This window comes from Carcharhinus amblyrhynchos, unplaced genomic scaffold, assembly GCF_965287045.1.
Source record: "Carcharhinus amblyrhynchos unplaced genomic scaffold, sCarAmb.v2.hapA scaffold_77, whole genome shotgun sequence".
Lineage (NCBI taxonomy): Eukaryota > Metazoa > Chordata > Chondrichthyes > Carcharhiniformes > Carcharhinidae > Carcharhinus > Carcharhinus amblyrhynchos.
In genome coordinates, this window is record NW_027649817.1 from 389,009 (window position 1) to 460,878 (window position 71,870).

Here is a 71,870-nt window from a genome sequence, read left to right on the forward strand (position 1 = left end):
AATTTTAATTCATCCAGCACCGCAAGAGGTGGTGAATGTCACATCACGCAAACCAGCCTCCCACCCATTGACTCTGTCTACACTTCCCACTGTCTCAGAAAAGCAGCCAGCATAATTAAGGACCCCACGCACTCCGATCATTCTCTCTTCCACTTTCTTCCGTTGGGAAAAAGATCCAAAAGTCTGAGGTCACGTACCAACCGACTCAAGAACAGCTTCTTCCCTGCTGCTGTCAGACTTTTGAATGGATTTACCTCACATTAAGTTGATCTTTTTCTACACCCTAGCTATGACTGTAACACTACATTCTGCGCCCTCTTCTTTCCTTCTCTATGAACAGTATGTTTTATCTGTATAGCACACAAGAAACAATACTTTTCAGTGTATGTTAATACATGTGACAATAATAAATCAAATCAAATCAAATCTTTGATGGTGTTTCCTGCAGCTGTCCGAGCTTTGAATTCTCTCCCTAAATCTCTCCAGCTTTCCAAACTTGTTTTCCTCTTTGCAGACATTTCTAAAATTCTGATTAAGTTTTTGGTCATTTGCCCTCCCTGAATGCTGAAATGATGCTCCAATGTGAAGCATCTTGAAACATTTTACATTGAAGGTGCTACAGAAACACAAGTTGTTGTTGTTGTTGAGGTGCTGGATCCCGCTGGTTCTGGACTGAGTTTAGTACCTTGGGGAGGGCTGCGGAAGAGTGAGACAAATGTCTAAAGAATGGCACATTTATTTAAATAAATCTCCGCTTTCTTCACCGTCCTGCTGTGATTCAATGGAGCCATCTAGTGGCCTAATCACTGCAGAGCAAATCAGTTCCATCAACTCTTAAGATACCAACATTATCCAGGATTGGAGATACTTTATGGCTTAAATTTCAATAACAGCCTCCCCACCATATTATCAAAGATTCAGATTGAAATAATCATGCACAAGCACTGTGGGGAAACGTTTCCACCTTAAGGCTGTTAACCAGTGTCTTACCTCATTCAGCAAACTCTATTTGGCAATGCAGAATGAGCTAAGATATTTCATAATTAACTGAGTACAAGAGAATTACATCACCCAGTGAATCCTACATACCCTCAGGATCTGAGATCAGCAACACTCCCCAGCAAGGCCTTACAGCCTCTATAGAATTCCTACAGTGCAGAAGGCCTTTTGGCCCATCAAATCTCTTCCGACTCTCCAAAAGCATTTTATTCAGTGCTACCAACACCCCCTCCCCAATCCCTGTAACCCCGCCACTAGCAAACAATGCACCACCTCCTGCTGGCAGGAGACACGTGGCTGGGAGGCTGGAAAATCTCACCCCACATCTCTCTCCCATACATCCTGTCACAAAAATTCTTTTCATGCAAATATACTCTATAAGCAACGCACTGGCTTCTCATTTGGTCCTGACTGTATGTTGATGGAGCATGCTAAATAATGTGCTTAACTACATATTAATGGAAGAGTTGAAGATGGCTGGGCTCAGGATGGTTCCCTGAAGACCTCCTCTGGAAATAACCTCAGGCTGCGACAGCCACAGGCATTTCTTTGTGTGTGACAGGAGGACGGTGCCCCATTTGACTCCCATTTTTACTGAGGCTTCTTGTTGATATAATCAAGTTCCATGCTTCCATTACTGTCTGACACTGGGTGATGGATAAAGTATTTGGCCAGCTTATATTTATTGCTGCTTTTCTGTGAACATATTGGGGAAACTTCCACACTGTCAGATAGATGCAGTATTGTTGCTGGGCTTCCAAATATTCAGCATTACAGCAGGATTGTTAGCAGAAATCACACAGAATATAGCCACTTCGTGGTTATATCATTGGATTAACATCCCAGAGGCATGAGCTTAGCTCTACCGAGGCAGCTAGGGAACTGAAGTTCAGTTGATATAGTAATATATACACATGGAAACAGCAATGGTGACAGGGAAGTGATGGCCAAGTGGTATTATCACTAGACTATTAATCCAGAAACTCAGCTAATGTTCTGGAGAGATCTGAATTCGAATCCCGCCACAGCAGATGGTGGAATCTGAATCCAATAATATTTAGAATTAGGAATCTAATGATGACCATGAAACTATTGTCGATTGTTGGAAAAACCCATCTGGTTCACTAATATCCTTTAAGGAAGGAAATCTGCCCTCCTTACCTGGCCTAGCCTACACGTGACTCCAGAGCCACAGCAATGTGGTTGACTCTCAACTGCCCTCCAAGGGCAACTAGGGATGGCAATGAATGCTGGCTAGCCAGAAGCGCCAGTGTCCCATGAATCAATAAATTAGTGACTGTTCTGAGAGCCATGGGTCACGTAGAAAATGAGCTCCCCTATTAGGAGGAGGCTCATCCAATAGGGAAGGAGCGTGGCATTCAATCCTAGCTGGCTCCTCTCTGGCCGGCAGTCTAAAGACTTGCGGTTGACCTGCACTCCACAGCCTCTGAACAGCATTTCAAACACACTGTGCTTGGCAATGGAAGACTGACCTTGGTAAGACTACATTGTCCATGAAACTATTGCATTGCCATGTCCTTTAGGGAAGGAGATCTGCCATACTTACCGGGTCTGGCCCACATGTGACTCCAGAGCCACAGCAATTTGGTTTTTTTTTACTGCTCTCCAAATTGGCCTAGCAAGCCACTCAGTGGCATTCAAGAAAGGATCTCATCACCACCATCTAAAGGGTAGTTCAGTATAGACATTAATACTGGTTTTGCCAGTAACACCCACAACCTGTGAATGAAAATAACTCCTATTTCTGCAACATGGGGTGTGCCAACAGCTCTGGGTTACAAAGGCGATGACTTTGCAGGACGTTGACCAAGATCATCCACTCTGCATTTCTGGCCAAAGTAAATTTGCCGTTTTGTTTTGTAAGTTCATTGAGAAGGTTGGATGTTCGTGAAGCCACCTCCTGTCCGTTGTCGTTTTTCAGACTCACCAAATCCCCATATTTCATAATGTCCAAAAAATTAGTCCTCATAGTTCTGAATATCCTCAATGACTGATCACCCAAAGCCTCTGTGGGGGCTTTGAGAATTCCAAGGATTGACAAATAGTTGAATGAACATATTTCTCTTTACCGTGGTCTTAATTGGTTTCAAGATATCTACAGGTATGGGGAGAGCACAGAATTGTGATGTAGAATAGAGAGAAAATGTTGCTAGGATTGTATGAGTGGGATGGGAGGGTGGGGGGAATGGCCTCTTTCTGCGCTGCAAACTTCAGTCATATAGAAAACAAGGATCTCACACCACAATAAAGGGTCAAAACAACTCTGCTGCCCGTTAACTGGAACTTTATTTCTCACAAGACACATTTTTATCCAACAATAAAAATGATGAAAATAATAAATAAAGCTAAATGCTGCTGTTGCTAGGGTGTGAACCTGGAGCTAACAATGTGAGGAAGCCACTTGCAGTGTGCACAGCTTGGTGAACAGACTGATGGTGCTGCCTGGACTTTGCAGCTTCAGTAGTTACTGCACACGGCAGCTGCAAGATAGAAGTGCCAGGTCAGACCAAGCAGCAATCCACTGCCCATGCTGCCTCAGTGGGCATGTGGTCTGCCTCTGCCTCGGCCCTTTGGCATGGCAGATGAATCCACAGTGGAACGTGGGTTCTTGATGGTCTCATCGACGGACAGGATCAGGCATGCTGCTTCTGAGGCAGCGGTGAGGGCATTGATGCGCACAATGGCAGGCTCCCACACACAGGCCGTAAAATTATCAGCAATGTCTTCATTGTTCACATCAACTCCATACCACATTCCACCCTGTTAAAAAGCAGACAGGAGATAAGAACAGCACCCAGTAAAACATCTCCTTCAGAAATTACATTATTCACTCAGAGCAGCGAATGCTCAGCAAAACATTTCGTGCATCATTTCCACTTCCGTAGTCCAATGCAACCCACCTTAAATCTCACATATCCTGTTCCCTGCTCCCCCATCACACACACCCAGAGCCCTGTTCTCCACTCCCCTCTCCCCATCACACAACAGCCCAGAACCCTGGTCCCCACTTCCCTCTCCCCATCTCACACAGCCCAGAACCCTGTTCCCCACTCCCCTCTCCCCATCACACAACAGCCCAGAGCCCTGTTCTCCGCTCCCCATCACACACATAGCTCAGCCCTGTTCCCCATTTCCCAATCACACACACACCCAGACAACTGTTCCCCGCTCTCCTCTCCCCATCTCATACACACAGCCTAGAGCCTTGTTCCCCACTCCCCTTTCCCCATCTCACACACAGCTCAGAACCCCGTTTCCCATTCCCCTCTCCCCACCACACACGCAGCCCAGAGCCCTATTTGCACACTCCCCGTCACACATTCGACCCAGAGCCCTATTCTCCGCTCCCATCTCCCCATCACGCACACAGCCCAGAGCCTTATTCCCCGCTCCCCTTTCCCACCACACACGCAGCCCCTGTTCCCCGCATCACACATATCAACCTCCCAGTTTACCCCTCTCCACCATAATGCCAGACCCAGCAATACAGGATCCCACTTTCTTCCAGCCCAGGGAAAGCTCCTCCATCTCAAATGGTTCAGCCTATCAACTTTCAATACTTATTCTAGTCTGATATAGGCCTTATTAATAGAGGCACTGAGTACAAGAATAGGGAGGTCATGTTTAACTTGTGTAAGATGCCAGTTAGGCCTCATCAGGAGTACTGTGTCCAGTTCAGACACCATTCTTGAGGAAGGTTGCAAAGGTACTGGAGAGAGTGCAGAGAAGATCCACAAGAATAATTCCAAGGATAAAGAACCATGAAGACAGTTTGAAGAGGTTGGGTCTGTTTGCCTTGGAGAAAAGGCGGCTGAGAAGCTTGATAGAGGTATTCATGATCCTTAGGGTAGGGTACATAGTGAAAAACTGTTCCCACTCAACAGAGCACAAGTACTAGTTTCAAAATAACAGCCAAAGTAAAAATAATACGAGGATTTTTTTAAATCCAGAGATTGATTGGTGTCTGGAACTTCATGAGGGGGTGGCAGAGGCAAGTTCGATCGAGGTATTCAAAAGGGCATCGGATTGCTATCTGGAAAGTAAGACTGTGCAAGATAGGGGAAGGGGTCTAGATAGCATGCCCTTTCAGAGGGCCCTTGCACACTCGATTTGTCAATAAGCCTGCTACTACGTGGTAAAGATTCTGGGAAAAAGAGAAAAATTTGGGGTAGGTAACAGCCAATCAGCAGGAAATGAATGGCAAGAATCTGTCAGGGACATGCAATGTAACTGGAGAGGATTCAGTCAGACTAGAGTAACAGAGCAATGTGAAGAGGGTGGCTAGAGAACCTGTCCTTACCTGAGCATGTTTGGCACGTAGTTTGTTGAGAATGTTTGTGGCATCAAAGCCAGCATTGTCGCACAGCTGTCGTGGGATCACCTCTAGAGCCTTGGCATACGCCCCAATCAGCAGCTGCTGTTTGCCAGGGATGGTCCTGGAATAATCGCGCAGGTATTTGGAGATTTCCATCTCAATAGCACCTCCTCCAGCAACAACAGAGTCATTCTGCAAATACACAGCAATAAGTGATCAGACACCCGAGCGTCCCAGTGCCAGGCTAAGTATTTTGCTTTATTGCCGAAACTCACTGCCACATGTCAAAAAAGACATACCAACCGAACAACACAACAAGATGGGCCCACACCTCAGCATGGGGATAGGCTGAACAACATATACTGGGGTAACCCACTCAGCTCTGATCACACGGGTCCAAATAATTCCACCACAACAGCTGGTGGAATTTAAATTAATAAAATCTGGAAGTGAAAGCTAGTCTCAGTGATGGTGATCACAAAACCAACAACTATTGTAAAAACTAATGGGCGGAATCTTCCCATAAACGCACAGGGTGTTGGGTGAGGTGAGAAAACCGGTGTGAAGCTTGCAAGCTGCACAGCCAGCCTTACTCTCTGTAGTGAATGACATTCTGTGCATTTTAAAAAGGGGGGCAATAGACACATCATCAGGTGGATGAGCAGGGCCGAAAAACACCAGCAAAGCCAGGATCCAAACAGTGTCTAGATCTCCAAATGTAACTAATTACATATTCTGCTATCCTACCTTTGCCGCTGTCTCTAATGGTATTAGCAGCCCTTTTGTTTTACATCCACAACATCTTTGTCAATCTCTCCTGAATTCCAAACAATCACTGACTTTCCATTTTACCCCGCCAGTATATAACTGATCATATTTCTGTAGCAGAGGCCATGAACACGAAAAATTAACTCTATTTTTCTCTCTCCATAGATGCTGCCAGATCTGCTGAATGTATCCTGCATTTTTATTGCAGGTTTTCAGCATCTGCAGTATTTTGCTTTTAGATCAGGTTAATTTTATTTCCTCACCTTGATGGCCCGTCGAACGATCATTATTGCATCGTGAAGGGAACGCTCAGTCTCCTCCATAAACTGCTCTGAACCTCCTCGAAGGATGATGGTACAGGTCTTGGCCTTGGGGCACCCAGTGAAGAAGTTGTATCTGGAAAGTGGTACAAGAAGAGGTCACAATTCTGTTGTTGACCCAATGAACAAGAACTATCACCAGCTGAACGCTTCAAAACCAGAATGTGAAGGCTGCAGTTGTGTAAGTGAGGAATGCACATGCTGATGAAAGAATAATCACATTATAGGTGGCTTTGTGCTGTTGACCCACTGAAAACTAGGCTGAGACCATTTAGAATATCAAATGGCACAGCAGGTTCAAAGAAATCAACCGCTTACTCCGTCTCCTACATCCTACGTTCCCGGATCACGTCAGACAAGAGCCCTGTCAGACATGAGGAAGCCTCCACCCCACTTACCTGAAATGGATACTGGCCCAAGTGGGTAACTGTTTAAACACACTGCAATCAGCATTCCTCCACTGTCACAATTCTGTTAATAGATACACCCTCCTGCTATTGCCTATTTCACATTGCCAGATAGAAGTCTAGATGTAAAATAGTATCCTGTCCGTGACTGTTTTCAAATTCAACCTCAATTCAGCCTAGCCCCAAAATAATTAACTCCCCCTTTTTCTAAGATGATGCTGCAGAAATGTACAGTTACAACCTATCCCATCTTTGTTTTCTCTCCCAAAACTAAGTTGTGAGGAAGGTCCAAGGAGGTTTCAAGGAGACCTGGTCAGGCTAAGTAAATGTGTGAGAACACAGCAGGTGAAATATAATGTGAACAAGTGTGAAGTTTCTCAGTGGAAGAAACCAAAAGGCCAAAAGACTGAGATAAGGAGGAATTTCTCCTCTCAGGTGGGGAATCTTTGGAATTCTCTACCCCCGAGGGCTGTGGAATACATTTAGAGCAGAAATCAATAGATTTCTGGATACAAATAACACTAAGGAAAATGGAGGTAGCACAGGAAGGTGACTTGAGCTAGATGATCAGTCATGATCTGTTCGAATGGTTCAGCAGGCTCCATGAGCTGAATGGCCAACTCCGGCTCCCATGTCCTTTGTTCCCAAGAGGAAACTGCGCCTGTCATTGGTGTCTGTGTGCTGTTGGATGTCCCACATTCTACTGACCATTTGCGTCTCTCAGGTTTTAAGGTTATTTTTGTCAAACATGTCGCCATGTTTCGTGGTAGAGACCAAAAGCCTCTTTTGCAGGTGCTTGTTATAATGGACTTTAGACCAGGCAATCTGGGCACACTGTTGCTTCTGGTGACTTGAATTTATCTTTTACTAATTGACTCTATGCCCCTTGTTCTACTTGCAGTTTAATTTCAAATAATATCTCAGGTTAACATTTCCCATACCAAAACTATTCCATATATAGTATTACAATGCAATCACTGCCTTTTCAGATGGAATATCCCAAGTTTCTCCACCCTTCCTTTTGACACTAGTTCCCAGCTTTGTGATTCTCCTTGTCACTATATTCAGTGCTTTAATATCTCAGCTTCTTCGTTACCAAAACTTAACCAGAATAAAAAATACTACCTTTTCTGACATTTAATTGATTATGCTGGGTAGTTTTACCGATTGCTGATCTGCATAGGGTGGACATGTTTACTGAGACCTCTTGTTTCATCATCTATTCCTATATGTAGAACTTCACATTTGTTTTGCCACTTACATGCCATTTTCACTCTTTCAGTAATTTCTCCCTGCCTTTTTAATTACATTGCCCTTGAAACTTAATGAATTTTCATGCAGTTTCTGAATCCAGATCTTTTATCTGAATAAGAAGCAGCCCCAAGTTGCACCTGAACCATCATCACCCCACTTCATCCAGCAATCCACTGTCAGCACTTTTGAAGGCTCTAATGTGTATCTCAGTGTAATGACTGATTTATATTACATGCAACATACGCTAAAGTTTTTTAAAGCTTATTTATTAGTCGCAAATCAGGCTTCCATTAACACTGAAATGAAGTTACTGTGAAATTCCCCAAGTCTCCACACTCCTGTGCCTGTTCGGGTCAATGCACCTAACCAGCATGCTTTTCAAAATGAGGGAGGAAACCCACACAGACATGGGGAGAACATGCAGACTCTATACAGACAATGATCCAAACCAGGAATCAAAGCTGTGTCCCTGTGAGAACATTCTAGAACAAAGAAAATTACAGCACAGGAGCAGGCCCTTCGGCCCTCCAAGCCTGTGCTGACCATGCTGCCTGACTGAACTAAAACCAACGCCTCTGGGGACCATATCCCTCCATTCCCATCCTATTCATGTATTTGCCCAGGCAGCCCCTAAAAGTCACTATCGTATCTGCTTCCACTAACTCCCCTGGCAGCAAGTTCCAGGCACCCACCACCCTCTGTGCAAAAAACTTGCCTTGTACATCGTCTTTAAACCTTGCCCCTCACACATTACACCTGGTAATTGACGCTTCCACACTGGGAAAAAGCTTCTGACTTTCCACTCTGTCCATACCCCTCAGTCTTGAAGACTTCTATCAGGTTGCCCCTCAACATTCATCATTCCAGTGAGAACAAACCAAGTTTCTCCAACCTCTCTTCATAGCGAATGCCGTCCACACCAGGCAACATCCTGATAAATCTTTTCTGTACCCTCTCCAAAGCCTCCACATCCTTCTGGTAGTGTGGCGACCAGAATTGAACACTATATTCCAAATGCGATCTAACTAAGGTTCTATAAAGCTGCAACATGACTTGCAATTTTTAAACTCAGTGCCCCAGCCGATGAAGGCAAGCATACCGTATGCCTTCTTGACTACCTTCTCCACCTGCGCTGCCACTTTCAGTGACTTGTGTACCTGTACACCCAGATCTACTACATGTTAGACCTGCTGAGTGATGCAAATACCAACAAGAGCAGATTCAGTCTATAAATCTGGTAGATAGAGCACCAAGTGTAAAGTTGTACCTTTCACTTCCAACCTGGACCTCCTCAAAAAGTGCACACTGTCCCAATACATCACCTGTCAAGGCATTAACGCTCGTCTGAATGGAACCACCACAGGCCTAAAAGAAAGACAAAAACACAAATGATTGCAGAGAACCAATACCTGTACCTCTTCCATTAGTATGTGGACAGACAAGGGCATAATAGTAATGTCACTGGACTGACAATCCAGACGCCCAAACTAATGCTTTCAGGACGTGCTTTCAAATTCCATTAATACATTTAACTCATAAAATATCTGGAATTGAAAGCTAGCCTCAGTAATGGCTGTGACAAAACTGTCATTGATTGTTGTACAAACCCATCAGATTCACTAATGTCCTTTAGGGAAGGAAATTGTCCTTACCTGATCTGGCCTACATGTGACTCCAGATCCACATCAATATGATTGACTCTTAACTTCTTTCTGAAATGGCCTAACAAGCCATTAAGTCAAAGAACATGTAGGAATGGGCAGCAAATGCTTTTCTTGCAAGCAAACTGGACAAAGGCCTTTTAAAAAGGCTGAATCTATGTCTGTCTGTGACCCCTGAGTGGAGCAATCAGTCACAACCGTTCCTGGATTGCTTTACTGACACACTAAACAATGAGTGTAGATTAGGTTTGGCTCTGATGTTCCCTGTAGTCAAACAGCCAATTGGTATTTCTATCCAGGGTCACACGACTTAACTGAAAGGCTGCTGATATCCATGTAAGCAGCAAGGGTTAGCATTAGCCTCCCAACAAAAGGGGGGAATTTTGAAACTGTACAGTATTGTACAATTGTACTGGGAATATTGTACAGTATCTCAAATTCAACAATTCCTTACCCACTCTTTTGCCTACAATTAATCTTTGTTATAACATACAGTGGTTTTAATACTGGCTACACATTTTCAATAAGCCAACACATCAATGTGCACTATTGACAGACTACAGCCTGGGCTGGTTCAGACAGTGGATTCACTCATCATGGGCTGGTTCCATTAGAGAGTGGATTTACTCATCATGGCCTGGTTCCCTTAGACAGTGGATTCACTCATCATGGGCTGGTTCCATTACAGAGGATTCACTCAGCATTGGTTGGTTCTATTTGAGAGTGGATTCACTCAGCATGGGTGGTTCCATTAGAGAAGGATTCACTCCAATGTGCTGCTCACAAGTCTGTCAATGAGCTTGGCCAGTTTCCATTCCTAGATCCGCAGCAGAAATTACTAAGTGATTCTGGCAGCACATTGCCATTCAAAAATTATGCCGTTCAACTCCATAAATTCACTGACCATCATAGTCCGCTTGAGATCCTCTTCTGGGACCCTGCCAGCGCAGAACATGTCCCTGTCTGCAAAATACTGTGTCGCCACATCTCCAATAGGAAGCTTGGACAGCACGACCTTGGCCCCGGACAGATGGATTTTCTCAAGCTTATCATAAAGGATATTCCACTCTGCATCAACAATGGCTTGATAATCCTAGAAACAAAAGGAATCCTGAGTATTTAATGGTAAGTGTGTGTGAACAGTCTGTATAACACAATGTTAAGAGGAAATAGATTACTACACTGGACCTTTATTACCCAGGCCATATCCAGCAAAAGCTAAGACATGAGGTCACTGCCCACTGCTCAATTCCTAAGCCATGATGGAGAAATCATTATGTGGAGATGCCAGCGTTGGACTGGGGTAAGCCAGTCCTCCTCATTATCCCCAATACTTCTTACTGGAGAAATCATTCTCAACCCCTCAGCAAACACAGTCGATCTAATCAGCTTGAAAGGATTAATAATCACACAAGTTTAAAAATCAGGTAATCTGCGACACTGAATTGCACAGGAAAACAATGAGAAAACCACAGCTTTTGATTAAAGTAGGCCTAGACTAGAGTCAAGACCATAAAACTTCTAGTTACAAGGCCTTAGTCACACAACAGACATACAAGGTCTCCATTGAATTGTGCACAGCTGCGGCTTGCTAATATCTGTTTTAACAAGGGACAATGAACATAGGAGGACATGATGTACCACTGGTTAGAAATGTAGCTTTTATAATTGTGTCTGGAAGGTAATAAATAGAAAGTAGTATGAGTTTGGTGATATAATTAGGGTGATGTGCATCAGTTGTAATTGAACAACTATACCCTTATATTAAATATTATGTAATCACAATTGTTAATTGTGAGTGAATATAGAAATCTCCTGTTTAAATGTACATCTTTTGATTGGCATATGTTAATTTATTGTAATTGAATCTCAACTATAAATGTCTGTACAATTTTTGAATCAAGGCTCTCCCTGGTGCACTAATTAGAGCAGAGGCCAGCTTACACTATAGATCGTAATAAAGACCTTGACTGAAACTCCAAGAGTTTTGTTTTTTCGATAGTGAGAGTGAAGTACACTATAAGTCTCCCCAAAACAGCTCAAATCCAACTTGGCCCCCTTGGAATTATAGTATAGTTCCAGCTTCTCTCTTTTCATATACTGGGTAATACTGGTAATACACGAAAGTACAACTTCTAACAAATGCAGAATATGACACTGAAAGAGCAAGGACAAGGCTCGTGAATAGGCCTCCAGACTCGGCACCAAGCAGTCCTTACTGAAAAAATGTGGCATTTCTCACACTAGACATCCTGTGCCTCTCAAAGAAGTCAATTAATGGGTAATAAGGGGCAGTTGTGTGTAGTGGGCCTGCATATCCACTCTACAGAGGACTCCCACAGTTAGTAGTAAAAGGAAACTTTCACTCCATTAGCATAGCCTCGATGTAAATCCAGCTTCTCAAGATGAAAAGTCAAACTCCTGAGACAATCCAGTATCCTGCAACTTGTAAATTTTTAAAATAGAGACACAGCAGAAAGGAGTGGAGTGAACAGAGAAATCACCAAGCCACAGGTAGAATCAGTCAGCTAATATCAACACATCTTGCCATTTATCTGTAACTATTAACCCTATACATTTCATATCATGCACACTTGATACACAGAAATAATATTACCACGTGCAATGTATGGTGATTAACAAAGTAGTTTGCAAATTGCTGTGGGATGAATAAACTGGAGATATACTGAGGAAGTGCACAATGCCTATGAAAGGATTTGAGAATTGCCTGACAATAGTTACAATGAAGCAAACAACGGGACTAGCTCATTAAAGCTGCATTCAGTCACTTTACAGATACAGAATATAACGTAGCATTCCTCTGTATAACTCAGGATAGGATAGACCACTCAAATCAATGTGCATTTTGAAGGAAACAGTTAGATGTCTGTGACACAACTCACTCCCTACTGAGAGTACAAACTCTAGATATTCCACATCCACCAATTTTAATCTTTTCCTTCTTAATGAAGAGCCTTCTCCTTCTGGGTGTGATGCTCTAGGTACTAATAGCTTTCCAATATTGAAATTAGTTACTAGACGATTCTACGTAGTGACTCTAAGAAGGGTTCAGGGTATTCGTCACATGCACTCTACAGAAGTTACTGAAAAGCAGACATGAGGAGCACCTCAGCCAGAAGGTCCCACCCACTCCGCACAAGTTCACAATAGAATGAAAACTCATGCCAATGCAATGACACTCACCGTTCTGCCCTCAAAAGCACTGACCTCAACACTGTTCACCCGAACCTCTGCATTATCCTTCTCGGCTTTGAGTTCCAATTCCACATTCAGCAGTGCGATTTTTGGTTTTTCATACTTCTTGGGTTGCATTTCAAACCCAGCATAAGAGAATGTTTTCTTGAAGGCGACACCAGCTATCAGCTGAGATTCCTGTGATCAATACCAAGCATGTGTAAGAACACAGACAAGCAAAATTCACTGAAATCGGCAATTTAAAAAAACAAAGGCTTTAGTTTCCATTTATTTGGTACTATTTATTGAAGATTGAGGTGAAATACAGTTGATGTATGGTCCTCCAGTGCTTGTAAATAAACCAATAGTTTCCAAATGTTACCTATACATTACAATGTATTACATTACCATGTTATACATAACTACAAACACACTCACTGAAACCTCCCTTCAACCCCATCCTAATTTCTGAATTTTTAAGTTTATTTATTAGTGTCACAAGTAGGCTTACATTAAGACTGCAATGAAGTTACTGCAAAAGTCCCTTAGTCACCACACTCCAGCACCAGCTCGGGGACACTGAGGGAGAATTTAACATGGCAAATCCACCTAACCAGCACATCTTTTGGACTGAGAGAAAACCAGAGCACCCGGAGGAAACCCACGCAGACATGGGAAAAACGTGCAGAATCCACACAGACAGTTACCCAAGCTGGGAATCGAACCCAGGTCCCTGGCACTGTCAGGCAGCAGTGCTAACCACTGCGCCATATTTTTCAGACTGGAAGCAGGTATACCTTGGTATTTCTTTTTGAATTACCTGTACAATTATACAGGGCATGAATGCAGATGACACAAAGCTTGGACACATAGTAAAAGGAAGATAGTTGTAGACTTCAGGAGAGCACAGACTGGTGAAATGGGCATGACGACTGAAACATAATACAAAGATGTGATGCAATGATGAAACACTTCAAACAGAATTTTAAATGTGATGCAGCAACAAACCTGGGGATTAATGTACACAAATATTTTATGGTGGCTTATCAAATAGATAAATAAAGTAGCTTTATAGAGGTTCAGCATACAAAAGTAAGAAAGGTATGCTAAATCTTTCCAAATCAAAAGAACAGATTTTTGAAAAGGATTCACTAAGCCCTTGGGGAGCTACATAAATTATTTTTGTATTTCCTTCCAGCAGGAGAAAGAATTTGATGTATACAGTTAATGCTGCCAAACACCAACCTCCAAACCACCTCCTTGAACTTTCTTGATCCCAATCATTTTCAGTGGGAGAAGGTCATCCAACATCATGACTGCATCCACCACCATCTTGGAGAAGAAACCTTTCTGAAGGGCAATCAATTTGGAGCTGAGGGCAGTAGCAGCGCATTTCTCAAAAAGCGCTCTCTGATCTCTGCAAGGGTGAAACAAGTTTAAATAGTATGCATTGAAATGACCAGCATTCAAACAAGTTTATCCAACATCTGCATCCAGCCTTCAATGGCACTACAAACAAGTCTACTTGATTGGCAGAACTGACACACCTTTACTGTACTGTGGCTGCAGTGTGAGCTATCTATTGGATGTAATGCAGCAATGTCCAAGGCTTCTTTAACCACACCTTTCAAATTCATTACTTCTACCATTAAGGACAAGGCCAGAGGGTGCATGGAACATAATCATCTCAAAGACAAAGATCATCCTGACTTGAAGTGCACATAAGCACTTCAGCAAAATTCTGGAATCCTTACCTAACAGCAATGTGGAAGCAGCTTAACACTGCAGCAGTTCAAGGCAGAGGCATCTCCTGCACTTGTAACTGGAAGGTGCAGCGTGAATGGGAAGGACTGACTGAACAGTAGACCATAGTGTCATGGAGGGAACATTCCTTTGGGAATGCTGAAACCAGGGTAGGGAACATGTTGCTGGAGGTGATGGAATGGGAGAGGGTGATCCCTTGAATGTTGAGTTGGTTGGGTGAATGGTAAGGACAAGGGGAATTCTAACATGACATGGAAGGGAAGAAAAGGGGTGAAAGTAAAAGTGTGTGAAATGAGGTAGATAGGATTGAGGGTACTGTCAGCCACAGTGACAGGGATTCAGTAACTGAGGTAAAGAAAAATATCAGAAGCACTGGGATGGAAGACGGCTTTGTCAGAACATATGCAATGGATACAGAGAAACTGGGAGACTGGAGGAGATCCTTAAAGGAACCAGGACAAGGCAATGTTTAGTCCAGGTAGTTATGAGAGTCCGTGGACATATATATATATATATTTTATACTTACTCCTTGTTGTCTTTCTTCACAGTTACAGCAATGGCTTTGATTTTTTCCAAGGCCTATACCAGAAGAGATGAATCAGAATCAATTACAAGAGCTCTTTAGGGCTTCTCAGTCTCCACACTCCATTACACACCAGCTTATATCCAATGTCAGCAGAACTAATTAAACTTTTGCTTGCAAAGTGCTGATAAAATAAGGGAAAATGGAGGAAATATTTGTTGCAGTGAATCAAACAAAATCAAGTTTCTGCCATATTAACCACATCAATAACTCATGAAACCACACAATAATAGTGCTATATAAATCCAAGTTGAAGTTGTAAATCATTATAGATTGATTGAAATCAGGTCAAATATTCAGCAAAGGACACTGGGAGGGCTGCACGAAAGAAATGACAGGATAACTAACCAGTTTCTCAATTTTTCTAAGTAATATTGAATATCCAAGGAACCCTTTAAATCATAACCAGCCCGTTATAAAGGAAAAGCCATTATTACCAGCTGTGTGGCCCTACGGAAGGATCGGATGATAATCTGGGGATGAAGTCCCTCTTCCACGTATGATTTGATCTGTCTCAGGAATTCGGCAGCAAGAAGGGTAACAGAAGTAGTTCCATCACCCACCTGGAAAGAGACACAGAGTCATCATACTAATGTTATATTCATTCCAAACTTCATCCTAACAACTATTAAACATGAAAGATTATTTAAAAGAATTGCCAAATCCACCATCTCCCTGCCATCCCAGAATATACAAAAAAAACAGCAAGACCCATTGTCCCAGAATGGGAAAGGACAGTGTGTGACCCACTGTCCCAGAGTGGGAAAGGACAGCATGTGACTCACTATCCCAGAGTGTGAAAGGACAGCGTGTAATCTACTGTCCCAGAGTGGGAAAGGAGAGCGTGTGACACATTGTGCCAGAGTGGGAAAGGAGAGCATGTGACCCACTGTCCCAGAGTGTGAAAGGACAGTGTGTGACCTACTGTCCCAGAGTGTGAAAGGACACATTCCTAGGGTGAGAGAGCACTGTGTCTGATCTGGTGGAGCACTTTGACCTCATTTGGAAAAGAGGAAATTAAAATGTACTCTTCCAGTGTACCTCAGCATCTTGTGATTTTGCGATGTCCACAAGGGTTTTTGCAGCTGGGTGAACAACATCGAGCAGCTTCAAGATGGTGGCTCCATCATTTGAAACAGTTGCTTTCCCTATAAATAAAAACACCTCACATTAAATGCACTGAAGGCTCCTCCAAACTTCTAGAATGCGTATGTTTGATTAACTGGAGAATGGTGCGAGCACAATTTATATCAGCAGCCTCCTCTGTACTGATGATAGGATGAATCCACATTGAGTCTGACGACTCCTGCAGGAAGATCTATGTGCAGAATTCACTTGGGAATGGCATCTTGTCTAGTAGTGATAAGTTTAATGGCCAAACAGCATGCAGCACACACTTGAAAGGTTACAGTAGAAAGGGTGTCAGAAAGCAGCCATATCAGTAACAAAATTAATGGCGAATCTACACGAAGATTTAAATCTTCACAATTATATTTAGCATGGTGTAATGGCAGTTACCATTCCTCACACTGCGTTGCACAATGTGCCGCAGTCAATTTAACAACCTGAAATATACCCACAAACATCACTGTGAAATATAAGAAAGCTATTCTGCAGCAATCAGGAACTCGCCATTCTGATGTTACGCACATTTAGTAACAGAGGAACAGGAAGAGGTCATCAAGTCCCTCCAATCTAGTCCACCATCCCATGAAATTAAGGCTGATTTAACTCTCTTAAGTCATGGAAAAGATAGGAACATTGAGCCAAAATATCCCAAAAGTACCCCTACCTCTGTCGTCCACGATGAGCTTATCCATCCCACGTGGCCCCAGCGTGGTGCGAACGGCCTCAGCAATAACCTGGCAGGCATTAATGTTACTGACCAGCTGTGGAGTTCCTTGAGAAGTGTCAGTCCCCTCCTTGAGGAGGATAACTGGTGCGGACTAGGAAAGAAAAATACATTTACATTAAATCCATTCATAACTGGATCACATGAATTTAATGAGTCACATTTTGAAGATTCAAGTGCAGAGTGCTAAATGTCACCAAATTTTAGAAGACTAGAAGACAACAGCATAAACTAAGAAACTGGTATTACAATCATAGAATCTTACAGCAGAGGAGGAGGCCATTGTGCCTCTGCTAGCTTTACAGGTGCTGTCCACTCTCCCCTGTTCTTCTGTCCAATTATTTTAAATCTTGCTGGAAATGTTTATCCATTCCTGTTTTTAAAAGCTATTCTGGATTCTACTTCAATGAGTATTTCATTCTGTCCTGACAACCCGCTAAGTAAAATAGTTTCTTCTTATTTGTCTGGTTCTTTAATAATTTTATGTCCACAAGTTCCCAAAGTTCATAGAATCCCTACAGTACAAAAGGAGGCCATTCGATCCATCAGGCCTGCACCAACAACAATCCCAGGCCCTGTCCCCATAACCCCACATATTTACCCTGCTAATCCCTCTAACCTATGGATCCCAGGACAATAAGGGTCAATTTATCATGACCAATCAACTTAACCCGCATATTTTTGGAGTGTGGGAGAAAATCGGAGTACCTGGAGGAAACCCAGGCAGACCATGGGGAGAACATGCAAACTCCACACAGTTACCCAAGCCAGGAATCAAACCCAGGTCCCTGGAGCTGTGAGGCAGCAGTGCTAACCACTGTGCCACTGTACCGCCCGAGTGGAAGAAATTAATCATGCCTTATTTCATAGAATGATTTAGCATAGGCCTTTGAGCCCATCATACCTGTGCTGGCTGTTTAGTAAAGCTATCCAATTGGTCTCCTGCTCTTTCCTTAACCCAGCACTTATCTTTCTTTCACAGGTTTATCCTATTACCTTTTGAAAGTTATTACTGAATCTGCTTTCAGGCAACACATTTCAGATGACACTAACTGACCATGTTAAAAAAAAATTTCCTGATGTCACCTCTGGTTCTTCTGCCTTGCACTCTGAACTCTGGTTGCTTCCCCAAATCCCTGGCCACTGAAAACTGTTTCTCTTTTATTACTCAACCTAAACTATTTGTGATTTTGAACATCTCTAACAAATTTCCTCTTAACCATCCGTGCTCCAAGGACTTTCTCCCATAATCATTCCATTAAATCTTTCAGCACTTTCTCTCATGCCTTAACATCATTCCTAAAGTGTAATGCTCAGAATTGGACACCATTCTCCAGCTGAGGCCTAACCACAACTTCCTGGTCTTTGTAGCCCTCTAATAAAGACAAAGATACTGTCTGATTTTTTTTATAACAGGCTTCTCGACTTGTCCTGAACTTTCAAAGAGAAACTAAAGAATTGCCACTTCCTCAGCACCTTTCAAGGTGTCAGGAAGTCCCAAAGTGTTTTACAGACCAAGAAGTACTTCTAAAGCGTAATCGCTGTTGTCATGGGGGAAATGTAGCGGCCAATTTCTGTACAGAATAGCTCACACAAACAGTGCAATAATGATCAGATACTTTTTTTAGTTAGATTGGCTGAAGGGAAAATACTGGACAAGATTTATGTATAAACACTCCAAAGTTCTGTTCCTACACCTACTGTAAAACTATACCATTTGGTTCACATGACTTCTCATCCTTCCTGTCAAAATGTACTCCTTCTCGGCATTAAATTACATCTGCCATGCGTTTGTCCATTTTACCATTCTGTCTATGCTTTTCTGAAGTCCATCAGATTCTCCTCATTGTTTACGTACTTAGTTACAAAGCTAGACTGGAGAAGCTATCGTTGTTTTCCTTCGAGCAAAGGAAATGGAGGGGAGATTTGATAGAGGTGTACAAGATTATGACAAGTTTAGATGAGGTAGAGAAAGTACAGCTATTCCCATTAACTGACAATACAAGGGCCAGGGGGAACACATTTAAGATTTTGGCCAAAAAATGCAGGGGAATGTGAGGAAGAACTTTATAATCTAATGAATGGCAATGAGCTGGAAATCACTGTCCACAAGGTGCTGGAAGCAGAAACAGTCAATGATTCAAATAGAAACTGGACAGCCACTGCAAAGAGATAGATCCGCAGGGCCACAAGAATTGTATGGGAGGGGGAGAACTTGATTGCTCTGTGGGGAGCCAGCATGGACTCAACAGGATAAATGGCCTCTGTCTCTCCCAATATTACCTCCACGACTACATTTCAAGTTTCAAATCTGCAAACTTTGAAATTAAGCCCTGGATACCACGTCCAGGGCACAAATCTACATGAAAAATTGCAGCTGACCTAATAAAAATCTGGGAAACATCACTGTACAGCCATCCAATCTGAAAAACAACCGCATACCAATAATCTTTCAGTCCCGCAGTAAATTTTGTATTTGGTCTCAGTTCCAATTTCCTCCATAAACTTCAAGCTCCATTTCCTCTTTTAACATCTTCCTTAATCAAGCTTTTGGCTGCTCACCTTAAACTTTTACCTTGATGTTTACTGTGCGTTTCTCATTGCCCGTGGGTGATTTGGAATATTTTACTATCTTAATGTACCATCTTATAATTAGTTTAAATATTTGATGTAGGGGGGCTAAATTAGGCTAATATGGTTTGAGAACATTAACACAATACTGACTTAAGAGTGAATGATCTTAGACTATAGGGAGCGCTGACAAGAGCGGTGATTATAAAAGAGACAGCTCTAACTGAATAGCAAGCATTTCTCATTTCAAACATGTTTTTGAATTTATAAAACGGATGCAGTTTGCTTCTCGAATACATTTTGTAAAACTTGAGCAAACAATTGAATGCGGCCACTTTATCAGCTATTTTTGGGAGCAAAACGGCTACCAATGCCAGTTTGATGAATAGATCTATACAACTCAAAACTGATAACACGTGCAAGGCAGACATAAGGATTTTCTCAGAGTCAGACGAGTGTCACGGGGGTTTGAGTTTGTGGGCCTCATTCTCCCATTTCACTCTCCAGCATCATGTGACGCTGGGCAAACAAGGGAGGAAGCATCCAAAAGTAAGAACACGGCACACTGGTTAGCACTACTGCCTCCCATACTAGAGCCCCCGGTTCAATTCCAGCCACGGATCACCGTCTGTGTGGACTTTGCACTTTCTCATGTTTGTGTGGGTTTCCTCCGGGTGCTCTGGTTTTCTCCCACAGTCCAAAGATGGGCGGGTTAGGTTGATTGGCCATGCCAAATTGGTCCTAATGTCAGATTAGCAGGGTAAATATGTGGGGTTGCAGGAATAGGCTCTGCGTTGGATTGTGGTTAGTGCAGACTCAATGGACCGAATGGCCTCCTTCTGTACTGCGGGGATTTTATGATTCTATAAGATCCCATTAGGTCAGGATATAAATTGTTATTGGCTACAGTTGTTGACAGGGATGATATTGACTGATTTGTATAAATGTTTACTGGATTATGCTAACCGAAATGCTGGGAAACATGATCTTTAAAATGTATAATCTCCCTCATGGAGGCACTATTTTTGCTGCGCATATTTTCTACCTGGAGTGCTGAGCTACTTTACATTATTGTCCCATTTGATCGTTTGGTTAATAAAGTCACGTTTTAAAATCAGTACACTGAATTTCATGAGTCTCTGTATTTGACTTAAATTCAACAAAACATAGCCTCAGAAGAAACAATATAGTAAAAAGCCAAAAACGTAGTAAACAGTAAGGATAATAGTAACAGATTTCAAGAAGACATTGATAAGACTCGTAAAACAATGAGACAGACAATGCATTTTGGTAGCACTGAGGTGAGGCAATGTAAACTGAATGTTGTAATTTTAAATGGGGTGCAGAAACAACAATGTGTTTATTCATAGAAATCTTTGAAGATGGCAGGGCAAGTGAGAAGGCTGTTAAGAAAGCATTGTGGAACCCTGAGCTTTATAAATAAAGGAAAAGAGTGCAAAATCAAGGAAGCTGTGCTCAAGTTTAAAACACTGGTTAGGCTTCAGCTGGAGAATAATGTTCAACTCTGGACACTGCGCTAGGAAGGATGTCAAGACCTTAGACAAGGTGCAGAAGAGATTTACTAAAATAATAATACGTATGAGGAGCTACCTCCAGAGAGACTGGAGAAGCTAAGTGACCAAAGAGGTGGATGGGGGTAAGGCAGTTGACGTGGTATATATAGAACATAGAACATTACAGTGCAAAACAGGCCCTTCGGCCCACGATGTTGCGCTGACCAGTTAAAAAAAAACAACAACAATGACCCACTAACCTAAACCAATCCCTTTTCGTCCATAAACCTGTCCACAGACCTCTTAAACGCCCCCAAACTAGGCGCATTTACAACTGCAGCAGGCAGGGCATTCCAATCCCTCACCACCCTCTGGGTAAAGAACCTACCCCTGACATCTGTCCTATAACTACCCCCCCTTAGTTTAAAGCCATGCCCCCTCGTGCTAGATTTTTCCATCAGAGGAAAAAGGCTATCACTATCCACCCTATCTAAACCTCTAATCATCTTATATGTTTCAATAAGATCCCCTCTTAGCCGCCTTCTTTCCAGCGAAAACAACCCCAAATCCCTCAGCCTCTCCTCATAGGATCTCCCCTCCATACCAGGCAACATCCTGGTAAACCTCCTCTGCACCCTCTCCAAAGCCTCCACATCCTTCCTGTAATGTGGGGACCAGAACTGCACACAGTACTCCAAGTGCGGCCGCACCAGAGTTGTGTACAGTTGCAACATAACGCTACGACTCCTAAATTCAATCCCCCTACCAATAAACGCCAAGACACTGTATGCCTTCTTAACAACCTTATCTACTTGATTCCCAACTTTCAGGGATCTATGTACACATACACCTAGATCCCTCTGCTCCTCCACACTATTCAAAGTCTTCCCGTTAGCCCTATACTCAACACATCTGTTATTCCTACCAAAGTGAATTACCTCACATTTCTCTGCATTAAACTCCATCCGCCACCTCTCGGCCCAGCTCTGCAACCTGTCTAAGTCTTCCTGCAAACTATGACACCCTTCCTCACTATCTACCACACCTCCGACTTTGGTGTCATCAGCAAATTTACTGATCCACCCAACTATACCCTCATCCAGATCATTAATAAAAATCACAAACAGCAGTGGCCCCAACACAGATCCCTGAGGCACACCACTTGTAACCGAACTCCATGATGAATATTTACCGTCAACCACTACCCTCTGTCTCCTATCCGCCAGCCAATTCCTAATCCAGTTCCCTAGATCACCCCCAATCCCATACATCTGCATTTTGTGCAGAAGCCTACCATGGTGAACCTTATCAAACACCTTACTAAAATCCATATACACCACGTCCACTGCCTTACCCCCATCCATCTCTTTGGTCACTTTCTCAAAAAACTCAATAAGGTTAGTAAGGCACAACCTACCCGCCACAAAACCATGCTGACTATGGACTTTAGTAAGGCGTTTGATAAGGTTCACCATGGAAGGCTTCTGCAGAAAATGCAGATGTATGGGATTGAGGGTGATTTAGGAAATTGGATCAGGAATTGGCTGGCGGATAGGAGACAGAGGGTGGTGGTTGATGGTAAGTATTCGTCATGGAGTTCAGTTACGAGTGGTGTGCCTCAGGGATCTGTTTTGGGGCCACTGCTGTTTGTAATTTTTATTAATGATCTGGATGAGGGTATAGCTGGGTGGATTAGTAAATTTGCTGATGACACCAAAGTCGGAGGTGTGGTAGATAGTGAGGAAGGGTGTCTTAGTTTACAGGGAGACTTGGACAAGTTGCAGAGCTGGGCCGAGAGGTGGCGGATGGAGTTTAATGCGGAAAAGTGTGAGGTAATTCACTTTGGCAGGAATAACAGATGTGTAGAGTATAGGGCTAACGGTAGGACTCCGAATAGTGTGGATGAACAGAGGGATCTAGGTGTATGTGTACATAGTTCCCTGAAAGTTGGGAATCAAGTAGATAGGGTTGTTAGGAAGGCATACGGTGTCTTGGCGTTTATTGGTAGGGGGATTGAATTTAAGAGCCGCAGCGTCATGTTGCAACTGTACAAAACTCTGGTGCATCCGCACTTGGAGTATTGTGTGCAGTTCTGGTCCCCACATTATAGGAAGGATGTGGAGGCTTTGGAGAGGGTGCAGAGGAGGTTTACCAGGATGTTGCCTGGTATGGAGGGGAGGTCCTATGAGGAGAGACTGAGGGATTTGAGGTTGTTTTCGTTAGAAAGAAGGCGGCTAAGAGGGGACCTTATTGAAACATATAAGATGATTAGAGGTTTAGATAGGGTGGACAGTGATAGCCTTTCTCCTCGGATGGAGAAAGCTAGCACGAGGGGGCATAGCTTTAAATTAAGGGGTGGTAGTTATAGGACGGATGTCAGGGGTAGGTTCTTTACCCAGAGGGTGGTGAGGGATTGGAATGCCCTGCCTGCTGCAGTTGTAAATGCGCCTAGTTTGGGGGCGTTTAAGAGATCCGTGGATAGGTTTATGGATGGAAAGGGTTTGGTTTAGGTTATAGGGTCATTGCTTTTTAACTGGTCGGTGCAACATCGTGGGCCGAAGGGCCTGTTCTGCGCTGTAATGTTCTATGTTCTAAGCTAATGTTGATCTCCTCGGGATAGAGATGATTAAGTTTTGATAGCGATGTTCATGAATATTTTTGATAATGTAAATGAGGAAAGTTGTTTCTATTAACAGTCATAAAGTTTAACAACATCCAGGATAACTTAAACATTCACTCATCAGCACACCGTGACTGCAGTGTGTACTGCCTACACAATGCACTGAAGCAACTTGCCAAAGTTTCTGCAACAGCATTTCTCAAACTCACTGCCTGAAAGGACATGGGTAACATGAGAACACCGCCACCTGCATGCATGGAAACATAGAACAGTATAGCACAGTACAGGCCCTTCGGCCCTCTATGTTGTGCCGAGCTATGTCCAAACCCAAGATCAAGCTATCCCACTCCCTATCATTCTGGTGTGCTCCATGTGCCTATCCAATAACTGCTTTAAAGTTCCTAAAGTGTCCGACTCCACTATCACAGCAGGCAGTCCATTCCAAACCCCAATCACTCTCTAAGTAAAGGATCTACCTCGGACATCCCTCCTATATCTCCCACCTTATAGTTATGCCCCCTAGTAACAGCTACGTCCACCCGAGGAAATAGTCTCTGCACGTCCAATCTATCTATCTATCTATCCATCCCCCTCATCATCTTATAAACCTGTATTAAGTCGCCTCTCATCCTCCTCCACTCTTAAAGAGAAAAGCCCCAGCTCCCTCAACCTTTCCTCATAAAACCTATCCTCCAAACCAGGCAGCATCCTGGTAGATCTCCTCTGCACTCTCTCCAATGCTTCCACATCCTTCTTATAGTGAGGTGACCAGAACTGAACACAATATTCCAAATGTGGTCTCATGAAGGTTCGATATAGTTGCAGAATAACCCCATAGCTGTTAAACTCAAACCTCCTGTTAATAAACGCTAACACGCTATAAGCCTTCTTATGACTCTATCTGCTTGAGTGGTAACCTTCAGAGATCTGTGGATATGAACCCCAAGTTCTCTCTGTTCCTCCACATTCCTCAGAACCCTGCTGTTGACCCTGTAATCTGCATTCAAATTTGTCCTACCAAAATGAATCACCTCGCACTTATCGGGGTTAAACTCCATCTGCCACTTTTCGGCCCAGCTCTGCATCCTATCAATGTCTCTTTGCAGCCTGCAAGAGCCCGCCACCTCATCCACTACCCCACCAATCTTGGTGTCATCAGCAAATTTACTAACCTACCCTTCAGCCCCCTCTTCCAAGTCATTGATAAAAATCACAAATAGCAGAGGACCCAGCACTGATCCCTGTGATATACCTCTGGTAACTGGCCTCCAGTCTGAAAATTTTCCTTCCACCACCATCCTGTCTTCTTTGAGACACAGTAAAAAGTCTGACAACACCAGGTTTTAGTCCAACCGATTTATCTGATAGTAAACTCACTAGCTTTCGAGGGGATTCCCTCTTCTTCAGGTGAATGGAGAGTTCTGGCCTCAGACAGAGCATATAAAGCACAGACAGTTTAGAGATTACTGATTAGAATGCGAATCTTTGCACCTAACCTGCTGTTCAAGTCCTAAAGTGGCTGACAATGTGTGTGGAAGGAGCACTGATCACAGGTTAAAGAGATGTGTATTGTCTCCAGACAGTACAGTAAGTGAGGTTTTGCAAACCCAGGCAAGTCACGGGGGTTACAGATAGTGCGATATGAACCCAAGATCCCTGGTGAGACCATCCTCATGTGTACAGAACTTGGCTATCAGTTTCTGCTTTGAGACAACCAGTTACTTATCCAATCGGCCACATTTCCTTCTATCCCACACCTCCTGAACTTCTTCATGACCCTACCATGGGAAACCTTATCAAACATTTTACTAAAATCCATGTATATAACATCAACTGCTGTACCTTTGTCCACACACTTAGTTGCCTCCTCAAAGAATTCAATCAAATTTGTGAGGCAGGACTTACCTCTCATGAAACCATGCTGATGATCTAGATTAAACTGCATCTTTCCAAATGGTCATAAATCCTATCTCCATTAACTTACTGACCACTGAAGTAAGACCATCTGGCCTATAAAGGTCACTCCTATTTTCTTTCTTGAAGAGAGGAACAACATTTGCCACTCTCCAGTCCTCTGGCACAATCCCCGTGAACAGTGAAGACCTAAAGATCAAAACTAAAGGCTCCGCAATCTCATCCCTTGCCTCCCAAAGTATCCTAGGATGTATCCCATCTAGCCCAGGGGACTTATCGACCCTCAGGTTTTTCAAAATTGCTAATATATCTTCCCTCAAAACAAATACCTCCTCCATCCTATTAGCCTGTATCACACATTCATCCTCAAAAACATGGCTCCTCTCCTAAGTGAACATTGAAGAAAAGTATTCAATCTACACCTCACCTATCTCTTCTGACTCCATGCACAAGTTCCCTCTACTATCCTTGAGTGGTCCTAACCTCAGCCTAGTCATTCTTTTATTTCTCTCCAAGTCACCCATTAAAATGATAAAGGGATTTGCTAATTGGAAAGAAACTATTTCTTCAGCCAGAACAAAGTGACACAATCATAAAATTAGACTTAGGCCATTCAGGAACAAATTAAAGAATTTCCTTTCCCATAAAAATAGTGGTGGAAATCTGGAACTCACCTCACAAAGGTGAGAATTCTTGCTCATGAGAAAGTCAAGTTTAAGATCGGTAACTATTTTAAAATAATAATGTCAAGATCATAGCAAACCCCAATCATAAGTATTTTCCCTCTCTAGTTCTGAAAAAGGGTCATGCAGCATTGAAACGTTAACCCTTTCCTCTCCCCAAGGATGCCACTCGACCTGCTGAGATTTTCCATTTTTTTTGTTACTGATTAACCATGATGCAAATAAATGGGGGACGTGTTTGAAGCGTTGAATGGCCTAATCCTGTTCCTATGTTCCATTGACTAACATTTCTACCTACAGAAATAAGTCTATCCTTCCCAACAGCTGTAAGGTGGCTTTGTTGAATGGGTCGCAAAAACATTCAAAACTCTCTGTAACAAGCACACAGTATAATCATGATAACATTATCTAACTGGTCCCACTCCTCTGCTCTTGCCCACTATCCTGTCAACCTTTATTTATCCAAGTATTTATTCAAATTCCCATAGAAAGTTACCACTAAATCTGTTTCCACTGCCCTTGCAGATAGTACATTCCAGATCATCATAACACATGGTTCAGATAAACTGGACATTTCCCTTTGGCTTTTTTGTCAATTAAACCTGTGACCTCTGCTCACTGATCTTTCTGTCTCAAAGCAGCATTTCTCCATATCTATTCAATCAAAGCCCCTTATAAATCTTCCATAACTTTACCTGATCTGACGAGAACTTTTCCAGCTTCTTTTTTCCAAATTTACATTTCAGTACAAAAGACAAAGCTGAAACATTTACAACCATTTTCAGTCAAGCATGCTGAGGATGATCCATCAAGACTTCCTCTTATGGTCCTCAGCATCACCAGTTTTCAGCCAATTCAATTCACTTCATGTGATATCAAAGAACAGCTTATACTTCAGAACTAGCCACCCTCTGAGCCATGCTGTTCTACTGCAGTTATACTACAGGTATTCACCCAACTAAGCGGAAAAAAGTCCAGATATGTCCTGTCCACAAAAAGCAATCCAATCCAGCTGATAACTTCAAAAACTGATGATGCAGGAAATCTGAAATAAAAACAAAGTGCTGGAAATGCTCAGCAAGTCTGGCAGCATCTGTGGAGAGTGAAACAGTTAACACTTCAAGTCAAATAAAACCCCTCAAGACCTTTTCAGTGCTGAAGAAGTCATATTGGATTTTAAACGTTTACCGTTTTTTCTCTCTCCCTCTCCAGATGGTGCCAGATCTGCTAAGTAGTACTTCTAGCACTTTATCTTTTATTCCAGCAAATAATTCCCTCACCACTCTACTCTCAATCATCAATGTAATGGAAGGTATTCAGCATGACTGTAGCATGTCTTCAGCAACAATCTGTTCACCGACGTTGTGGTTGGGTTCCACCAGAGTCACTTGGCTTCATTCCTCATTACAGCGTTGGTCCAAAAAGAGACCAAAACTCAAAGTAAGGCAAGAACAACAACTTGACATCAAGGCAGCATCAAGCCATTGGAAACAGGAGAAAAACACTCCACTGGCTGGAGTTGTATCTAGCATAAAGAAAGATAATTGTACTTGCTCCAGCTGGGAGATGCGCATCTCCCGAGGAGCTGGATCATTCACCCTCAACATCTCCGCAGCAATTTCTAAGGTAATTTTATAGTGTCCTAGATCTACCTTCAGCTGCTTCATCAATGACCTTCCCGCCATCATAAGATCAGAAGTGGAGACGTTCACGTACGATTGCACAATATTTAGTGCAATTCATGACTTCTCAGATACTGAAGCAATCCGTCTCCAAATGCAGCAAGGCCAGGACAATATTCAGGCCTGGGGTGACTTAAGTGGCGAGTAACACTCCTTACCAGCACTATGGGAATGCCTACAACACAGGATCTGCAGCAGTTCAAGAAGGCAACCCACTACCTCCTTCTCAATAGTAATTAGGGATGGGCAATAACAATAAACCAGTCTGCAAAGCTTAAATCCTCTGAATGACAAAATATATATCGTGGAGATGGGATGCAGGGGGGTGCACAGAATTATAGAAACCCTACAGTGCAGAAGGAGGCCATTTAGCCCATCGAGTCTGTACCGACCACAATCCCATCAAGGCCCTAACCCCATATCCCTACATATTTATCCGCTAATCCCTCTAACCTGTGCATCTCATGACACTAAGGGGCAATTTTAACACAGCCAATCAACCTAACCCGCATATCTTTGGACTCTGGGAAGAAACCAGAGCACCTGGAGGGAACCTACGCAGACACGAGGAGAATGTGCAAACTCCACACAGACAGTGACCCAAGCTGGGAATCGAACCAGGTCCCTGGAGCTGTGAAGCAGCAGTGCTAACCACTGTGCTACTGTGCCACCTTTGCACTTATCTTATGAGGAAAGGTTGGGTAGACTGGGCCTCTGCATTGGAGTTGAGAAGATTGAGGTGATCTTATCAATGTCCCTCTCGTCAAAAGTTTTTTAGGTGTCTAGATCACCAACAACCTGTCCTGGAAGTTAGGCCAGGGGATAGTCGTTAAGGGGGAGCGGGGGGTATAAATCGGATACTCACCCGGGGACCCACCTCATTGTTCTCCGGAGCATTGAACCTGGTGGCTGTGGCTGTGGTGAGTGACTGATTTAAAGTGAAAACCGCTTTTTTCCTGTACTTCCGGTTCTCGGGGCTTGTTAGAGTGTAGTTTACTTCCGTGCCGGAAGTTAGGCCAGGGGATTGTCGTTAAGGGGGAGCGGGGGGTATAAAAAAGGGGTAGCAGTATAGAGCGGGCAGCGGAGTGAGTGGGAACTGAGTGAGAAGGGCTTTGGCTTGCTGGGCTTAGGCGAGTGCAGGCTTGGAGAAGGTGAGTGACAGATTTCTACCTTGGGCACTTACAGGAGGTTGGGACATGGCAGGGAATATAGGGAGGAATGTAAGTTGCGTCCGGTGCCACATGTGGGAGTTCCTGGTGGTGTCACGGGTCCCCAAGGTACACATCTGCAGTAAATGTTTAGAACTGCAGCGATTGAGGGCCCGGGTCAGGCAACTCGAGGGGCGACTGGAAGATGCGTTTCTAGTTAGGGAGAATGAGGAGATAATGGCTGGGAAACATGAGCAGGAGGAGGTCTCAAGGGCTGAAGATAAGGGAAGATGGACGACTGTTAGGAGGGGAAAGAGGAAGAAGAAGAGTAGTCAGGGTCCCCCGGCCTCCCCGGAGGCCCCCCAAGGTTCGTCGGCAGGGGCACAGAAAAATAGGAAGGAAGGGGAGACTGATTTAGAGGGACGGAAGGGGGCTGGTAAGGTGATAGTGGTAGGGGATGGGAGGGTCCGAGGGATTGATAGGAGGTTCTGTGGGCAAGGGCGCGACTCCAGGATGGTGGTCTGCCTCCCTGGAGCAGGGGTAAAGGATATAATGGAAAGGGTAGAGGGAATTTTGAACGGGGAGGGGACCCAGGCAGAGGTCATAGTACACGTAGGGGAGGGGGATATAGGAAGGAGGAGTAGGGGAGAGGTCCATAGGCAATTTAGGGAGTTGGGGGCCAAACTAAAGAGCAGGACCTCTAGGGTGGCACTGTCTGGGTTGCTGCCCAGTACGAGCAGGGCTAAGAATGACGAGATCATGCAGTTGAATGCATGGTTGAGGGACTGGTGTAGGGTAGAGGGGTTTACTTATGTAGATCACTGGGAGGTGTTTAGGAGAGAAAGGCAACTGTACAGGAGGGGTGGGGAGGATTTGAACGGGAGGGGGACTAGTGTCTTAGCAGGGAGGTTAGCTGGGGTGTTCAGGAATGATTTAAACTAATAGGGAGGGGGGGTGGGGAGGTGGCTGGGAGAGAGACGGGTGAAAGGAAAATTATAAGGGAGAAGGTGGTTCCGAGGGACATTTGTGGGTTGAACTGTGTCTGTTTCAATGCTAGGAGTGTGGCAGGGAAAACGGATGAGCTTAGGGCCTTGATGTTTGTGAGGCAGTTGGATGTGGTGGCTGTAACGGAGACGTGGTTACGGGAAGGGCAGGACTGGCAGCTGAATGTTCCTGGGTACAGGTGTTTTAGGTGTGACAGAGGAGGGTTGAAGAGAGGTGGAGGGGTGGCACTGTTAGTCAAGGAAAACATCACAGTAGTGCAGAGGGAGGGCGATATGGAAGAGATAGGGATTGCGTCGCTGTGGGTGGAGTTGAGGAATAAAAAGGGAGAGATCACACTGCTAGGGGTGTACTATAGGCCACCCAACAGCCCAAAGTCAGTGGAGGAGGGAATTTGCAGGGGCATTTTGGACAGGTGCAGAAAGAATAGAGTGGTTGTAGTGGGTGATTTTAATTTTCCCGGAGTGAATTGGAGGGGGCCTAGAGCTGGGGGTACGGAGGGAGAGGAGTTTGTGAAATGTGTTATGGAAGGGTCGCTAGAACAGTATGTAACTTGCCCGACTAGGGGAGGGGCTATACTGGATTTAGTGTTGGGAAACGAGCCAGGGCAGGTGGGTGAGGTAGAGGTAGGCGAACATGTGGCAAACAGAGACCACAAGTCCGTCTACTTTAGGATAAAAATGGAAAGGGACGAGTGCCGTCCAAGCGGGAGTGTGCTGAACTGGGGAAAGGCGAGCTATGGCAGGATTAGGAGGGAGCTGCAGCAAACTGACTGGGAGGGACTGTTAGCTGGCAAGTCCACGGTTGGCAAGTGGGAGGCTTTTAGGGACAAAATGAAATGGTTGCAGGGGAGGTTTGTTCCGGTTAAGCGAAAGGATGGGAAAGGTAGGATTAGAGAGCCGTGGATTACGGGGGATATTGAAGACTTGGTTAGGAAGAAGAGGGAGGCGTATGTTAGGTCAAAACAAATGGGTACGGAGTGTGCGCTGGAGGAATATAGAGAGAGTAGGAGGGAGCTAAAAAGGGGAATTAGAAGGGCGAAGAGAGGGCATGAGATGGCTTTGGCCGGTAGGATTAAGGATAATCCTAAGGCATTTTATTCCTATATTAGAGGCAAGAGAGTAGTTAGAGGGAAAATTGGTCCTCTTAGGGACAAGAGTGGAGAGTTGTGTATTGAGTCGGAGGGAATGGGGGAGCTCCTGAATGAATACTTTGCGTCGGTATTCACGAAGGAGAGGGGTTCGGAATCGTGCGGTCTCTTGGAGGGAGCGGAGGTGCAGTTGCAGGATATAGTTATTACGAGAGAGGAAGTGCTAGGGCTTTTAGGTAGCGTAAGGACGGATAAATCTCCGGGGCCTGATGGTATTTATCCCAGGCTGCTTAGGGAGGCGAAAGATGAAATTGCTGGGCCTCTGGCGCACATCTTTGTCTCTTCTTTGGACACAGGTGAGGTCCCAGAAGACTGGAGGGTAGCAAATGTGGTCCCGTTGTTCAAAAAAGGTAGTAGGGATAACCCTGGGAATTATAGGCCGGTGAGTTTGACGTCGGTGGTAGGGAAGTTAATGGAAAAAATACTTAGGGGTAGGATGTATGAGCATTTGGAGCGTTGCGATCTGATTAGGGATACGCAACATGGCTTTGTTAGAGGGAGGTCTTGCCTTACGAATCTGGTGGAATTCTTTGAGGAGGTGACAAAAACGGTTGACGATGGGAGAGCCGTTGATGTCATCTATATGGATTTCAGTAAGGCGTTTGACAAAGTCCCTCACGGTAGGCTGGTAGAAAAGGTTAAGGCGCATGGGATACGAGGCCAGGTAGCTAGGTGGATTGAGAACTGGTTGGGAAATAGGAGACAGAGGGTAGTTGTGGAGGGTACCTTGTCGGGCTGGAGGCCAGTGACCAGTGGTGTGCCGCAGGGCTCGGTACTGGGACCTCTCCTCTTTGTAGTCTACATAAATGACTTAGAAGAGGGAGTAGGTGGTGTGATCAGCAAGTTTGCTGATGACACCAAGATGGCAGGGTTGGCGGGTACAGAACTGGATTGTCAGGTGATACAACAGGATATAGATAGGTTGGTGCAGTGGGCAGATAGGTGGCAGATGGCATTTAATCCTGACAAATGCGAGGTGATGCATTTTGGAAGGAATAATGCAGAGAGGAGCTATGTGATAAAAGGTAGGCCGATTAGGAGTATAGACGTACAGAGAGACCTGGGAGTGCAGGTTCACAAATCCATGAAGGTTGCGTCACAAGTGGAGAACGTTGTTAGGAAGGCTTATGGGATGTTAGCCTTTATAGGAAGGGGCTTAGAGTATAAAAGCTGCCGTCTAATGCTTCAGTTATACAGAACGTTGGTTAGACCGCATTTGGAGTACTGCGTCCAGTTCTGGTCACCTTATTACCGGAAGGACGTGGAGTCTCTGGAAAGGGTGCAGAGGAGGTTTACCAGGATGTTGCCTGGCATGGGGGGACTGGGTTACGAGGAGAGACTGAAGAGACTGGGGCTATTCTCCTTGGAAAGAAGGAGATTGAGAGGGGACATGATAGAGGTATATAAGATACTGAAGGGAATAGATAGAGTTAATAGTGAGAGACTGCTCCCTAGACTGGGTACGAACACAAGAGGTCATCACTTAAGGGTGAGGGGGGGGGGGAGGTATAATTTGGAGGTAAGAGGAAGGTTCTTTACACAGAGAGTTGTGGGGGTCTGGAATGCGCTACCGAGTAGGGTGGTGGAGGCAGGAACGTTGGACTCGTTTAAGATGCAGTTAGATAGGCACATGAGTGAAACGAGAATGGAGGGATATGGTAGGGGCTATTAAATAGGGTTAAACCTCGGGAGACACCGGAAGGGCAGGCTGTATGATTAATATTTTTTGTCTTTATTCCACAGGTGGAGGTCCACCTCGTGTCAAGCGAGGGGCATGCACACGGCGGGTCGTGCGTGGGCTGCTCTTGGAAGTCCACGAGTGGCCTAGTACTTCATGTCGGTGTGTGTGCTTGATCCTGGACCGATAGACGGGCTCCACAACAGCTCAGTGACTAGCACTGCTAGCTGTGCAGATACATGGATTTGGGCCTGTGTCTGTGGGAGTTTGCGCATTCTCCCTGTGGTTGCGTGGGTTTCCTCCGGGCGCTCCGGTTTCCTCCCACACCCCAAAGATGTGCTCTTAGGCTAATTGGTTTCCACCAAATTGACACTATTTCTTCCCTGAATCTGACTGAGTAGGGTCCCATTCGTAGACATGCAGGGTAGAATAGGTGTAGGGCGATGCGGCGGCGCGGGCTCGTTGGGCCGAAGGGCCTGTTTCCCGTGCTGGGTTGTTCTTTGTCCCTCCATGCCTACGCTATAGTTAAAAAAACCCACCAACACCTCTACTTTCCCAGGAGGGTAAGGAAATTTGGCACATCTGCTACGACTCTCACCAACTTTTACAGATGCACCATAGAAAGCATTCTTTCTGGTTGTATGACAGCTTGGTATCTGTTCAAGGCCGCAAGAAACTACAAATGGTCGTGAACAAAGTTCAGTCCATCATGCAAACCAGCCTCCCACCCACTGACTCTGTCTACACTTCCCGCTGCCTCGGAAATGCAGCCAGCATAATCAAGGACCCCACACACCTGAACTTACTCTCTCCTACGTTCTTCCGCCTGGAAAAAGATACAAAAGTCTGAGGTTGCATACCAACTGACTCAAGAACAGCTTCTTCACTGCTGCCATCAGACTTTTGAATGGATCTTTCTTATATTAAGCTGATCTTTCTCTACATCCTATTTTGGCCCTGGAGGGAGTGCAGAGGAGGTTTACTAGGCTGATACCGGAGTTGAGGGGATTGAGCTATGAGGAGAGGCTGAATAAACTAGGCTTGTACTCGCAAGAGTTTAGAAGAATGAGGGGAGATCTCATTGAGACGTATAAGATGATGAATGGGATGGATAGGATAGAGGTGGAGAGACTCTTCCCGCTCAAAAAAGACAGTAGGACTAGGGGGCACAGCCTCAAGATAAAGGGGAGGCGGTTTAGAACGGAGTTGAGGAGGAACTTCTTCACTCAAAGGGTGGTGAATCTCTGGAATTCTCTGCCCGTTGAAGTGGTGGAGGCTGCCTCGCTAAATATTTTTAAGAAGCGGGTTGATGGGTTCTTGATAAGAGAGGGGATTAAGGGTTATGGGGAGAGGGCGGGAAAGTGGAACTGAGCCACAACAGATCAGCCATGATCTTATTGAATGGCGGGGCAGGCTCGAAGGGCTAGATGGCCTACTCCTGCTCCTATTTCTTATGTTCTTATGTTCTTATGACTGGAACACTACATTCTGCAGTCCCTTCTTCTCTACGTATGGTACGATTTGTCTGTATCGTGCACAAGAAACAATAATTTTCACTGTTCACTAAAACATGACAATAATAACTCAAAATTAAATCAACGATCCTGAAGGGAACCTAACAGGACACTTCCTCTATTGGGAGAACCAGGGGCACCATTTAAAATGAAAGGGTCCCCTATTTACAACAGCGATGAGGAGAATTTATTTCCCCTCCGAGGGTCATGGGTCTTTGGGATTCCCTTCCCCAGACAGCAGAGGAGAATGGATCATTGAAGATTTTTAAGGCTGAGGCAGATAGATTATTTTTTCAAGTTTATTTATTAGTGTCACAAGTAGGTTCACTTTAACACTGCAATGAAGTGGAGATGCCGGAGTTGAACTGGGGTGGGCATAGTCAAGTCTCACTATACCTGGTTAAAGGCTTATTTGTAATCACAAGCTTTCGGAGCGCTGCTCCTTCATCAGGTGATCCTTCTGGAGCACAGTTCCCAAAGCTTGTGATTCCAAATAAATTTGTTGGACTTTAACCAGGTGTTATGAGAGTTCTTACACTGCAATGAAGTTACTGTGAAAGTCCCAATGCAGTGAAAGGTTATCAGAAGTAGGCAGGGTTGAGGCCACATTCAGAAGTTATGATCTTGCGGAAGAGCGGAGCTGGCCAAAGGAGCAAAGTGGCCTGCTCCTGCCCCCTATCTGCCTTGTGTTGTGACCCACATTTACTGGCAAGTTCAGGATGAAAAACTTTGGCAACACATCTCTCTTCTCAATAATGTTCAAGTTCTAAGTGACCAAGCCCAAGTTGGAGTACTTTTCTGGAATCTTCTGGAAGTTTCCTTCAGGTACAAAGCCAGTCTAACGAGGCTGCAGGGCCCCAGCAGCAAATTGTCCCTCCATCCTGCAGCCCAGCCCAGCCCTGGGCTCCTCCTCAGGGTGGGCCCCACACACCACCTCATGGTCACCGCCCCCTTTAAGGGATTCCGAGATTTGCCTCTCCCGAATCCCCTGGCGGTTAAAGAGCCCCGCGGTCCTTCAGTATTTACCCCTCACCGACCCTCCATTCCTCACCGAGCCTCCAAATCCCCCTCTCCCTCCCCCGGGCCGCTGCTCAGCCGGCACCCGCGCCCCACACGGGCTAAAACCCACACCCAGCGGCTAATCCCTCATCAATATGGCCTTCCCCCGTCAGCTGCCAGAGTCCGCTAACCCTCCCGCGCCCCACTTCACCGATAAAACCATCCCGGAGGGCCGGATGGCACTGGATTGTCCCGTTGGCCTTCAGGCCTCTCACCTACCATCATCTTTCCGCCTCTCCCAGCGCCGCCAGAACCTTCCAGCAACTGGCTTGGTGCACGCACGGCGTCCTCACGTCACGGCGCCTTGCGTAGCTGCCCCGGCAACAGCAGACGCCTTAGTGCCTGCATCAAAGATGGCGGTTCCACACAATGGGAAATAGAGATCTCTACACTGGAGAATGGGGATCTGTACGTTGTATAATAGGGATCTGTACACTGGAGGATGGGGATCAGTACCCTGTATAATAGGGATCTGTACACTGGGGAATAGGGATCTGTACACTGGGGAATAAAGATCTGTACACTGGGGAATAGGGATCTGTACACTGGGGAATAAGGATCTGTACCCTGTATAATAGGGATCTGTACACTGGGGAATAGGGATCTGTACACTGGGGAATAAGGATCTGTACACTGGGGAATAGGGATCTGTACACTGGGGAATAGGGATCTGTATACTGGGGAATAGGGATCTGTATACTGGGGAACAGGGATCTGTACACTGGGGAATAGGGATCTGTACCCTGTATAATAGGGATCTGTACACTGGGGAATAGGGATCTGTACACTGGGGAATAGGGATCTGTATACTGGGGAATAAGGATCTGTACCCTGTATAATAGGGATCTGTACACTGGGGAATAGGGATCTGTACACTGGGGAATAAGGATCTGTACACTGGGGAATAAGGATCTGTACCCTGTATAATGGGGATCTGTACACTGGGGAATAGGGATCTGTATCCTGTATAATAGGGATCTGTACACTGGGGAATAAGGATCTGTACACTGGGAAATAAGGATCTGTACACTGGGGAATAGGGATCTGTACACTGGGGAATAGGGATCTGTACACTGGGGAATAGGATCTGTAACCTGTATAATAGGGATCTGTACACTGGGGAATAGGGATCTGTACACTGGGGAATAAGGATCTGTACCCTGTATAATGGGGATCTGTACACTGGGGAATAGGGATCTGTATCCTGTATAATAGGGATCTGTACACTGGGAATAAGGATCTGTACACTGGGGAATACGGATCTGTGCATTGGAGAATAGGGATCTGTGCACTGGAGAATAGGGATCTGTGCACTGGAGAATAGGGACCTGTACACTGGGGAATAGGGATCTGTACACTGGGGAATAGGGATCTGTACACTGGGGAATAGGGATCTGTACACTGGGGAATAAGGATCTGTACCCTGTATAATAGGGATCTGTACACTGGGGAATAAGGATCTGTACCCTGAATAATAGGGATCTGTACACTGGGGAATAAGGATCTGTACACTGGGGAATACAGATCTGTGCATTGGAGAATAGGGATCTGTGCACTGGAGAATAGGGACCTGTACACTGGGGAATAGGGATCTGTACACTGGGGAATAGGGATCTGTACACTGGGGAATAAGGATCTGTACACTGGGGAATAGGGATCTGTACACTGGGGAATAGGGATCTGTACACTGGGGAATAGGGATCTGTACACTGGGGAATAAGGATCTGTACACTGGGGAATAGTAATCTGTACATTGGGGAATAGGGATCTATAGAAGGCTGGAGAGAAGAAACAACAGGATTAAAGATTAAAGAGCAAGTGCAGGAAGATAAGTAAGGAAAACACTCTATGTGGTTTTTCAAAGAGTTTTTTCTAATCAGAGAAGGGTGAGATTCAAGACAGTATCTGACATATTTAAAAAGAAGTGATGGGCTGCTATACGGCTGGGGTCGTTTGAAAAACAACATCAAGTCTCCAGGGTAAAAAGAGGAGTACTGGGAAGACAGTACAATAAAATATACTGAGCAGCCTCAATCTGCTAGCACCCACAAGACAAATGATGGGTCAATTAGGATCCATGGACCCTTTAAATGGGGAAAATTAATCATGGAGTTCCTACATGGAACGGTTTCAATGCTTTGGACAGGTGAATAACATTGAAAATTAGTTGCTCATGCCAGTTTTTCTCAGTATAATAGGGAGTACAACTTACAATTTGCTCCAGAACTTGGCTCATCAAGACAGAAACCAAAACTTATGATGACTTGGCAAAGATCCTTGAGGACCATGACTCTTCATAGCCATTCATCACAGATCAGTTCAGATTCTACCAAAGGAATAAAGGAGAAGGGGAAGGTGAAAGCATTGCTGAGTTTGGGAAGTCTTAAAAAGGTCATAATTAATGCACACTCAAAGTGGCCAGAAGTTGTTATCATGAGATCTACTACAACTGGACACCCCACTGAAAAATGGGACAAAATGTTTGCAAGATTTGATAAAAAGGAACAGATTGTTAGTGATAATGGTTTGCAGTTTACTTCACAAGAGTTTGAGTATTATCTCAAGGCAAATGGTATTCAGCATCTAAAATCACCCATCGATCAATGGATTAGCGGAAAGTTTGTATAATCCTTGGAATATTCCTTAAAGTCTTCAAACAGGCAAGGTTCATTATCACGTCATGTGAATAGCTTTTTGACATCCTATAGAAACACTATTAATCCAACTACTCAAAGTTCATCTGCATTACTGCTCTTAAAGAGGAAGTTGAGAACTATGTTTGATTTGTTATTACCTCTAGAAACTTCAAAGACAGTCGAGCATCAACAACAATCTCAAGTTGCTGGATACGGAGTAAGGGCAAAACAACACATTTCAACTAGGAGATCCAGTGTGAACACATAATTATGCCACAAATGAGAAATAGGTAACAGCCATTGTTTTAGCAAAAAACATGTCCCATTTCTCACATGTTTCAAAATGAAGATGAACTAGTTTGGCGATTTCTCAGAATCATCTCCAGAAACACCAAATTCTTTGGTCCCTAATGTTGTGAATACGACTACTACACTTTGCTTCTATACCACGTGAGAGTGATGCAGAATTAGTTCCAAGAGAAGAAGCGTCCAGGGTCAAGAACAGCCAAGTTCCAGAATGTCTGGCCCTGGAGGGAGTGCAGAGGAGGTTTACTAGGCTGATACCGGAGTTGAGGGGATTGAGCTATGAGGAGAGGCTGAATAAACTAGGCTTGTACTCGTTAGAGTTTAGAAGAATGAGGGGAGATCTCATTGAGACGTATAAGATGATGAATGGGATGGATAGGATAGAGGTGGAGAGACTCTTCCCGCTCAAAAAAGACAGTAGGACTAGGGGGCACAGCCTCAAGATAAAGGGGAGGCGGTTTAGAACGGAGTTGAGGAGGAACTTCTTCACTCAAAGGGTGGTGAATCTCTGGAATTCTCTGCCCGTTGAAGTGGTGGAGGCTGCCTCGCTAAATATTTTTAAGACGCGGGTTGATGGGTTCTTGATAAGAGAGGGGATTAAGGGTTATGGGGAGAGGGCGGGAAAGTGGAACTGAGCCACAACAGATCAGCCATGATCTTATTGAATGGCGGGGCAGGCTCGAAGGGCTGGATGGCCTACTCCTGCTCCTATTTCTTATGTTCTTATGTTCTTATGTTCTTATATATAATCAAAGGAGAATAGGTACTGTCCTGATTGACTTTATTATTACCTGTGTAGAATAGTTAATGATGCATAGTACTGTGTTCAGAGTATTATTGATCCTATGTATGACATTGTACTAATTTGTTGTCATGATCACAGAAGTGAAGGGGGAGGGATGTTATATATTTAAAAAGGTTGCATGATTTCTTTCAGAACTAGGGACATAATTTGATGCTGATGTTGTTAGGGTGTTGCAGAGGCTGTTTTACTTTTAGTTTGTCCTCTGTACAGATAAGAACTTCTAGGATAAATCCATTGGTGTCAGTTTGAATTTATGCGTGAAAACCACGTTCTTCATTTTTTAATTAGAACACAAAACCCCAAACATAATTAGAATATTACATGGTACATTCCAACAAAAAAAATTACAAGAATAACAATTATAAAATTACAATTACAATGACAAAAATGACATTTATCCATCATATATGGTTAACTAAAATTGAAAGATAATATCAAACTTAAGGAGAAAAGCATATAATTGTGCTAGGGTGGGTGACAGGTCAGAAGAATGGACAGAATATAAAGAATAGCAAAGGATGATGAAAGGATTAAAAAGGAGGGAAAAATCAGAATACCAGGAAAGGCTAGTTAAACAAAGATAGTAAAACAGGATGGTTTCTATAGCTATTATTTAAGAAAAAAGTTAATAAAGTGACCATTGGTCCTAAAGGAAGTGCGTCTGGGGAATTAGTAATGGAAGATAAGGAGACAGCAATGAATTGAACAGTTATTTTGCATTGGGCTTCACAATAGAGGAAACAAATAAAATCCTTGAGAAAACTGTAAGCTGGAAATGGAAGAGAGGAACTCAGGAAAAGTAGTCAGTGAAATAGTATTTGTCCACACTATGGGATGATATGTTTCCAGGTTGTGATGGACTTTATTTCGATTTATTATTGTCACATGTATTAACTTATAGTGAAAAGTATTGTTTCTTGCGCGCTATACAGACAAAGCATACCGTTCATAGAGAAGGTAGGCTAGAGGGTGCGGGTCCTGGTAAAGACCCTGAAAGCTACTGGAGACCAGTACAGGGCGGGTACTTCCCCAGTGACTGACAGTCAGAGAAACCAATTGGAGAGTCCCTATTGTGATTGACGTTTTTATCAACCAGCCAGAGCAGAGAATCCTGCAATGCAGCCAATCACAATGCAGGGCGGTTCCTGCCACAGGGCGGGACCCGGCTTTCGGGGTCTGATTGGTCACTACCTTCACCAATAGGGAACCAGGTTTCCTCGGGCTGTCCAATGAGGAGACGAGCTGGCCTGCGCGTGAAGCTCGACGGGGGGGGGGGTGTCAGCCAATGGGAGGCGGGATGGGGGCGGCGCAGCCAATGGGAGGCGGGGTATTCGGGGAAGGGGGAAGAGCAGCCAATGGGAGGCGGCGCAGCCAATGGGAGGCGGGGTGTGGGGGCGGCGCAGCCAATGGGAGGCGGGGTACGGTGTGGGGGCGGGCTCTCGGTCCCCGGGTTGACAGCGGCGGGAGGCCGGAGGGAAGCCGGCCGGTGGGCAGGAGGATGGGGCCGCTGATGTCCGCCTGCTTTCCAGCTCTCCTCTTCCTCCTGCTGCAGCGCACTCTGCTCAGTGCGGGTGAGTGAGGCCGGGGATGGGAGCCCATTGCTGCTGCTGCTGCTGCTGCTTCTCTCCCTCTGACAGTTGCTCGGCCCAGTCTCTCAGAGCAGCTTCAGCCCAGAGCAGGCATCAACTCACCCCAACCTGCCAGCTCCCTGAGCCTGGGCATTCAAATCCCACTGCCGAGGGGGTGCTGCATTGCCGGCGGTGCCGAGGGGGTGCTGCACTGCTGGTGCTGCCAAGTGGGTGCCGTGCAGCTGGTGGGGTGCCATATTGCCAGCGCTACCAAAGGGGTGCTGCACTGTCGGCGGTGCCGATGGGGTGCTGCACTGTCGGCGGCGCCAATGGGGTGCTGCACTGTCGGCGGCGCCGATGGGGTGCTGCACTGTCGGCGGCGCCGATGGGGTGCTGCTCTGTCGGCGGCGCCGATGGGGTGCAGCACTGTCGGCGGCGCCGAGGGGGTGCTGCCCTGCTGGTGTTGCCAAGTGGGTGCCATGTTGCTGATGGGGTGCCATATTGCCAGCGCTACCAAAGGGGTGCAGCACTGCCAGCAGTATTGAGGGGTGCCACACTGCCAGGGGCGCTGCACTGTTGCCGGTGCGAGGGGGTGCCGCACTGTCAGCGGTGCCAAGGGAGTGCTACACTGTCAGCGGTGCCAAGGGAGTGCTGCACTGTCAGCAGTGCTAAGGGAGTGCCGCACTGTCAGCGGTGCCAAGGGAGTGCCGCACTGTCAGCGGTGCCAAGGGAGTGCCGCACTGTCAGCAGTGCCAAGGGAGTGCCACACTGTCAGCAGTGCCAAGGGAGTGCCACACTGTCAGCAGTGCCAAGGGAGTGCCACACTGTCAGCAGTGCCAAGGGAGTGCCACACTGTCAGCAGTGCCAAGGGAGTGCCGCACTGTCAGCGGTGCCGAGGGGGTGCTGCACTGTCAGCGGTGTTGAGGGGTGCCACACTGTTGGTGGTGCCGAGGAGGTGCTGCACTATTGGTGGTGCCAAGGAGGTGCTGCACTGTTGCTGGTGCCAAGGGGGTGCTGTACTGTTGCTGGTGTCAAGGGGTTACTGCACTGTTGCTGGTGTGAGGGGGTGCTGCACTGCCGGCAGTGTCGAGGGGGTGCCACACTGTCGGGAATGCTGACTGTCCCCTTGCATTGCATATTGGTGACATGGGGGTGCAGTGGTTAGCACTGCTGCCTCACAGTGCCAGGAACCCAAGTTCTATTCCCAGCTCGGGTCACTGTTTGTGTGGAGTTTGCATGTTCTCCCTGTGTCTGCATGGGTTTCCTCTGGGTGCTCCGGATACCTCCCACAGTCTGAAAGACGTGCTGGTTAGGTGCATTGGCCATGCTAAATGTGTGGATTTACAAGAATAGGGCCTGGATAAGAGGCTGCGTTGGAGAGTTGGTGCACACTCAGTGGGCCGAATGGCCTCCTTCTGCAAAGTAGGGAATATGATTCTGTGATTCCAGATCACTATTTTGTGCGCACACTCAATTGGCTGAATGAACCCCTGAACTATAATCATTCTATGATGCCTGCTGACTGGGGTATCGCAACATAGAAACTGGGAATGAGAGTAGGCCATTCAGCCCTCTGATCTCACTCCACCATTCAGTATGATCATAGCTGATCTCCTATCGCAACACCATACTGCTGTGCTCCCCCCATACCTCTTGACCCCTTGTCTAAGAATAACAAGAATAAAGTGATTGCCTTATTCAAACACAGAAGATCTTGAAGAGAGTTGAGAGCGTGGATGCTGAGAGGATGTTTGCTCTAGTGAAAGAGACCAGAACCAGGGGACACAGTTTAAAGAGGGAAATGAGAATTTGTTTTTCTCTCAGAAGGCCCCTAGTCTGAGCAGTGGAGGCTGGGTCATTGAATTCATTGAATTCAATTTAGTGAATTCGACGACATGTCTCAAAAATGTTCTACAAACGACTTAGTGCCATTTCCCTGTCTTTTCCCTGTACCCTTACACATTGTTTCTACACAACAATCATCTGATGCCCCCTCGAACGCCTCAATTGAACCTGCATCCCCCACACTCCCAGCCAGTGCATTCCAGACCCAAACCACTCGCTGTGTGAAAAAGCTTTTTTTTTTCACATCACATTCCTTTTCGCAAATCACTTTAAATCTGTACCCTGCCATCCTTAATCCTTTCCCGAATGGGAACAGTTTACTCTTCATGATCTTGAACATTTCTATCAAATCTCCTCTTAGCCTTCCTCTCTCCGAGGAGAACAGTCGCAACCTGTCCAATCTCTCCTCCTTACTGAAGTTTCTCGTCCCTAGAACGATTCTTCTAATCCTTTTGTGCACTCTCTCCAATGCGTTCACATCCTTCCAATAGTGTGACAGCCAGAACTGAACACCAAATTCCAGTTGAGGTCTAACTAGTGTTTTGTATGAGTTCAGTATAACCCCCTTGTTCTTGTACTCTATGCCCCTGTTAATAAAAACCTAGGATACTTTCTGTTTTATTAACTGCTCTCTCCTGCTATCTTTGGTGATCAATGCACATGTGCACCATGTCCCTCTGTTCCTGCAACCCTTGACAAATTGTACCCCTAATTTTATATTATCTGTCCATGTTCTTCCTACCAAGATGCACCATCTCACACTTCTCTGTTGGCCATGCTAAATTCTCTCTCAGTGTACCCAAACAGGCGCCGGAGTATGGCAACTCGGGGATTTTCACAGTAAATTCTTTGCAGTAATGTAGTGTAAGCCTTCTTGTAACACTAATAAATAAACTAAACAGAACTTCATCTGTCACCTATCTATGCACCGCACCAATTGTCTATGTTGTTTTGAAGTTCTTAATACTTCACATCATATCACCTACAACTTTCAAATTGCTTCCTGCATACCAAGCTCGTGATCATTAGTAAATCAGGAAAAGCAAGGATTCCAATACCGACCCCTGAGAAACTCCACTTTCCAATGACCAAAAAATATTCACTGACCATTACTCTCTGGGTCCTATTATTTAGCCAATTTTTTATCCATGTTGCTACTGTTCCTTTTGTCCCAATTTCTCCCTTCTCAACAATATTCAATTAATCAATCAATAGGTTGTAGTGATTGATGCCTTTCTCCTGTGTTTAATGTGTATCTTTTTAAATCTTTCTAACAGGTCTGGGGGTTAACGAATATTTATATTTCCAAGTTCTGAGCCCAGGAGACATACGCTACATCTTTCAGACTAACCTGGCCAAGGACTTTGGTGGTATTTTTGTAAGTACCAGCTAGTTTTCAATGATACTGCAGTTCTCCAGTCCCTTTCAACATAGCAAAGAGTACAGGTCACGTGAACAAAAAAGTAAAAGTTTATTTATTGGTAACAAGTCGGCTTACGTTAACGCCGCAGTGAAGTTATTATGAAAATCCCCTAGTCGCCACCCTCGCCTGTTGGGATATACTGAGGGAGAATTTAGCAATGGCCAATGTACCTAACCAGTACGTCTTTCAGACTGTGGGAGGAAACCGGAGCACACGGAGGAAACCCACGCAGACACTGGGAGAACGTGCAGACTCCACAAAGACAGTGACCCAAGCCTGAGAATCGAGCCTGGGTCCCTGATGCTGTGAGGCAGCAGTGCTAACCACTGTGCCACCCAGATGTTGAACAGAGTTGGTCTTCTCGCTTCTTGGCAGAAAATACTGGAAAATCTCAGCAGGTTTGACAACATCTGTGGGGAGAGAATAGAGCCAACGTTTTGAGTCTAGATGAGCCTTCATCAGAGCCTGGCATTATCAGAACAGATATGGTGGAGGCGAAGGAACTGAGAGAATGGGGATAGAACATTACAGCGCAGTACAGGCCCTTCAGCCCTCAATGTTGCGCTGACCAGTGGAACGAATCTAATGACCCGCTAATCCAATGACCATTTGAATGCCCTTAAAGTTGGCGAGTCCACAACTGCTGCAGGCAGGGCATTCCACGCCCTTACTACCCTCTGAATGAAGAACCTACCTCTGACATCTGTCCTATAATTATCACCCCTCAATTTAAAGCTATGTCCCCTTGTGTTAGCCATCACCATCCGAGGAAAATGGCTCTCACTGTCCACCTTATCTAACACTCTGATCATCTTGTATGCCTCAATTAGGTCACCTCTTAACCTTCTTCTCTCTAACGAAAACAACCTCAAGTCCCTCAGCCTTTCCTCATAAGACCTTCCCACCATACCAGGCAACATCCTGGTAAACCTCCTCTGCACCCTTTCCAATGCTTCCACATCTTTCTTATAATGCGGCGACCAGAACTGTACACAATACTCCAAGTGCGGCCGCACCAGAGTTTTGTACAGTTGCAACATGATCTCACGGCTCCAAAATTCAATCCCTCTATCAATAAAAGCTAACACACCGTACGCCTTCTTAACAACCTTATCAACCTGGGTGCCAACTTTCAGGGATCTATGCACATGTACCCTGAGATCTCTCTGCTTATCGACACTACCAAGAGTCCTTCCATTAGCCCTATATTCTGTATTTGGGATGGAGTCCTTACAGGATGTGGGGTGTGAAGAGCTGTATTCAAGGCAATTGTGGGAACTGGTGAATTGGTAATGGATACTAGTGGGCAATTTATCATCAGAAATGGAGACAGAGAGGTCAGGGAAGAGAAGAGAAGTGTCAGAAATGAAGTGTGTGAAGGTGATAGAGGGGTGGAAATTGGAAGCAAAATTTTTCCAGGTCCAGACGAGACATGAAGCAGCACAGAAACAGTCGTCAATATACAAATAAAGGAGTTGTGGGAGGGGGCTGGAGTAGGACTGGAAAAGGGAATGCTCCTCCAAACCCATAAAGACACGAGCAGAACTGGGACCCATGCAGGTGGGCCCAGAGCCACACCTTTTATTTGGAGGAAGTGAGACAGGTTAAAGGAGAACTTGCTGAGTGAGAGAAGCAGTTCAGCCAGATGGAGGAGAGCGGTGGTGGATGTGGACTGTTCAGACCTCTGTTCAAGAAAGAAGCAAAGAGCTTTGAGGCCATCCTGGTGGGGAATAGTGGTGTAGAGGGTTTGGACATCCATGGTGAGGAGGAGGCGGTTTGGGCAGGGGAACTGGAAGTTGTTGGCATCAGAGGAATCGTGGATGTCGGTGGGAAGAGACTGGACAAGAGGAGAGAGAATGAGCCGAGGTAGGAGGAAATGAGCTTATGGGGCAGGAACAGGCTAACACGATGAGCCTACTGGGGCAGTCCTGTTTGACAAAGGGTGATCTAGACTCGAAACGTTGGCTCTATTCTCTCCCCACAGATGCTGTCAGACCTGCTTTCCAGCATTTTTTGGTTTTGTTTCAGATTCCAGCATCCGCAGTATTTTGATTATTTTCCTCATTCCTTGAGTTTGTTACAGAAGGAGGGAAACAGATGCCGTTGATATAAGAACATAAGAACATAAGAAATAGGAGCAGGAGTAGGCCATCTAGCCCTTTGAGCCTGCCCCGCCATTCAATAAGATCATGGCTGATCTGTCGTGGCTCAGTTCCACATTCCCGCCCTCTCCCCATAACCCTTAATCCCCTCGCTTATCAAAAACCCATCAACCCGCATCTTAAAAATATTTAGCGAGGCAGCCTCCACCACCTCAACGGGCAGAGAATTCCAGAGATTCACCACCCTTTGAGTGAAGAAGTTCTTCCTCAACTCCGTTCTAAACCGCCCCCCCTTTATCTTGAGGCTGTGCCCCCAAGCCCTCAGGATTATCGACCCTAATAATCACATTTTAATTTGACGTTTTTAAATTTCCTTTGTACCTGTTTGGGTACACTGAGGGAGAATTTAACATGGCCAATGCACATAACCAGCATGTCTTGCGGACTGTGGGCGGAAACTGGAGCATTCGGTGGAAGCCCACGCAGGTACTGGGAGAACGTGCAGACTCCGCACAGAAATTGACCCAAGCCAGGAATAGAACCCGGGTCCCCGGTGCTGGGAGGCAGCAGTGCTAACCACAGTGCTACCATGCTGTCCCAGATCTGGTGTTCATACCTAGCCTGGCCTGGCTCCAGACCCCCCAGGTTGACTTTTAGCTACCCTCTGAAATAGTCCAGCAAAATACTCAGCCGTACCACACTGCCAGTGGAAAGGTTGGGTAATTAGGAAGGGGCAACAAGTGCTGGGATTCCGGTGGTGCCCACATCCCACACGAGACTGAGAAAAGTGTTTGGAATATTGACTTTACCTTTCTCCACGCAGCACACCAGGTATGAACAGATCTATCTGGTTCCCGCTGACCCACCTCACGCCTGCAACGATTTAAACAACGGCGCGTTCATTCAGGATCAGATCGCCTTGGTGGAGCGAGGGTAAGTTTTAGCTGTTCAGAGTGAAAACCTACATTTCACACACCTTTCAGAAACTCAATTTTCAAAATGCTTTGCAACCAATTAAGTACTTTTGAAGTATTGTCGCTATTAGAAACCTCCCCCCGCTGCTAGGGTTAAGGATGTCTCAGGGTGGTTGCAGGATGTTCTGAAGAGGAAGGGTGAACAGCCAGTTGTTGTGGTACACATCGGTACCAATGACAGAGGTGAAATAAGGGATGAAGGTCCTAAAAGCAGAATAGAAGGACCTAGGAAGCAATTGGAAAAGTAGGACCTCAAAGCTAGCATTGCTTCCAATGCCACATGCTAGTCAAAGTAGAAACAGCACAATTTATAGGATGAATATGTGGCTGAAATGATGAGGTGAGGGGGAGGGTTTCAGATTCCTAGCGCATTGGGACCAGTTCTGGGGAATGTGGGATCCAAATGCCAAATTTTTGACAGCTCGTTCAATCTAGCAATGTCCCTTTGCAACTTCCAGCTCCTTAATATAACTCACTGCTTATTTAGCGAGTAAAGGAAGAATCTGGAGCCAGTCTTGACGTAGGTTTATTGTCAAAACCCAGGGAAGTTTTGGGGACGTGGGGAGAAAGCGGGAAAGTGGAACTGATCCGCTTCAGATCAGCCATGATCTCAGTGAATGGCGGGGCAGGCTCGAAGGGCTAGATGGCCTACTCCTGCTTCTATTTCTTATGTTCTAATGGAACAGAGGGACAAACTCCCTTTTCCTCACCAACCACCACCTCCCCCCAACATCCCCCCCCCCCCCCCCCCCCCACCCACCCCATCGCTCCTTAGTCTTGGTCCTTCGGAGACACCCTGCCAATTAGCCCTACCCTCTGTCTTCAACCTCCCAATCAACTCATTACTGGTGTAACGCAGGAAGTACGGCAGTAAGATCCCATAAACATCAATGAGATCTCATGGTGTTCTGGTCAATATTGCTCCCTTAACTAGGTTGGCACAGTAGTTAGCACTGCTGCTTCAGAGCATCAGCGTCCCAGGTTCAATTCCAGCCTCGGGTCACTGTCCGTGTGGAGTCTACACATCTTCCCCATGTCTGCGTGGGTATCCTCCGGGTGCTCCGGTTTCATCCCACAGTTCAAAGATGTGTGGGTTAGGTTGATTGGCCATGCTAAATTGCCTCTAGTGTCAGGGTGATTAGCAGGGTAAATGCATGGGGTTTTAGGAATAGGGCCTGGGTGGGATTGTAGTTGGTACAGACGTGATGGGCCAAATGGCCTCCTTCTGCACTGTAGGAATTCTATGAATAACTAAACAAAGCTCAGTAACTGTCTCCTCATATCCTTTCTTTTAATGTGATCTTGCTTTGCACAGATCAGCTGTTATGTTCCATTCTGGAAAGAAAGGCGTTGGCTGTGAAAGAATTTACAATGTCTTGGTGTAGTGAGGAAAAACTTCCAATCTTTTGTTATTTATTTACTCCTAACCTTTTGTCCCTGGAATCCAAATGGTCACTTTGAGCAAATGGATCAGTCCAGGTTCAGATCATTTAATGGTCTTCTTCTGTTGATTGGATAGAATCATACAGCGCAGAAGAGGCCCTTCGGCCCATCGAGTTTGTACCAACACACGATAAACACCTGGCCTCCCACCTAATCCCACCTGCCAGCACTTGGCCCACAGCCCTGAATCTTATGCCGTGCCATTTGCTCATCCAGGTCACTTTTAAAGGACATGAGGCATCCCGCCTCCACCACCCTCCCAAGCAGCGCATTCCAGACCCTCACCACCCTCTGGGTAAAAAGGTTTTCCCTCAAATCCCCCCCCTAAACCTCCTGCCCCTCACCTGTGTCCCCTTGTGAATGACCCTTCAACTAAGGGGACCAGCAGCTCCCGATCCACCCTGTCCATGCTCCTCACGACCTTGAGCACCTCAGTCAGGTCGGCCCTCAGTCTCCTCTGTTCCAATGCAAACAATCCAAGCCGACCCAACCTCCCTTCGTAACTTAAATGTTCCATCCCAGGCAGCATCCTGGTGAATCTCCTCTGCACCTCCTCCGGTGCAATCACGTCCTTAGTTTTAGAATCCCTCAGTATTCAGGATAATAATCCTCAGCCTGGTTTTTGAAAGATTTTGCTTTTACTGTGCCTTTCTCAGCACTTTAGAACAAAGAACAATACGGACAGGAACAGGCCCTTGGACCCTCCAAGCCTGGCCCGATCATGATGCCTGCCTAATGTAAAACCGGATGCACTCGGAGTCCGTGTTCATTCATTCTCAGTCTATTCATTTTTCGATTCATTGTCCCTTAAATGCCGCTATTGTACCTGCTCCCACCACCTCCCACGTGTTCCAGACGTTGCTGCTTTGACTCCACTAGCATTGGTGGCTGAGTGAGTTAATGGATGGTGTAATATTAAGGTACCAAGCAGCGAGGGTAAGTCAGAGCCCCAGTCATTGAGCAGTCGGTCTTGCTGAGGGATGCATGTGTAGATATTGGGACAGGCACAGTTGTGATGGTCGAAGGGCCAACTCGCACATGAGAACTGACTCCCCTTGCCTGAGGCTCTGAAGAGTTGAAGACCTCATGAAAATTGTGCTGACAGTGAGAAAGTGTGTGTGTGTGTGTGTGTGTGTGTGTGTGTGTGTGTGTGTGTGTGTGTGTGTGTGAGGGAGAGAGAGAGCCCTTCACCAGAGGAGGGGAATGCATTGGAAATCACTAAAATACGTTTGTGTCCCCCACACAGGGCCTGCTCATTCCTGTCCAAAGCGCGGGTTATTCAGGAACATGGTGGCAGGGCAGTAATAATCTCGGACAACATGTACGATAACGACAGCTCCTATATCGAGATGGTGCAGGATGGAACGTCCAGAGACAGCGACATCCCAGCACTGTTCCTCCTCGGGAAGGATGGGTGAGTTTGTGTGTGGCTGGCAGTGAGGGTCACATCATCTACATTGGGGCTAACACCTCCATTAACCTCTGGGAAAAAACATCTGGTGGAACTGGACGAGTAAAGCAGAAAGTGTCGAGCCGAGTAGGGAAGCTTTATAAAGCTCTGCTTAGACCACAGCTGGAGAATTGCGCCCCTCTTCCTTTTCATCATACTTCAGAATCCCTGCAGTACGGAAGGAGGCTATTCAGCCTATCGAGTCTGCACCGACCACACTCCCACCCAGCCCCAATCCCTTTAGCCCCATGTATTTACCCTGCTAATCCCCCTGACACTAAGGGGCAACTTAGCATGGCCAATCAACCTAACCCACACACCTTTGGACTGTGGGAGGAAACCGGAGCACCCGGAGGAAACCCAAGCAGACACGAGGAGAATGTGCAACCTCCACTCAGTCATCCAAGCCCTTAGCGACAGAGGGACGAGCTAGGGTAAATGCATGGAGTTATGGGGATAGAACGTTGGGATTGTGGTTGGTGCAGACGAAATGGGCTGAGTGGCCTCATTCTGCACTGTAGGATTCTATGAGACTAGTTGTGGTGTTCTTCCAAAGAGCTGACACAGGTATGATGGGCTGAATGGCCTCCTTCACTGTCTTAATCAGTACTTAGTCCTAATGAGTTTTTGTTGATGAAATGCTGATCAGGTCACAGTTAGAGAACTGGCTGTGGGTACGGAAAGAGCCTCTCGTACACTGTAGTAAGTTCAGTTTCTGTAGTGTGACCGGACACTGATGCCGTTTTCTTTCTCCACTGTTAGGTACATGATCAGGCGATCTCTGGAGTTGCATGGTCTGCCGTGGGCTGTGATCTCGATACCGGTGAATGTGAGTGGGGTCCCGACGTTTCAGCTCAAACAGCCGCCATGGACCCTCTGGTGAACACAGAGACCCTCCGGTCTCCACCTGCCCGTTTGCACTAGTTTTCCAATAGATCCTCTCCCAATCGAGTGAAGAATTTATGATGTTTGTGGTTTCACACTTTATTTAATAAAGAAATCTGCTGTCCACTTTCACGTCCTCGCCAGCTTTCTTTCTCACTCAGTCAGTCTTGATTCTTGTGAGCAATGCGGGGTTGTGAGTACAGTCACTCTCCAGGTAAGGACATTAGTGAACCAGATGGGTTTTTACAATTGATAATAATTGTCATGATCATTATTGAGACTAACTTTATAATTCCATGTTTATTAATTGAATTTAAATTGGTCCAAGTCAACCTGGTCTGTGTTGGGTGTCTGGGGGGGAGGGGAGAGGAGATGGGGGGTAGGAGACCTCCAATGCTGCTTGTCAGAGGAGTAAAAAAAAAAGCCGCTTCCTTTCAGGAAGGAAATTGCTGATAGGCGGCTCCCAGACCACGCCAGCATGGCCAACCGAGCAAACCACTCTGTTTTACAAAACTGTGGCGCTTCAAGAAGGCCTACTCCAGGGCAACTGGGGATGGACAACATACTTGACATTCAATGGTATTACCAGACCATAGAACATAGGAGCTGAAGTAGGCCATTGAGCCCGCTCCGCCATACAATGGGATATGATCATTAGGATTGTATATTGGAGAACGATGCTAGGCAGCACTGAGGATTTAAAACAGAGCTTTATTTCCAAGTGTGTATTCTCTAACAGGGCTGCTGTTTCTCTGCCTATTTCCCACACTTGGGATTGTGACGTCATTGCGGTAAATACAGCGGAGCTCAGTAAGCCGCTAAGAATTAATATGAATACATAACCACCATCACTGAATCCCCCACTAAAAAATCCTGGGGGGTCACTATTGACCAGGAACTGAACTGGACTAGCCAAATACTGTGGCTACAAAACTAGTAAAAAGTCTGACAACACCAGGTTTTAGTCCAACCTATTTATTTGATAATATACTCACTAGCTTTCGGGGTTACCCCCTTCCGAAAGCTAGTGAGTATATTATCAAATAAATAGGTTGGACTAAAACCTGGTGTTGTCAGACTTTTTACTGTGTTTACGCCAGTCCAACGCCGGCATACCCACATCATGGCTACAAAACTAGGTCAGAGGCAAGTATCTCACTTCCTGACTCCCCAAAGCCTGTCCACTATCCAGTCGGAAGTGTGATAGAAACTTTCCATTTACGCGGATGAATACAGGACAAAGCAGCCCACTTGATCGCTACCCCTTCCACAAACATTCATACCCTCCACCACCAAGGCACGGTGGCAGCTGTGTGTACCATCTACAAGGTGCACTGCAGGAACTCATAAGAACTAGGAGCAGGAGTTGGCCATCTGGCCCCTCGAGCCAGCTGATGATGATTGGTGATTATTTGGATTGGATTCCGGGGAAGTGCCGGAAGATTGGAAAACGGCTAATGTTACGCCGTTGTTTAAGAAGGGTGGCAGGCAAAAGGCGGGGAATTATAGGCCGGTTAGTTTAACGTCTGTTGTAGGTAAAATGTTAGAATCCATGATCAAGGAGAAAATAACGAGGCATCTTGAGGAGAATTGTTTGATAGAGCAGACGCAGCATGGTTTCGTTAAGGGGAAGTCGTGTCTGACGAATTTATTGGAGTTCTATGAGGATGTGTCTCGGGCGGTGGATAGAGGAGAGCCGGTGGATGTGGTCTTTCTTGATTTTCAGAAGGCGTTTGACAAGGTGCCTCACAAGAGGTTATTACAGAAGGTCAGGGGGCATGGAGTTGGGGGTAGGGTGTTAGCGTGGATAGAGGATTGGCTGTCAAATAGGAGGCAGAGAGTGGGGGTCAATGGGTGCTATTCGGATTGGCGGTTGGTGACTAGTGGAGTGCCCCAGGGGTCGGTGCTGGGGCCTCAGCTATTTACCATTTATATAGATGATCTGGAGGAGGGAACCGAGTGTATGGTGTCGAAATTTGCTGATGACACCAAGATTGGTGGAACGGCAAATTGTGCGGAGGGTGTGGAGAGTCTGCAGAAGGATCTAGATAGGCTGGGCGAATGGGCCAGGAAATGGCAAATGGAATTTAATGTTGGCAAGTGCGAGGTGGTCCACTTTGGTAGGAATAATGGTAGGAAGGACTATTACTTACGTGGCGAAAAACTGCAGCAGGCGACAGTGCAGAGGGACCTCAGGGTCCTTGTGCATGAGTTGCAAAAACCCAGCCTGCAGGTGCAGCAGGTGGTCAGGAAGGCGAATGGGATGCTGGCCTTCATAGCGAGGGGGACTGAATATAAAAGTAGGGAGGTCTTGCTGCAGCTGTATAGGGCACTGGTGAGGCCGCAGCTGGAGTAGTGTGTGCAGTTTTGGTCACCGCACTTACGCAAGGATATTTTGGCCTTGGAGGAAGTGCAGAGGAGGTTTACTAGGCTGATTCTGGAGTTGAGGGGGTTGAACTATGAGGAGAGGCTGAATAAGCTAGGCTTGTACTCGTTAGAGTTTAGAAGAATGAGGGGAGATCTCATTGAGACATATAAGATGATAAATGGGATGGATAGGATAGAGGTGGAGAGGCTCTTCTCGCTCAGAAAGGACAGTAGGACTAGAGGGCACAGCCTCAAGATAAAGGGGGGGCAGTTTAGAATGGAGTTGAGGAAGAACTTCTTCACTCAAAGGGTGGTGAATCTCTGGAATTCTCTGCCCGTTGAAGTGGTGGAGGCTGCCTCGCTAAATATTTTTAAGACGCGGGTTGATAGGTTTTTGATAGGCAAGGGGATTAAGGATTATGGGGAGAGGGCGGGAAAGTGGAACTGAGCCACGACAGATCAGCCATGATCTTATTGAATGGCGGGGCAGGCTCGAAGGGCTAGATGGCCTACTCCTGCTCCTATTTCTTATGTTCTTATGTAGCTCCGCCATTCAATAAGATCATGGCTGATCTTCCTGTGGACTCAGCTCCACTTACCCGCCCACTCACCCCCTTAATTCCTTCACTGTTCAAAAATCTGTCTGTCTTAAAAACTTCAATTAGGTAGCCTCAACTACTTCATTGGTCAGGGAATTCCACAGATTCACAACCCTTTGGATGAAGTTGTTCCTCCTCAACTCAATCCTAAATCTGCTTCCCCTTATTTTGAGGCCATTCCTCTAGTTCTGGTTTCACCCACCAGTGGAAACGACCTCTCTGCTTCTATCTTCTCTATTCCCTTCATAATTTTATATGATTCTATAAGCTTCCCCTCTCATTCTTCTGAATTCCACTGAGTCTACTCATAGTCTGAAGTTTACAGCATGGGAACAGGACCTTCGGCCCAACTTATCCATGCCATTTTTTTTTAAACCCCTAAGCTAATCCCAATTGCCCACATTTGGCCCATATTCCTCTATAACCATCATATTCACATAACTATCTAAATATGTCTTAAAAGACAACAGTGTACTTGCCTCTACAACTATGTCTGGTAGCTTGTTCCAGACACTCGCCACCTTCTGTGTGAAAAAATTGCCCCTCTGGATACTTCTGCATCTCTCCCCTCTCACCTTAAACATGTGCCCTCTAGTTTTAGACTTCTCTACTTTTGGGAAAGGATATTGGCTAGCTGATCTGAGCCCATTATTTTATAGACCTGTATAAGGTCACCCCTCAGCCTCCTATCCAGCCTCTCCTTATAACTCAAACCATCAAGTTCCAATAGCATCCTAGTAAATCTTGTCTGCACTCTTCCTAGTTTAATAATATCTATTATAGGGTGACCAGAACTGTACACAGTACTCCAACTGTGGCCTTACCAACGTCTTACCACAAAACAAGATGTCTCAACAACTGTATTCAATATTCTGACCGATGAAACCAAGCATGCCGAATGCTTTCTTCACTATTCTGTACACCTGTGACTCCACTTTCAAGTAGCTATGAACATGTACCCCTAGATCTCTTTGTCCTATAACTCTCCCCAACATCCTACCATTAACTGAGTAAGTCCTGCCCTGGTTCAATCTACCAAAATGCATCACCTCGCATTTGTCTAAATTAAACTCCATCTGCCATTCGTCAACCCACTGGCCCAATTGATCAAGGTACCGCTGCAATCGGAGATAATGTTCTTCACTGTCCACTATGTCACTCTTCTTGGTGTCATCTGCAAACTTACCAACCATGCCTCCTATATTCTCATCCAAATCATTAATATAAATGACAAATAACAGTGGGCCCAGCACTGATCACTGAGGCATACCGCTGGTCATAGGCATCCATTTGAAAAACAACCCTCTACAACCACCTTGAAGCCAATTTTTTATCCATTTAGATACCTCACCCTGGGTCCCCTGAGATTTAACCTTATGCAACAACCTACCATGCAGTACTTTGTCAAAGACCTTGCTAAAATCCATGTAGACAACATCAACTGCACTGCCCTCATCTACCTTCTTGGCTACCCCCTTCAAAAAAAAACTCAAATTTGTGAGACATGATTTTCCACTCACAAAGCCATGCTAACTGTCTAATCAGTTCTTGTATCTCTGAATGCCAGTAAATCTTGTCTCTCAAAATGCCTTCCAACAACTTACTCACCACAGATGTGAGGCTCACTGGCCTGTAGTTCCCAGGCTTTTCCCTGCAGCCCTTTTTAAACAAAGGCACAACATTTGCCACTCTCCAATCTTCAGGCATCTCACCCATGACTATCGATGATTCAAATATCTCGGCTAGGGGACCCGCAATTTCCTCCCTAGCCTCCCACAGTGTCCTAGGATACACTTAATCAGGTCCCAGAATTTATCTACCTTGATGAGCTTTAAAACTTCCAGCATCGCCTTCTCTGTAATATGTACGCTCCTCAAGACATCACTATTTATTCCCCCAAGTTCCCTAACATCCATGCTTTTCTCAACAATACTGATAAGAACTATTCATTTAGGATCTCATCCATCTCTTGTGAATCCGCATATAGATGACCTTGTTGATCCTTAAGAGGCCCTAGTCTCTCCCTAGTTACTCTTCTGCCGTTTATGTGTTTGTAGAAGCTTTTTGGATTCTCCTTTGCCTTATAAGAACATAAGAACATAAGAAATAGGAGCAGGAGTAGGCCATCTAGCCCTTCGAGCCTGCCCCACCATTCAATAAGATCGTGGCTGATCTGTCGTGGCTCAGTTCCACATTCCCGCCCTCTCCCCATAACCCTTAATCCCTTATCTGCCAAAACAATCTCTTGTCTCCTTTTTGTCCTCCTGATTTCTCTTAACTCTACTCCTACACCCCCTGTACTCTTCAAGGGATTCACTTGCATGTCATGTGCCGCTTTCTTCTTCTTGACCAGAGCCTCAATATCCCAAGTCATCCAGTGTTCCCTACTTCTGCCAGCCTTACCCTTCACTCTAAGAGGAATGTGTTTACCTTGAACCCTGGTTAACATACTTTTGAAAGCCTGCCGCTTCCCAGGGTACAGTCCCAGTCCACTCAGTTTCTCCTCATAAGGCAACCCTCTCAACTCTGGAATCAACTGAATGAACCTCCTCGGCACCCCCTCCAGTGCCAGTATATTCTTCAAGTAAGGAGACCAAAACCGTACACAGTACTCCAGGTGTGGCCCCACCAGCACCTTATACAGCCGCAACATAATCTTTGTCTTCCTGGACACTGTTTACTTTCCCCGCTGTTGGGAAGGTACCTGATCGGGCATCCTCCTGAGCTTTGACAAAGGGTTATCTGGACTCAAAACATCAGCTCTTTTTCTCTCCTTACAGATGCTGCCAGACCGATTGCTCCCATTCATTCTGGCGGCGTCTCCCTCTAGTTCCCCGAACATGGGAGCTAGTCTGAATCCTGGCGGGATGAGAGATTCGATCGGGGCTGGAAAGTCCCCGATAATGAAGTAATAAACATATTTAAAATATATATTTAAAAAAGATTCAAATTACTTACCTGCCATCCCGCCGGTTTCCAGATTGGTCTGACCGGAGGCTGTTCACCGGCTCTGGGAGAAGCATTCCTGGCGCATGTGCAAATCCTGATACAAGGCTGGAGACAGGCATCTCCCACCGTGACCCAACAGAAAAGTTGGGATGGAAGAATCGTGGCCATAACCTCCTTGCTTGTAAACCCCATCCCTCTAGCAATGAAGGACACAATTCCATTTGCCTTCTTAATTACCTGCTGCACCTGCAAACCAAACTCACCAAGCCCCCTTAGAGAGCACCTTCCAAATCTACAACTAGGTCCATTGAGAAAGACAAGAGACACAGATACCAGGAATTTCCACTCCAAGCCACTCTCCGTCCTGACTTGGAAATAAATCGCCGTTCCTTCACTGTCCCTGGCTCAAAGGGATTCCCTCCCTAACAGCACTGTGGGTGTAGGTACACTGCGCGGACTGCAGTAGTTCAAGAAGGCAGCTCAAGGGCAATTAGTGATAGGCTACAACTGTTGGTCTAAACCAGCAACACCCATATCCATGAATATGGGATATCCCATGAACGAGTAAATGTTCAGCAGACTTATCAGCAATGGTGACGAGTGAACGAAACACTCGTCCATTGAATTATTGAGAGAGAGGGACTGTGGACTGCTCTGGCAGCTGTACGTTTATTCACCGCTGAACACGTACCCAACAGTCGGAGACTGAATGAAGACAACAGGAAGGCTTGACAGAGACCACAGACTCTTTGGAAATTTGGCATGTCAACTACAACTCTCACCAACTTTAACAGATGCTGGATAGAAAGCGTTCTTTCTGGTTGTATCACAGCTTGGTATGGGCTCCTGCTCTGCCCAAGACAGCAAGGAATTATAACAGGTCGTGAATGTACCCAATCCATCACACAAACCAGCCTCCCATCCACTGACTCTGTCTACACTTCCCACTTCCTCGGCAAAGCAGTCAGCATAATTAAGGACCCCACACAACCGGACATTCTCTTTTCCACCTTCTTCCATTGGGAGAAAGATACAAAAGTCTGAGGTCACGTACCGACCGACTCAAGAACAGCTTCTTCCCTGCTGCCGTCAGACTTTTGAATGGACCTGCCTCGCATTAAGTTGATCTTTCTCTGCACCCTAGCTGTGACTGTAACACTACGTTCTGCACTCTCTCCTTTCCTTCTCTATGAACAGTATGCTTTGTCTGTACAGCGCGCAAGAAACAATACTTTTCAGTGTACGTTAATACATGTGACAATAATAAATCAAATTAAATCAAAGCTGTTTTTCAAACCTTTATTGAGTACATGCAAGTTGATCACACTTCAGTGCTGAGATGCTGCAATGATTTGACCGGCAGCTATCACATTGCTGATCCAAGTAAATCCATCTGATCCAAGTTACAACCTATCCTAAAGCTGGTATTTATATACAGTTTCTCTCGAGATTATACACAACATTAAAAATCAGTTCCGCCAAATCCCTCCTCCCCACCATCAGCAGCATATTTGACCATGGGGTGGGGGTGGGGAGCCAGTTGGATTCTGATCCCACATGCACTCTCCCCAGTGGCAGTAACAGGGCCAGAACACTGTACACACCTCCGACCTCCACTCCCAGCTTCCCCTGACCCCCAAACCGTGCTGCACCTTTCAGCCCTGCCCCCATGCTGTTTGAATGACACTGAACACAGCTCCGAGGAGCCAGCTACGTCAGACTGTCCCATCACAGGGTTAAGCTGATAGGGAGGGAGAGGCTTGTGGAGGACAAACACTAGCATGCATGAACCAGCTGAAAGCCCTGTGTCTATGCTGTAAAATCCTATGCAAGATGGACTGAATGGCCTCCTTCTGTGCTGTAACATTTCACGCTGTGGTAAGCCAAACATGTCGATGGAGCTGCCTACCCCAGCATCTGCATCCATGGCCTCCTGTCTCAGAATATGGTGAAAAGTACAGAATTATTCAGGCCCTGGGTCTCTGCGGACCACAGACTACGCGGATGATAGCAGTCTCTCAGATAGATGCATCTCAGAACAATCCTCTCAAACATATCTGGAGGGGGTTAAAAAGATCATGCCTTGGACCCAGTCAGTGAATGCCTCTACCTTGTTCTCAAGGCAGGAAGTGGGATAGACACATGTCAACATATACACACAGAGACCTGATAGGGATCCCCACACACACACACACACACACACACACACACACACACACACGAGACTTGAGCAGTGATCCACATGTGTGCACGCACATGTGCGCACGCACATGTGCACATACATACATGTACCCAGAGACCACACACAAAAACAGACACAAACACACATATGTAACCACAGGCATGTAAAATGCATGGGGCAGACACACCCACACACAGTGAGATATGAGCAAAGAGATTCATACATGGGCACACACACACACACTCCCAGACACAGACACCACACACATACAAAGAGACAAACGCAGAGACTCATATGCACAGAGACCCCAATAAAGGCACACAGATAGCAGAGACCACCAGGCACAGGAACATGTACACAGAGACCCACAGACACCATGTTCACACACGCAGGCACACTTGTGTCACACACAAGCTGAAATAGGTCTGACTGCACTTTCTGATCGATTTAAAATCCCCTCGCAGCAAGTGAGAGACAGTGTGTGTTCCTCCACAATAGAGTACAACAGTGATCCTCACAGTGAGCTGAATCCACACTCTGTCCTCCCCACTCCCAAGCTTTTGGGTAATACCATCACCCAACTTCCTCCATGTACGAATCCCAGTTTGATTGCAAACTATTGCACTGGGGGAGGAGGTGGGGGGTGGGGGGAGGCTTCTGACTGGATTCACTCAATTCCCACACAAGAACTGACCGGGGCTCAAACTGAAACCCCACCCCCCCCAGCGTCCCACCCTCACCATCCACCCCCAGACTGCCCCATGACCAATTACCATCCCTAACTCACCGCCCTGACCTCCCAGGCCGTCGAGGAGAGGTGTACAGAGACAGCAAGGCCCAGCGGCGTCCCGGAGAGGGCAGGAAGCTCGTCAGAGAAGGAAGCCCATCCTTCAGCAACCAAAGGTGAGGAGGAGGTAGAGGGCAGGATTGGCAGGGTGCAGACTCCTGCCTGCACCCCGCCCCCCTCCCCCCCCCCGCAACAACAACTCCCTTCCCAAAACAGCGACAAATCTTTCCCCCTCACATGAAGCATCTGGTGTGATTAATTAACCAGCCAGCCCATGAGTTGGAGTAAGTGCTCGATACAGAGATTGTGTGTGTGTGGTGTGTGTGTGTGTGTGGTGTGTGTGTGTGTGATAATGGACCCGAGGTGTGGTTATTGCATTGGTGAACAGAAGTGCTCCATAACAGCCTTCTTCCAGGCAAATTCTCCACTCAGTGCCTGCCTTAAACATCAGTCATCTCGTCTTCCAGTTCAGCACTCTCTGCATCAGCCTCGATCTCCTCCTCTTCCTCGGAGGTCAGGTCAGGGTCATCAGCCTGAGCCACGCACTTGGGGCAGGAGCAGATGAAAAGATAATTCTCCCTTTAAAATAACAGATTTCAGACACAATCCAGCGTTAGATACAGAGTAAAGCTCCCTCTACACTGTCCCCCCATCAAACACTCCCAGGACAGGTACAGCACAGGGTTAGATACAGAGTAAAGCTCCCTCTACACTGTTCCCATCAAACACTCCCAGGACAGATACAGCACGGGTGGTGGGTGCAGAGGTAGGAAGGGTGTGGGAGGGGAGGTAGGCAATGGGGATGTGAGGTCGCGGGTGGAGTGAGCAGAGGTGGGGGAGCAGTACCTGAGGATCTTATGGCGTGTGTGCCTGCTCCGATCTCGCTGGCAACAGTCCAGGTATGTGATGCACACCTCCTGTCAAAACACAAAACATCCGCTGCCATCAACTCCTTATCTTCCAGCCCTTCAACATCATTCCTCATCATACACCGAGGAACAGGACGAGGCCATTCTGCCCGCTCAGCCTGTTTGCATTGGAACAGGAGTCTGTTCCATTCTGCAATGAGGCCCCACTTGCATTTCACCCCAGAGATTTTGCTGCCTTCAGGTTCTTTGGCGAGATTTCCATCACTCCCAGGGGTTAAGATGAATTAGCAGTAGTAAGGAAGAAGAATCCATTACTGGACAGTGAAGAAAGTTATCTCCAATTGCAACGGCATCTTGATCAATTGGGCCAGTGGGCTGACAAATGGCAAATGGAGTTTAATTTAGACAAATGTGAGGTGATGCATTTTGGCAGATTGAAACAGGGCAGGACTTACTCAGTTAATGGTAGAGCATTGGGGAGAGTTACAGAACAAAGGGATCTAGGGATACACGTTCATAGCTCCTTGAAAGTGGAGTCGCCAGTGAACGAAGGGGTGAAGAAGGCATTCAGCATGCTTGGTTTCATTGGTCAGAACATTGAATACAGGAGTTGGAATGTCTTGTTGAAGTTGTACAAGACATTGCTGAAAAGTTTTATTATTGCTGAGCAGGTGCTGCTTGATAGCACTGTTAATGACCCCTTCCATCACTTTACTGATCGAGAGTAGGCTGATTGGGCAGTAATTAGCCAGGTTGGATTTGTGTACAGGACATGCCTGGGCAATTTTCCACCTTGTTGGGTAGACTTTGAACTTTGTTGACTTTGTAAATTTAGCAGTGATAGTGCCACACAACATGGAGATTATTCTCAATGTGAAGGCAGGACTTCATCTCCACAAGGATCATGCGGTGGTCATTCTTACTGATACTGTCATGGACAGATTCATCTGCAGCTGGCTGATTGGTAAGGACGAGGCGAAGTATGATTTTCTTCACCATCTGCTGCAGACCCAGTTTTGCGTTATATCCTCTGCATTTATCATAACACCTCTCATCTCTGTCTTATATGGGTGACCCCCAGTTACAGTGAACCGCAATGGTTCTGTATATCATTCTTACAAAGACAATGCAATCAGGCTTTACCTCTCCAACTTTGATATCTCGCAGAGCAGTCAGGTGGAGAAGGAAGTTGTTTTCTGGGAAGGAGGTTTCAGCATTGGGGTCACAGCTATGGTTACCTGCAATAGAGGAGGGTTAAAGGTTACAACCCCAGCCAAATCTAGAGTAAAGCTCCCTCTACACTGTCCCCCATCAAACACTCCCAGGACAGGTACAGCATGGGGTTAGATACAGAGTAAAGCTCCTTCTACACTGTCCCCATCAAATACTCCCAGGACAGGTACAGCATGGGGTTAGATACAGAGTAAAGCTCCCTCTACACTGTCCCCCATCAAACACTCCCAGGACAGGTACAGCATGGGGTTAGATACAGAGTAAAGCTCCTTCTACACTGTCCCCATCAAATACTCCCAGGACAGGTACAGCACGGGGTTAGATACAGAGTAAAGCTCCCTCTGCACTGTTCCCCGTCAAACACTCCCAGGACAGGTACAGCACGGGGTTAGATACAGAGTAAAGCTCCCTCTACACTGTCCCCCATCAAACACTCCCAGGACAGGTACAGCACGGGGTTAGATACAGAGTAAAGCTCCCTCTACACTGTCCCCCCATCAAACACTCCCAGGACAGGTACAGCACGGGGTTAGATACAGAGTAAAGCTCCCTCTACACTGTCCCCCCATCAAACACTCCCAGGACAGGTACAGCACGGGGTTAGATACAGAGTAAAGCTCCCTCTACACTGTCCCCCATCAAACACTCCCAGGACAGGTACAGCACGGGGTTAGAAACAGAGTAAAGCTCCCTCTACACTGTCCCCATCAAACACTCCCAGGACAGGTACAGCACGGGGTTAGAAACAGAGTAAAGCTCCCTCTACACTGTCCCCCCATCAAACACTCCCAGGACAGGTACAGCACGGGGTTAGAAACAGAGTAAAGCTCCCTCTACACTGTCCCCCCATCAAACACTCCCAGGACAGGTACAGCACGGGGTTAGATACAGAGTAAAGCTCCCTCTACACTGTCCCCATCAAACACTCCCAGGACAGGTACAGCACGGGGTTAGAAACAGAGTAAAGCTCCCTCTACACTGTCCCCCCATCAAACACTCCCAGGACAGGTACAGCACGGGGTTAGAAACAGAGTAAAGCTCCCTCTACACTGTCCCCCCATCAAACACTCCCAGGACAGGTACGGCACGGGGTTAGAAACAGAGTAAAGCTCTGTATCAAAACCTTTCACACACCTGACGAAGGAACACCATTTCCGAAAGCTCGTGGGTTTACTATCAAATAAACTGGTTGGACTTTAACCTGGTGTTGTGAGACTTCTTACTGTGTTTACCCCAGTCCAACGCCGGCATCTCCACATCATGATTCCCACCAAACACTCCCAGGACAGCATGGGGTTAGACGAAGAGTCAAAGCATAAGTAATACACTTCTATTTGTATAGTGCGAACCCAGACTCTGGTTACTTACAGCAGCTCTGCAAGGTGTACAGGCCGGATCCCTCACAGTTCAGGAATTCTCCACTCTCTGTGGAGTAAGAAAACTGACAGTCAAGGAACATCCTCCTCTCCCTCTTTCAACACTTTACTCACTCAACCAAGTTGAAAAGACACACACGTGCACGGGCATTCACACACGCGCACACCCAATAACCTAACACACACTGTACAGGAACCTAAAGGATTCCTACCTTTCTCAATGTCTTTGTACAGTTGATCAATGAAACCATCCAGCTCTTCCCTCGCCTGTGCAGGAAGTTGGAGTGCATCACAGGCATGGACCCACTGACTCAAGGAGCTGCCAAGAAATCAAACACAGCCCTTTAAGTCTGGTACTTTGGAACAGGAGGCCACTCTTGAATCTGTTCTATTCCTCGTTTGGCCCATGCTAATCTGTATCTTTACTCCATATACTGCCTCTACTCGAAACATGTTGACCCAACCAGAATCTATCAATCTCAGTTTTGATGGTTTCAATCGGTTCCCAGATTTCAAATTGCCACCGCCCTTTGTGTGAGGACGTGCTTTCTGACATCTACTCACCACCACCACCTCCACCCCCTCCCTGTCCCTGGAAGCACACGCTGGCCAGACTGGTGATTTCTCTGAGTAACCATTAGCTTTTAAACAACATGCCCACCGGGCATAGAACTCAAATCCTGAAGCTTGCACCCCACCACTCTCACACCTCTGAGTCTGAGGATTAGGGATTCGAGCCCGCAATCCTGCCTGACGCTCCCAGTGCAGTACTGAGGGAGTGCCGAACTGTCAACATTCAGGTGAGATGCTAAACAAAGGTCCTGCCCTGACCTACCAGGTCACTGTTAAAAGATCCCACTGCACTATTTTGAACAGCGAGGCAGTCCCTCCCCGTTGTCCTGGTCCAATCTCTATCCCTCAACCCACATTACTGAACAATCTTAGGGGATTTGTCCATTATCACACTGTGCTCTGTGGGAACTTGCTGCATAACAGTGCCTGCACTCCAGAAAACATCTCAATGGCCAATGACTGATTTTTATTCCTAACACGGTAAGGCCATAAAACACAGGCCATCGAATCTGCTCCGCCACTCAATCATGGTTGATATGATTCTCTCCCCCATTCCTACCTTCTCCCCATAATCCCTGATCCCCTTATCACTCAGGAACCTACCATTTCTATCTTAAAGACACTGGTCTCACAGACTTCTGCAGCAAAGAGTTCCACACATTCACCGCTCTCTGGCTGAAGAAATTCCTCCTCATCCCAGTTTTAAAGGAGCGTCCCTTCACTCTGAGGTTGTGCCCACTGCTCCTAGTCTCTCCCACTAATGGAAACATCCTCTCCAAGTCCACTCTGTCTAGGCCTCTCAGTATTCTGTAAGTTTCAATTAGATCCTCCCTCATCCTTCTAAACTCCATCGAGTTATAGCCCCAGACTCCTCAACTTCATATAACAAACTCTTCGTTCCTGAGATCGTTCTTGTGAACCTCCTCTAGACCTCCTCCAAGGCCAGCACATCCTTCCTCCGGCATGGGGCCCCAAAACTGCTCACAATACTCCAAATGGAGTCTGACCAGAGTTTGAAACAGCACTATTCAGTTACAGGATGTGTGCACCCCTCGCTGCAGCAGCATTTATTGCCTCATCCCTACTTCCCCTAAGGAACGGGAAATTGAGGGTCAGCAGCTAAAACCATGCAGCAAGCTGCAAACTATCTTAAAAATTCATTTGTGGGACATGGGCGTCGCCGGCTGGCCAGCATTTATTGCCCATCCTTGGATGCCCTTGGAGGGCAGTTGAGAGTCAACCACATTGCTGTGACTCTGGAGTCACACATAGGCCAGACCAGGTAAGGACGGCAGATTTCCTTCCCTAAAGGACATTAGTGAACCAGATGGGTTTTTCTGACAATTAAGAATGGTTTCATGGTCATCAGCAGATTCTTAATTCCAGATGTATTTTATTGAATTCAAATTCCACCATCTGCCATGGTGGGATTCAAACCCGGGTCCCCAGAACATTAGCTAAGCTTTTGGATTAATAGTCGATAATACCAGGAGGCCATCTCCTCCCCAGTGACTGAGTGAAGCTGGGAGATGATTCAGGACTAGATCTGTCAGAGCCTAATTTCCAGTCCCAGGGCACTGCTGAATGTATGAGTGTGTCAGCCAAGGGCAGGATTGAGCTCAGCAGTGATGCCACCGCAGTCAAATAGCCGGACAAGAGTTACGACATGGGTCCAATGGCTGCACTGGCTGAGGAAAAGACTAGCTGTGTCCATGGAACATGAACAACAGCAAAGAATGGAGATATTCAGGGAAAGGTAGGGAAGTCTAAAACTAGAGGGCATAGATTTAAGGTGAGAGGGGAGAGATACAAAAGTGTCCAGAGGGGCAATATTTTCACACAGAGGGTGTGAATGTCTGGAACAAACTGCCAGAGGTGGGTACAATTTTATCTGTTAAAAAGCATTTAGACAGTTATATGGGTAAGATGGGTATAGAGGGATATGGGGCAAATGTGGGCAATTGGGACTAACTCAGTGATTTAAAAGAAAGAGGCAGCGTGGACAAGTTGGGCCTAAGGGCCTGTTTCCATGCTGTAGACCTCTATGACTCTATGATTGTACTGGCGACAGCACAGTCATGCCCAGTCCAACTGGGAGACAACCCACCTGGTCCCAATGCCTTGTCCATTGGTTCCGACCAAAGCGAAGAGTGAGCGAAATCCCTCTGGAGTAAACCACTGTGAATGCAAGAGGGAAAAGGGAGAGAGACAGAACAAGGGAGAGAGAGGTTAACTTACTGCGTTAAGCTGGTTGGTCACTAAATTTACCCGGTTAGTTTGCCGGGTTAACCCGTTGTTGTCGCTAATCTCCTCCAATTACGTTACCATGGTAAAGCACTTCAGTTGCTAGGCCATGCCCGCTTACCCGATTGAGGCTTTCCTCGTACAGAGCTTTGGTGAAGAGCTGCCGTAACGTTTCCAACTGACCCTGGAAGACAGTAGGAGAGATATGAAGCAGCCAGAAAGACATGGCAGGATCCGACAGAAAGCAGCAGGGGAAGGAGGTGGCCACAACTCCATTTACTCACCTTGGTTCTGTCTACTTTACATAGAAACACTGAAAGTAGGAGCAGGAAGAGGCCATTCGGCTCTTCGTGTCTGCTCTGCCATTCATGATGATCATGGCTGATCTTCTATCCCAACACCACACTCCCGCATCTCTCCCTTCCCTCTCACCAACCACCCCCACCACCAATACCCCTTGACATTAGAAAGAGGTTAGAAATCGATTTCCTTGGTTGAATATTTTCACGATTTGGCTTCCACAGCTTTCTGTGGTAGAGAACTTCACAGGTTCACCACCCTCTGAGTAAAGACGTTTCTTTTCATCTCAGTCCTAAATGGCCTCCTCCATATCCTGAGCCTGGGAACGCTCGTTCTAGACCTTCCAGCCAGAGGGAATAACATCCCTGCATTCAGTTTGTCCAGCCCTGTCAGACTTTTACATGTTTCAGTGAGATCCCTTCTCAATCCCAGTGAATACAACCCAGTCAACCCAAACTCTCCTCATACGTCAACCCTGTTGTATCAGGAATCAGTCTGATGAACCTTTGCTCCCTCTAGGCAAATAGATTGGTTTCTAGATAAGGAATTCAAATTGCACACAACACTCCAGGTGTGGTCTCACCAAGGCTCTTTATAATCGCAGTGAGACATTCCTGCTACTGTACCCAAGTCCTCTCGCAATAAAGGCCCACATTCCATTTGCCTTCATAACTGTTAGCTGTATCCTGCATACTTGCTTTCAGTGACTGGTGTACAAGGAAACCCAGGACCCCTTGAATGTCAATATTTCCAACCCATCGCAATTTAGTAAGTTGGTCCGGCAATCAATGATGCTGCGCTTGAATAAATGTAGGGATTTAACCCACACCCTGGGAATGGACCTTGTCAGTAGGGGCGTTTGGTATCTTGTCAGTTGGGGCATTCAGTGACACCCCCCCCCCCACCCGGTGTCAGTGAGGGTATTTGGGGACAGTCTCCAGTGTCAGTGGGGGTACTTGGTGACCCCCCCAGTGTCAGTGGGGGTACTTGGTGACCCCCCCGTGTCAGTGGGGGTACTTGGTGACCCCCCCCGTGTCAGTGGGGGTACTTGGCGACCCCCCCCGTGTCAGTGGGGGTACTTGGCGACCCCCCCGTGTCAGTGGGGGTACTTGGTGACCCCCCCCCGTGTCAGTGGGGGTACTTGGTGACCCCCCCCCGTGTCAGTGGGGGTACTTGGTGACCCCCCCCCGTGTCAGTGGGGGTACTTGGTGACCCCCCCCCCCCCCCCCCCCCCGTGTCAGTGGAGGTATTTGGTGACGGTGCTGTTATTGACGTTGTTGGCCGGTTTTGGTTTCTCTGACCTCGGTGATAGGGAGAGTGAGGGCCGGGCACTCGTACCTGGAATTTATCTCCAATCAGTTTGTGAACGATCTCCTCCTCCTCATTGGCTGTCCGGCTGCAGAACTGGGAGAAGAGCTTCATCCAGCGACCCTTGTCTTTAGCCTTTGGATAGAAAAAGAAGCAGAAATGCGCAAGTTTCAACTCAAACTCTGGCATTGATAGCACAGTGCCAACTGTCAGGCCCAGCTGGCATGAGAAACCCGCTCCTACATCTGAAAATCATAAAAAGATGGCATAGAAATGGAGAGAAAGGATCGTTTCTCATAGAGCAAGACAGCACCAACATCAAAAGGATGGAAATTCCTAACTGAATAAAGACCAGGTTCTCCCGAGTTCCCCTCGTACACTCTTGGTAGTCACACGATAATATTTCTGAAGAGACAAGTTGCTGAAGTTTTTCCTCTTACACTCATCAGGACAAACTCAAGGATACCAAATTTCAAACAACCACAAAAATTTATATTCCCGAAGAAATGGGTGCTGATTGGTTGGCATGGAAACTCTGATTGGCCAAGGCGTTGTCATGGAGAAAGCATCAGGGATCTATCGGCTCCCCAAGCTCTCTGTAATTAAAACAAAATGCTATTCATTGCTTTCTCCATTGTATACCCTTATCTACTGGAACACAAATTGTTATGATTGTTTGAAATTTGGCAGCTACGACTCTCACCAACTTTTACAGATGCACCATAGAAAGCATTCTTTCTGGTTGTATCACAGCTTGGTATGGGCTCCTGCTCTGCCCAAAACTGCAAGGGTCATGAACAAAGTCCAGTCTATCACACACACCAGCCTCCAATCCACTGACTCTGTCTATGTTTCCCGCTGCCTCAGCAAAGCAGCCAGCATAATTAAGGACCCCACACACCCCGGACATTCTCTCATCCACCTTCTTCCACTGGGAAAAAGATACAGGAGTCTGAGGTCACGTACCAACCGACTCAAGAACAGCTTCTTCCCTGCTGCTGTCAGACTTTTGAATGGACCTACCTCGCATTAAGTTGATCTTTCTCTACACCCTAGCTATGACCATAACACTATATTCTGCACTCTTTCATTTCCTTCTCTATGAATGGTATGCTTTGTCTGTAATAGTGTGCAAGAAACAATACTTTTTACTTTATGTTCATACATGTGACAATAATAAATCAAATGAAAAGATTAGGACTTCTTACATTTATTCTGATGAGTGCAAGATGACAAGCACAATGCAAATCTGAGCTACCAAGAGATTTTATAAGGGAGGTCCTGGTTAATCACAGGAATCAATCTCTATCAATGACCTGAACATGAGGTGGAGGAAGCCCCCATTGTGGAGAGTTTTAGAAACCTCAGTCTAAAGTTACCCAACCCTCCCAAGCAGGAGCTCTCTACACACCGCACGGCTCAAATACTGTGGCCCAAAATGTTACATGCAACAGGAAATCTGTCCAATTCCCGTTTGATTGAATACGATCTATTTCCACCATCTCCTATAGCCCCTATTCCGCACGTTCACAGAATGAATTCTTACAGTCACAGGTGTTATATGAGAAAACGCGGCAAAGTTGAATCAAGGCATTTCTGATCCAGTCAAGCTTGTTTTTGATGTTAGCTGATAATTAAATATTGTTAAAGGGTCACAGGGAGAACGCCCCTGCCCCACTTTGAAGGGATCTGTCACAGGTGGGGCCTCCGGTTAACTTCTCATCTGAAAGATGGCGCCAGCGGCAGTGTAGCACTCGTTCAGTGCGGCAAGTGGGAACATCAGCCTGGGTTAAACACTCAATCCTCTGGAGCAGGGCTTGAATCTGCTGACACAAGAGGCGAGTGTTCTACTCACTGCGGCACGGTGGAATGATTTTGTTTTACATCGAAGGGGCTATATAAATACAGATTCCTTCTGTAGCGGAGGCCAGCTAATTTAGTACAGAAATAGAATAACCAAACTGACTCTCGTTGACGCCATTTTCTGTCTATTGTTAGGCAAAGAAAACCCATCATCCATCAGCTTAGATACAGATAATCTGGGAATCGCTATTTACCTGTTTCACCATGGCAACCATCCTAGCCATTAGCATAATGCTGGCTGTTTCCGGAGGGTAATGCATGTTCCTGTAACAAAAAGATTTTTTTTTTAAGCACTCATATGTCCCATAGCACTGCATACGGAATGGAGAAGCGGTGGCCTAGTGGTATTATCACTGGACTAGTAATCTAGGGTAATTCTCCGGGGGAACCCGGGTTCGAATCCCACCACGGCAGATGGTGAAATGTGAATTTAATAAATACCTGGAATTAGAATTTGCTGCTGCTGAAAAACCCACGAGGTTCACTAATGTCCTTCAGGGAAGGAAATCTGCCATCCTTACCCGGTCTGGCCTACGTGTGACTCCAGAACCACAGCAATGTGGCTGACTGTCAAATGCCCTCAGAAATGGCCGAGCAAGCCACTCAGTGCAAGGATAACTAGGGCTGGGCAATAAATGCTGGCCAGCCGGCGATGACCACACATGAATGAATAAAATAAATCTTTCAAAAAAAAGCAGGGTTAGAGAATGAAGGCTAATTGACTAGTGTGTGAAAACACGATTCATTCGAAAATCATATATTTTTATAAACTTATTCCTACATGCACATTTATCATGTAAATCTGTGTTTGTCAAACTTTTTCCCCTAGACGCACTTCAACCAACTGGTAGACCTTTGCGACCCACGCCACCTTCACCCTGCTTTACTGTGACAGGTGAGCTTGCGTGGTCTTCACAATCTCACTCTACTCAGGCTCACAGGCTGAGAGGGCAAGGCGCACGCAGGTTCAAAGTTCAAAATACGGTGGCACAGAGGTCAGCGCTGCTGCCTCACGGGGACCCGGGTTCAATTCCGGCCTCGGGTCACTGTCTGTGTAGAGCCTGCACGTTCTCCACATGTCAGCGGGGGTTTCCTCCGACTGCTCCAGCTTCCTCCCACAGTCCAAAGACACGCTGGTTAGGTGGATTGCCCCTCAGTGTATCCGAATTGGTGCCGGAGTGTGACAACTGGGTGATTTTCACAGTAACTTCATTGCGGTGTGAAAGTAAGCCCATTTGCGACACTAATAAATAAACTTAAATATCTAAAGTGAGCTAGCAAGGTTGCACAATTTGTAAGGTTCACAGTGCAGCTTTAATCCAGTGCAGCTGCATTGAGAACTCCTGCACTAACTTTAAACAAGAAGATGTACTTCTAAATTCTCAGCAATATCACTAATTCGGCGAGCCACTTAGTGTGACACATTTCAGATTTTCAGCTGACCTTTCACCTCAGACAGTGTGAGCCATGTCTAACGCTGTGGGGAGAATTCCTCTCTCCAACAGTGTGGGCATTTTCTCTGCAGCTCCGTGGTAAGTTACCATGCAAGAGGCCAAACGTGCTTTATCATTCAATGCTAAACTTCTGCTAAGAACTTGAGCTGCTGATTTCAGTTGTTGCTGCATCCTTTGAAAAAAATCTAAAGGTTTGTTCTACAGGTCGTCATGTTTAGTCTTCAGAAGTCTTTGCAGTTTTAAACTCTCATCCGCCAGTATTTCCCCACACAAATGGGCTTTTTGCATTTTGTGTTGGTGCAATTAACAAAACCATACCGCAAGAATCCACCTTTACGCTGCTTTCTTCACCAATTTTTACAGGTGCACCATGGAAAGCATTCTTTCTGGTTGTATCACAGCTTGGTATGGGCTCCTGCTCTGCTCAAGACCGCAAAGGGTTGTGAATGAAGCCCAGTCCATCACTCAAACCAGCCTCCCATCCATTGACTCTGTCTACACTTCCTGCTGTCTCGGAAAAGCAACCAGCATAATTAAGGATGCCACGCAGCCCAAACATGCTCTCATCCACCTTCTTCCATCAGGAAAAAGATACAAAAGTCTGAGATCACGTACCAATCGACTCAAGAACAGCTTCTTCCCTGCTGCTATCAG

At 46.1% G+C, this 71,870-nt stretch overlaps 3 protein-coding genes across 3 annotated transcripts in view; 1 reads left to right on the forward strand and 2 right to left on the reverse strand.

Annotated features, from left to right (window-relative positions):
- Window positions 1-3,287: 3,287 nt before the first annotated feature.
- Window positions 3,288-35,965, reverse strand: cct7 (chaperonin containing TCP1, subunit 7 (eta)). The gene is made up of 12 exons (XM_080182656.1): window positions 35,895-35,965; window positions 17,081-17,234; window positions 16,330-16,436; window positions 15,726-15,851; window positions 15,232-15,284; window positions 14,186-14,357; window positions 12,974-13,138; window positions 10,650-10,838; window positions 9,352-9,449; window positions 6,367-6,499; window positions 5,321-5,527; window positions 3,288-3,780 (listed from the first exon to the last, which is right to left on the reverse strand). Exons 1-12 carry the CDS (start codon window positions 35,898-35,900, stop codon window positions 3,556-3,558), a joined length of 1,635 nt encoding a protein of 544 aa, XP_080038782.1. The 5' UTR covers window positions 35,901-35,965; the 3' UTR covers window positions 3,288-3,555.
- A 4,910-nt stretch (window positions 35,966-40,875) lies between these two features.
- Window positions 40,876-51,238, forward strand: LOC145337806 (protease-associated domain-containing protein 1-like). The gene is made up of 5 exons (XM_080182658.1): window positions 40,876-40,993; window positions 44,113-44,213; window positions 47,184-47,293; window positions 50,024-50,191; window positions 50,990-51,238. Exons 1-5 carry the CDS (start codon window positions 40,921-40,923, stop codon window positions 51,108-51,110), a joined length of 573 nt encoding a protein of 190 aa, XP_080038784.1. The 5' UTR covers window positions 40,876-40,920; the 3' UTR covers window positions 51,111-51,238.
- Window positions 51,239-60,324: 9,086 nt separating this feature from the next.
- smyd5 (SMYD family member 5) overlaps window positions 60,325-71,870 on the reverse strand; it is a 26,949-nt gene continuing 15,403 nt past the window's right edge. Inside the window, exons 5-13 of the mRNA XM_080182661.1 lie at window positions 69,957-70,026; window positions 67,930-68,034; window positions 66,413-66,475; window positions 66,155-66,225; window positions 63,687-63,793; window positions 63,467-63,523; window positions 62,009-62,103; window positions 60,843-60,913; window positions 60,325-60,575 (exon numbers count right to left, since the gene is read on the reverse strand). Of these exons, the coding sequence (XP_080038787.1) occupies window positions 60,437-60,575; window positions 60,843-60,913; window positions 62,009-62,103; window positions 63,467-63,523; window positions 63,687-63,793; window positions 66,155-66,225; window positions 66,413-66,475; window positions 67,930-68,034; window positions 69,957-70,026 (778 nt within the window). The 3' untranslated portion in view covers window positions 60,325-60,436. The remainder of the gene's footprint in view (window positions 60,576-60,842; window positions 60,914-62,008; window positions 62,104-63,466; window positions 63,524-63,686; window positions 63,794-66,154; window positions 66,226-66,412; window positions 66,476-67,929; window positions 68,035-69,956; window positions 70,027-71,870) is intronic.

Bases quoted from the DNA above. Each gene is read 5' to 3' on its own strand.
- cct7 (XM_080182656.1), bottom strand. The intron at 6,500-9,351 runs GTACAACTTTAC...ACCACTTTCCAG, and splicing joins GTCCAGGTTGGAAGTGAAAG to ATACAACTTCTTCACTGGGT. The intron at 3,781-5,320 runs GTAAGGACAGGT...GCTTTTTAACAG, and splicing joins TACGTGCCAAACATGCTCAG to GGTGGAATGTGGTATGGAGT.
- LOC145337806 (XM_080182658.1), top strand. From the start codon at position 40,921: ATGGGGCCGCTGATGTCCGCCTGCTTTCCAGCTCTCCTCTTCCTCCTG. The intron at 40,994-44,112 runs GTGAGTGAGGCC...TCTTTCTAACAG, and splicing joins GCGCACTCTGCTCAGTGCGG to GTCTGGGGGTTAACGAATAT. The intron at 50,192-50,989 runs GTGAGTTTGTGT...CTCCACTGTTAG, and splicing joins TTCCTCCTCGGGAAGGATGG to GTACATGATCAGGCGATCTC.